We start from the raw sequence: 72,089 nt of genomic DNA, 5'->3' as shown, positions 1-72,089 counted from the left end.
ACTGGTACCCTGTGTATATAGCCTAGTTATCATTGACTCAGTACTGGTACCCTGTGTATATAGCCTAGTTATCATTAACTCAGTACTGCTACCCTGTGTATATAGTCTAGTTATCATTAACTCAGTACTGCTACCCTGTGTATATAGTCTAGTTATCATTAACTCAGTACTGCTACCCTGTGTATATAGTCTAGTTATCATTAACTCAGTACTGGTACCCTGTGTATATAGCCTAGTTATCATTAACTCAGTACTGGTACCCTGTGTATATAGTCTAGTTATCATTAACTCAGTACTGGTACCCTGTGTATATAGCCTAGTTATCATTAACTCAGTACTGGTACCCTGTGTATATAGCCTAGTTATCATTGACTCAGTACTGGTACCCTGTGTATATAGTCTAGTTATCATTGACTCAGTACTGGTACCCTGTGTATATAGCCTAGTTATCATTAACTCAGTACTGGTACCCTGTGTATATAGCCTAGTTATCATTAACTCAGTACTGGTACCCTGTGTATATAGCCTAGTTATCATTGACTCAGTACTGGTACCTGTGTATACAGCCTAGTTATCATTAACTCAGTACTGGTACCTGTGTATACAGCCTAGTTATCATTAACTCAGTACTGGTACCCTGTGTATATAGCCTAGTTATCATTGACTCAGTACTGGTACCCGTGTATATAGCCTAGTTATCATTGACTCAGTACTGGTACCCGTGTATATAGCCTAGTTATCATTGACTCAGTACTGGTACCCGTGTATATAGCCTAGTTATCATTAACTCAGTACTGGTACCCTGTGTATATAGCCTAGTTATCATTGACTCAGTACTGGTACCCTGTGTATATAGCCTAGTTATCATTAACTCAGTACTGCTACCCTGTGTATATAGTCTAGTTATCATTAACTCAGTACTGGTACCCTGTGTATATAGCCTAGTTATCATTGACTCAGTACTGGTACCCTGTGTATATAGCCTAGTTATCATTAACTCAGTACTGCTACCCTGTGTATATAGTCTAGTTATCATTAACTCAGTACTGCTACCCTGTGTATATAGTCTAGTTATCATTAACTCAGTACTGGTACCCTGTGTATATAGCCTAGTTATCATTAACTCAGTACTGGTACCCTGTGTATATAGCCTAGTTATCATTAACTCAGTACTGCTACCCTGTGTATATAGTCTAGTTATCATTAACTCAGTACTGGTACCCTGTGTATATAGCCTAGTTATCATTGACTCAGTATTGGTACCCTGTGTATATAGCCTAGTTATCATTAACTCAGTACTGCTACCCTGTGTATATAGTCTAGTTATCATTAACTCAGTACTGGTACCCTGTGTATATAGCCTAGTTATCATTACTCAGTACTGGTACCCTGTGTATACAGCCTAGTTATCATTACTCAGTACTGGTACCCTGTGTATACAGCCTAGTTGTCATTGACTCAGTACTGGTACCCTGTGTATACAGCCTAGTTATCATTACTCAGTACTGGTACCCTGTGTATATAGCCTAGTTATCATTACTCAGTACTGGTACCCTGTGTATACAGCCTAGTTATCATTACTCAGTACTGGTACCCTGTGTATACAGCCTAGTTGTCATTACTCAGTACTGGTACCCGTGTATATAGCCTAGTTATCATTACTCAGTACTGGTACCCTGTGTATATAGCCTAGTTATCATTACTCAGTACTGGTATCCGTGTATACAGCCTAGTTATCATTACTCAGTACTGGTACCCGTGTATATAGCCTAGTTATCATTACTCAGTACTGGTACCCGTGTATACAGCCTAGTTGTCATTACTCAGTACTGGTACCCGTGTATACAGCCTAGTTATCATTACTCAGTACTGGTACCCGTGTATACAGCCTAGTTGTCATTACTCAGTACTGGTACCCGTGTATATAGCCTAGTTATCATTGACTCAGTACTGGTACCCGTGTATACAGCCTAGTTATCATTGACTCAGTACTGGTACCCGTGTATACAGCCTAGTTATCATTGACTCAGTACTGGTACCCGTGTATACAGCCTAGTTGTCATTACTCAGCACTGGTACCCGTGTATACAGCCTAGTTATCATTGACTCAGTACTGGTACCCGTGTATATAGCCTAGTTATCATTAACTCAGTACTGGTACCCGTGTATACAGCCTAGTTATCATTACTCAGTACTGGTACCCGTGTATACAGCCTAGTTATCATTGACTCAGTACTGGTACCCGTGTATACAGCCTAGTTATCATTGACTCAGTACTGGTACCCGTGTATACAGCCTAGTTGTCATTACTCAGTACTGGTACCCGTGTATACAGCCTAGGCATTGTTACTCAGTACTGGTACCCGTGTATATAGTCTAGTTATCATTGACTCAGTACTGGTACCCGTGTATACAGCCTAGTTGTCATTACTCAGTACTGGTACCCGTGTATACAGCCTAGGCATTGTTACTCAGTACTGGTACCCGTGTATATAGCCTAGGCATTGTTACTCAGCACTGGTACCCGTGTATACAGCCTAGTTATCATTGACTCAGCACTGGTACCCGTGTATACAGCCTAGTTATCATTGACTCAGCACTGGTACCCGTGTATATAGCCTAGGCATTGTTACTCAGCACTGGTACCCGTGTATACAGCCTAGTTATCATTGACTCAGTACTGGTACCCGTGTATACAGCCTAGTTATCATTGACTCAGTACTGGTACCCGTGTATACAGCCAAGGCATTGTTACTCAGTACTGGTACCCGTGTATACAGCCTAGTTATCATTGACTCAGTACTGGTACCCGTGTATACAGCCTAGGCATTGTTACTCAGTACTGGTACCCGTGTATACAGCCTAGGCATTGTTACTCAGTACTGGTACCCGTGTATACAGCCTAGGCATTGTTACTCAGCACTGGTACCCGTGTATACAGCCTAGGCATTGTTACTCAGCACTGGTACCCGTGTATACAGCCTAGTTATCATTGACTCAGTACTGGTACCCTGTGTATACAGCCTAGGCATTGTTACTCAGTACTGGTACCCGTGTATACAGCCTAGGCATTGTTACTCAGCACTGGTACCCGTGTATACAGCCTAGTTATCATTACTCAGTACTGGTACCCGTGTATACAGCCTAGTTATCATTGACTCAGTACTGGTACCCGTGTATACAGCCTAGTTATCATTGACTCAGTACTGGTACCCGTGTATATAGCCTAGTTATCATTGACTCAGTACTGGTACCCGTGTATACAGCCTAGTTATCATTACTCAGTACTGGTACCCGTGTATACAGCCTAGGCATTGTTACTCAGCACTGGTACCCTGTGTATATAGCCTAGTTGTCATTACTCAGTACTGGTACCTGTGTATATAGCCTAGTTGTCATTACTCAGTACTGGTACCCGTGTATATAGCCTAGTTATCATTGACTCAGTACTGGTACCTGTGTATATAGCCTAGTTGTCATTGACTCAGTACTGGTACCTGTGTATATAGCCTAGTTATCATTACTCAGTACTGGTACCCGTGTATATAGCCTAGTTATCATTACTCAGTACTGGTACCCGTGTATATAGCCTAGTTGTCATTGACTCAGTACTGGTACCTGTGTATACAGCCTAGTTATCATTACTCAGTACTGGTACCCGTGTATACAGCCAAGGCATTGTTACTCAGTACTGGTACCCGTGTATACAGCCTAGTTATCATTACTCAGTACTGGTACCCGTGTATACAGCCAAGGCATTGTTACTCAGTACTGGTACCCCGTGTATACAGCCTAGGCATTGTTACTCAGTACTGGTACCCGTGTATACAGCCTAGGCATTGTTACTCAGTACTGGTACCCGTGTATACAGCCTAGTTATCATTACTCAGTACTGGTACCCGTGTATACAGCCTAGTTATCATTACTCAGTACTGGTACCCGTGTATACAGCCTAGGCATTGTTACTCAGTACTGGTACCCGTGTATACAGCCTAGTTATCATTACTCAGTACTGGTACCCGTGTATACAGCCTAGTTATCATTACTCAGTACTGGTACCCGTGTATACAGCCTAGTTATCATTACTCAGTACTGGTACCCGTGTATACAGCCTAGGCATTGTTACTCAGTACTGGTACCCGTGTATACAGCCTAGTTATCATTACTCAGTACTGGTACCCGTGTATACAGCCTAGTTATCATTACTCAGCACTGGTACCCGTGTATACAGCCTAGTTATCATCACTCAGTACTGGTACCCGTGTATACAGCCTAGTTATCATCACTCAGTACTGGTACCCGTGTATACAGCCAAGGCATTGTTACTCAGTACTGGTACCTGTGTATACAGCCTAGTTATCATTACTCAGCACTGGTACCCGTGTATACAGCCTAGTTATCATTACTCAGTACTGGTACCTGTGTATACAGCCTAGGCATTGTTACTCATTCTGTATTTATTGTTCCTTTTATTATTACAGGGTCACACTTTGTGACCAAAGACATTGGGTATGTGGGAAACTCTGATTTGTTTATACATTTATTTCTTCTGTGTTGGGGGATGGGTGGCATTACTCTGGTCATCATTAATGGCTTGTTTCCTGTTTAAAAATGATGCTGAATGTCCAGATTGGACTGATTGCGTAGTTTAAATTACCCACAAATCCTGTCCATGGAAAGAAGGGTCCAATTAACAGTCTGTCTGTTTGTCTCCTACTTCCTCTTCCACATCCACCCTCTTGAAAATAGCAGACACACACTTAAGATGCTGCTCTCCGTTCAGACCCCAGTCTTACCTAGCTACCTACTGGTATGGAGGGGGCATTATATTCTGGTATGGAGGGGGCATTATATTCTGGTATGGAGGGGGCATTATATTCTGGTATGGAGGGGGCATTATATTCTGGTAGGGAGGGGCATTATATTCTGGTAAGGAGGGGGCATTATATTCTGGTATGGAGGGGGCATTATATTCTGGTATGGAGGGGGCATTATATTCTGGTAGGGTGGGGGCATTATTTTCTGGTATGGAGGGGGCATTATATTCTGGTAGGGAGGGGGCATTATATTCTGGTAGGGAGGGGGCATTAATATTCTGGTATGGAGGGGGCATTATATTCTGGTAGGGAGGGGGCATTATATTCTGGTATGGAGGGGGCATTATATTCTGGTATGGAGGGGGCATTATATTCTGGTATGGAGGGGGCATTAATATTCTGGTATGGAGGGGGCATTATATTCTGGTAGGGTGGGGGCATTATTTTCTGGTATGGAGGGGGCCTTATTTAACACAGTTCTACTTGTTAATCCATAGTTTCTGCCAAATATCTGACAGCCAGCAGATTGTGTAACCACATCAGTTTCAGTTATCACACTAAGGATCACACTGATTTACTGTTTGATCTCTGACGACCGTGAGAAAAACAAAAAACTTCTGTGACAGAACTGACTCATCTCAAATGGATTCTTCATCATAGTGTCCCTCCCATTAATCAGACATGTTTGGACAGAGATGTGTTTAATAGGTGTTTATGTTATTGTGCTCTATTGCATCATGGGTTTTAGACTGGCTCTGTGGTTTATATCATGGGTTTTAGACTGGCTGTTTGTGGTTTATATCATGGGTTTTAGACTGGCTCTGTGGTTTATATCATGGGTTTTAGACTGGCTCTGTGGTTTATATCATGGGTTTTAGACTGACTGTGGTTTATATCATGGGTTTTAGATTGGCTCTGTGGTTTATATCATGGGTTTTAGACTGGCACTGTGGTGTATATCATGGGTTTTAGACTGACTCTGTGGTGTATATCATGGGTTTTAGACTGGCTCTGTGGTTTATATCATGGGTTTTAGACTGACTCTGTGGTTTATATCATGGGTTTTAGACTGGCTCTGTGGTTTATATCATGGCTTTTAGACTGGCTCTGTGGTTTATATCATGGGTTTTAGACTGGCTCTGTGGTGTATATCATGGGTTTTAGACTGGCTCTGTGGTGTATATCATGGGTAAAGACTCCAGTTAACTGGGTCCTCATCAAGTGGATATGTGAAGTTCTTGTCCTGGCAGTCCAGCAGCATTCATGGGACAAGAAGATCCAAGCTGTTCCCAAGCCGGCCACAAGGGGGCAGATGACTGGTGTTTCAATGTAGGAGACAACGGTGGAAATTGAGAAAGAAAACAATTGAATGTCCTCGGTTGACTTCAGTTTGTTATATCCTCTGATCTCATCATCGAAGTTTCACTTGTCAGCTTCGGGGATTATCTTATTCTGGCTGTCATTCCTTGGTGCTTTACCTTCAATTGAAATGTTTATTTTTTTAACCTTTATTTAACTAGGCAAGTCAGTTAAGAACAAATTCTTATTTTCAGTGACGGCCTATGAAGAGTGGGTTAACTGCCTTGTTCAGGGGGCAGAACAGATTTTTACCTTGTCAGCTCAGGGATTCGAGCTTGCAACCTCTCGGTTATTGGCCCAACGCTCTAACAACTAGGCTACCTGCCTCCCCAAAGCTATTGTCCAGTGTTTCCAGATTTCTATGAAATATTTCCTAGAATGATTTACTTAATAACCATTTCACTTTTATTGTATGTTAAAAAGCAGATTTAATGTGTTGGAATATTGTGGGCGTATACCAGTCATTAAAAATATTAATGAGAGTAGACAGCTGATTGGCCAGATCATCCTCCTCTAGACCCGGGTCTTCCAAGGTGTTTCTGGTCACCTGATCAACTGTTATTATCAGCGGTGTGACAACTGCTCATCAATATCTGCCCCTACATTCTTAATAACCCTTTCCTGGTCAACAAGCACATCTGCGTGCTCGTCCTCCTCACCAGGGTCTTGACCTGACTGCCGTTTGGCGTCGTAACCGACTCCAGTGGGAAAATGTTTACCTACGATGGCCACTGGCACGACGGAGAAGTGTGCTCTTCACGGATGAATCCCAGTTTCAACTGTACCGGGCGGATAGCAGACAGTGTGTGAATGAACTCAGTCCCTCTGCTTTCTCCAGTGTGTGAATGAACTCAGTCCCTCTGCTTTCTCCAGTGTGTTGTGAATGAACTCAGTCCCTCTCCTTTCTCCAGTGTCTGAATGAACTCAGTCCCTCTGCTTTCTCCAGTGTCTGAATGAACTCAGTCCCTCTCCTTTCTCCAGTGTCTGAAGGAACTCAGTCCCTCTGCTTTCTACAGTGTCTGAATGAACTCAGTCCCTCTCCTTTCTACAGTGTTTGAATGAACTCAGTCCCTCTCCTTTCTACAGTGTCTGAATGAACTCAGTCCCTCTCCTTTCTACAGTGTCTGAATGAACTCAGTCCCTCTCCTTTCTACAGTGTGTTGTGAATAAACTCAGTCCCTCTCCTTTCTACAGTGTGTTGTGAATGAACTCAGTCCCTCTGCTTTCTCCAGTGTGTGAATGAACTCAGTCCCTCTCCTTTCTACAGTGTGTTGTGAATGAACTCAGTCCCTCTGCTTTCTCCAGTGTGTGAATGAACTCAGTCCCTCTCCTTTCTACAGTGTCTGAATGAACTCAGTCCCTCTCCTTTCTCCAGTGTGTGAATGAACTCAGTCCCTCTCCTTTCTACAGTGTCTGAATGAACTCAGTCCCTCTGCTTTCTCCAGTGTGTGAATGAACTCAGTCCCTCTCCTTTCTCCAGTGTCTGAATGAACTCAGTCCCTCTCCTTTCTACAGTGTGTGAATGAACTCAGTCCCTCTCCTTTCTCCAGTGTGTGAATGAACTCAGTCCCTCTCCTTTCTACAGTGTGTGAATGAACTCAGTCCCTCTGCTTTCTACCGTGTCTGAATGAACTCAGTCCCTCTCCTTTCTCCAGTGTCTGAATGAACTCAGTCCCTCTCCTTTCTCCAGTGTGTGAATGAACTCAGTCCCTCTGCTTTCTACAGTGTCTGAATGAACTCAGTCCCTCTCCTTTCTCCAGTGTCTGAATGAACTCAGTCCCTCTCCTTTCTACAGTGTCTGAATGAACTCAGTCCCTCTCCTTTCTCCAGTGTCTGAATGAACTCAGTCCCTCTCCATTCTCCAGTGTGTTGTGAATGAACTCAGTCCCTCTCCTTTCTACAGTGTCTGAATGAACTCAGTCCCTCTCCTTTCTCCAGTGTCTGAATGAACTCAGTCCCTCTCCTTTCTCCAGTGTGTTGTGAATGAACTCAGTCCCTCTCCTTTCTACAGTGTCTGAATGAACTCAGTCCCTCTCCTTTCTCCAGTGTCTGAATTAACTCAGTCCCTCTCCTTTCTACAGTGTGTTGTGAATGAACTCAGTCCCTCTCCTTTCTCCAGTGTGTGAATGAACTCAGTCCCTCTGCTTTCTACAGTGTCTGAATGAACTCAGTCCCTCTCCTTTCTCCAGTGTGTGAATGAACTCAGTCCCTCTCCTTTCTACAGTGTCTGAATGAACTCAGTCCCTCTCCTTTCTACAGTGTCTGAATGAACTCATCCCTCTGCTTTCTCCAGTGTGTGAATGAACTCAGTCCCTCTACTTTCTACAGTGTCTGAATGAACTCAGTCCCTCTCCTTTCTCCAGTGTCTGAATGAACTCAGTCCCTCTCCTTTCTACAGTGTCTGAATGAACTCAGTCCCTCTCCTTTCTCCAGTGTGTGAATGAACTCAGTCCCTCTCCTTTCTCCAGTGTGTTGTGAATGAACTCAGTCCCTCTGCTTTCTCCAGTGTGTTGTGAATGAACTCAGTCCCTCTGCTTTCTCCAGTGTGTGAATGAACTCAGTCCCTCTCCTTTCTACAGTGTGTTGTGAATGAACTCAGTCCCTCTGCTTTCTCCAGTGTGTTGTGAATGAACTCAGTCCCTCTGCTTTCTCCAATGTGTTGTGAATGAACTCAGTCCCGCTCCTTTCTACAGTGTCTGAATGAACTCAGTCCCTCTGCTTTCTCCAGTGTGTTGTGAATGAACTCAGTTCCTCTCCTTTCTCCAGTGTCTGAATGAACTCAGTCCCTCTCCTTTCTACAGTGTCTGAATGAACTCAGTCCCTCTGCTTTCTCCAGTGTCTGAATGAACTCAGTCCCTCTTCTTTCTACAGTGTCTGAAGGAACTCAGTCCCTCTGCTTTCTACAGTTTTTCAAATGTGACTTTGTGACTGGTGATTGTTACCAAAACCAACTTTGAATTTTAAACAATAACCCTGTGTTCGGGGCAGTCGTATCAAGTTGCTTTAAACAGCATTGAACTGCATGTTAATGACAGGAACGTGTTCCTGTTGAGAGTGAACATTTACAATAGCCTGCTCCCCGATGTGTTTGGGCTGTTTTGTCAACTCCCGTGGTCGTTGTATAGGAGCTGGGCAAGACAACACAAACACATCTGAGACCAGGCTAGAAGCACCAGGTTGGCTACTTCCTGGGAAGGTGGTGACCACAGGAACAAAGCCCCGTATTGTTCTACAGTCTTGGCAAAGCAGACACAGCCGTGTGGCATGCCAGGTACCCAATCTCATTGGGACAAACTCAAACCTTGTCCCAGATCTGTTTGTGTTGTAAAGACAAATCCTATGACTACGACCGTAAGAACTTGCCTAACAGATCTGGGACAAGGTTTGAGTTTGTCCCAATGAGATTGGGTACCTGGCATGCCACACGGCTGTGTCTGCTTTGCCAAGACTGTAGAACAATACGGGGCTTTGTTCCTGTGGTCACCACCTTAACATTTAAAAAACAATTGGAATCATAAATGTGGTGAAATATTGGAATTTACGTACCAGGAGGTTAATCATCTGTTAGATTATTACATCTGTTACTGACTGAGTGACAGTATGAGTGATATTATAGGTTGGAGTATCTGTCATGACCTTACCTTTAAAATAAATGTCCCTGTCACAATGCAGGCAGACTTAACGCACTTAAACATTTACTAAATATTTAGAAATAAGAAAACCACCTGTCCCAACGGGAAAGAAGCCTGTCCGTCCTGCATTCAGTGACACCTGCCTGACACACCCAGGATGGGGCCCTGGTAGAATGGGGCCCTGGCAGCATGGGGCCCTGGCATGATGGGGCCCTGGCGGGATGGGGCCCTGGCAGAATGGGGCCCTGGCAGGATGGGGCCCTGGCAGAATGGGGCCCTGGCAGGATGGAGCCCTGGCAGGATGGGGCCCTGGCAGGATGGGGCCCTGGCAGCATGGAGCCCTGGCAGCATGGAGCCCTGGCAGCAAGGAGCCCTGGCAGGATGGAGCCCAGGCAGGATGGGGCCCTGGCAGGATGGGGCCCTGGCAGGATGGAGCCCTGGCAGGATGGGGCCCTGGCAGGATGGGGCCCTGGCAGGATGGGGCCCTGGCAGGATGGGGCCCTGGCAGGATGGAGCCCTGGCAGGATGGGGCCCTGACAGCATGGAGCCCTGGCAGGATGGGGCGCTGGCAGGATGGGGCGCTGGCAGGATGGGGCCCTGTCAGGATGGGGCCCTGGCAGGATGGGGCCCTGGCAGGGGGCATTGTTTCCTGGGTGTATCATCAAGGTAAGGAGGGGGCTCTCCTTCACCTCCCTCAGAGATTCACATATGCATAAAAGGAAGTCACACTGCAGTGACGATGAAAAGAAAAGGAGGGGTGTCCCCCCACGGCGTGTCCCACTCAGAAAATCAGAGAATCAATGTAGAGATAAGAAGGTTTAACTTACAGTTGAAGTCGGAAGTTTACATACACCTTAGCCAAATACATTTAAACTCAGTTTTTCACAATTCCTGACATTTAATCCTAGTAAAAAGTCCCTGTTTTATGTCAGTTAGAATCACCATTTTATTTTAAGAATCTGAAATGTCAGAATAATAGTAGAGAGAATTATTTCTTTCAGCTTTTATTTCTTTCATCACATTCCCAGTGGGTCAGAAGTTTACATACACTCAATTAGTATTTGGTAGCATTGCCTTTAAATTGTTTAACTTGAGTCAAACGTTTTGGGTAGCCTTCCACAAGCTTCCCACAATAAATTGGGTGAATGTTGGCCCATTCCTCCTGGCAGAGCTGGTGTAACTGAGTCAGGTTTATAGGCCTCCTTGCTCTCACACGCTTTTTCAGTTTCTGCCCACACATTTCCTATGGGATTGAGGTCAGGGCTTTGTGATGGCGACTCCAATACCTTGACTTTGTTGTCCTTAAGCCATTTTGCCACAATTTTGGAAGTATGCTTGGGGTCATTGTCCATTTGGAAGATCCATTTGCGACCAAGCTTTAACTTCCTGACTGAGATGTTGCTTCAAGATGTCCTAACCGACTTGGCAAAACTATAGTTTTTAACAAGACATTTGTGGAGTGGTTGAAAAACAAGTTTTAATGACTCCAATCTAAGTGTATGTAAACTTCCCACTTAAACTGTATATGGTTTTAGTCACAACACAGAGGGTACACAGCAGTCACAACAAAGAGGGTACAGAGCAGTCAACACAGAGGGTACACAGCAGTCACAACACAGAGGGTCTACAGCAGTCACAACACAGAGGGTACACAGCAGTCACAACACAGAGGGTCTACAGCAGTCAACACAGAGAATACACAGTAGTCACAACACAGAGGATACACAGCAGTCACAACACAGATGGTCTACAGCAGTCACAACACAGAGGATACACAGCAGTCACAACACAGAGGATACACAGTAGTCACAACACAGAGGATACACAGTAGTCACAACACAGAGGATACACAGCAGTCACAACACAGAGTGTCTTGACTGACCTATTTGAGCATAATGTGTGTGTACCAACAAAACCAATTGAGTAAATCCCATAACATTTTCACGTGGAAATAGCTTTTGGTTTCTACGATAGAGCCTACAGTAACCTATACAGTATGTGGTGTTGAAAACTTCTTAAGGCTAGGGGGCAGTATTCGGAAGGACGGATGACTGACGTGCCCAAAGTAAACTGCCTGCTACTCAGGCCCAGAAGCCAGGATATGCATATAATTGGTAGTATTGGATGGTAAACACAGTTCCTAGGGTTTCCACACGATGTCAACAGTCTTTAGAAAGGGTTTCAGGCTTGTTTTTTGAAAAATGAGCTGGAATTTGTAGTTTCTCAAAGTGGCTCTCATTTGGATTGTAGTCTTGTGGCGGGCGTGGATGAGGACGAACACTTCGTTATTTATCTCCGGTAATGAACATACTATTCTCCGTCTTAAATGTTATAGTTTATTTACATATTAGGGTATCTGAGGATTGATTAGAAACGTTGTTTGACTTGTTTGGACGAAGTTTACCAGTAACTTTTGGGATCCCATTGTCTACCTGTAGAACAAGTGGAACAGGTGGATTACTGAATCAAGTGTGCCAACTAAACTTAGTTTTTTGGGATATAAAGAAGGACTTTATCGAACAAAACTACCATTTGTTGTGTAGCTGGGACCCTTGGGATTGCAAACAGAGGAAGATCTTCAAAGGTAAGTGATTTATTTTATCGCTATTTCTGACTTTTGTGACGCCTCTGCTAGTTTGTAAAATGTTATTAATGCTTTTGTATGCGGGGTGCTGCCCTCAGATAATCGCATGGTATGATTTCGATGTAAAGCCTTTTCGAAATCTGACAAAGCAGCTGGATTAACAAATTAAGCTTGTGACTAGGGGGCAGTGTTTTCATTTTTGAAAAAATAACGTTCCCGTAGTAAACGGGTTATTTTGTCAGGACAAGATGCTAGAATATGCATATAATTGACAGCTTATGATAGAAAACACTCTAAAGTTTCCAAAACTGTAAAAATATTGTCTGTGAGTACAACAGAACTGATATTACAGGCGAAAGCCTGAGAAGAATCCAATCCGGAGGTGCCTCATGTTTTGAAAGCGTTGCGTTCCAATGAGTCCCTATTGAGCAGTGAATGGGCTATCAACCAGATTACTCTTTCTCCGTTTTCCCGAAGGTGTCTACAGCATTGTGACTTAGTTTTACGCATTTATGTTGAAGAATACCCGTACGCGGCTACATTGCGTAACTGGTCACCTGATGGTTCCCAGAGTGATTCTCGCATAAAATACAGAGGTAGCCATTATTCCAATCGGTCCTACGGAAAAACCAATTGTCCCGGTGGATATATTATTGAATAGATATTTGAAAAAAACCTTGAGGATTGATTATAAACAACGTTTGCCATGTTTCTGTCGATATTATGGAGCTAATTTGGAATATTTTTCGTCGTTTTCATGACTGCAATTTCCGGGCGATTTCTCAGCCAAACGTGAAGAACAGACGGAGCTATTTCGCCTACAAAAATAATATTTTGGGAAAAACAAAGGAACATTGGCTATCTAACTGGGAGTCTCGTGAGTGAAAACATTCCGTGACCAAGTTACCTGCTGCTAGCTGGACAAAATGCTATGCTAGGCTATCGATAAACTTACACAAATGCTTGTCTAGCTTTGGCTGTAAAGCATATTTTGAAAATCTGAGATGTAGGGTGAACAAAAGGCTAAGCTGTGTCTCAATACATTTCACTTATGATTTTCATGAATAGGAATATGTTCTAGGAATATTTATGTCCGTTGCGTTATGCTAATTAGTGTCAGTCGATGATTACGGGAGTCACTAGAGGTTAAATTATGTATTACATTTTTATTTTATTGTATTTTCATGAATGTTTTATATTACAATTTTTGTATTTTGAATTTCGCGCAATTTCACCGGATGTTGTCTAGGTGGGTCGCTAGCGGCACAACTAGCCCAAAGAGGTTTTAATGCAAGGCCTTAATGAAAGGCTTCACATTAATAGTTGTTTTACTTGGTCTGTAACACCATGGGCCAAACAGGTGACTGTAAATTGCATTGTATTGTGTTGTATGATGCCAGCAGTAGAGTTACCATAAGTCTTAAAGATAACAGGAGCTGCCTCCACTATTCCAGCACCATTTTAACTTCAACATTTCAACATCATCAAATCACCTCTGCTTAGTCTTATACAGTTACAACTAAAAGATACCAAAAACAATTTAGTCCAATCAGGGTGGCAGGGTTGCAGGGTAGCCTAGGGGTTGGAGCGTTGGATTAGTAACCGGAAGGTTGCAAGTTCAAATCCCAGAGCTGACAAGGTACAAATCTGCAGTTCTGCCCCTGAACAGGCAGTTAACCCACTGTTCCTAGGCTGTCATTGAAAATAAGAATTTGTTCTTAACTGACTTGCCTAGTTAAATAAAGGTTAAATAAACATAAGCTAAATATGATGTGTGTGTTTGTGCAAGTAGGAAACACATGTTGACTCAACCTACTTGTAGAGAAATGCCAAATCCTCCTCTCTTTCATGTTGAAGAAACGGTCTATGACTGTTAGTTTTTGTTGTCCTAGGCTACCTGGCTAAAATGATTTCTTGCTAACTTAACTTCCATTCATGGGCAACGTTAGCTGGTTAACATTAGCGTTCTACATCTAGCTACATATTGAACTTCCATCCTCTCAGGACAGCGGTAAAACAATCTATGAATTAATGGTTGAATCAGAGTCGCCATTTTAATCATTTGTATCAGAACTCAGGATAAGACACAGAAGCAGTTTGAATCACTGATGTTTATTAACAAAACAGGGGGCAGGCAGAGGTCAGTGATCCAGGGCAGAGTCAGTGATGGCAGGCAGGGGCAGGATCAGGGCAGGCAGAGGTCAGTGATCCAGGGCAGAGTCAGTCAGGTACAGAATGGCAGGCAGGGTCAGGATCAGGGCAGGCAGAGGTCAGTGATCCAGGGCAGAGTCAGTCAGGTACAGAATGGCAGGCAGGGGCAGGATCAGGGCAGGCAGGCTCAGGGTAAGGGCAGGCAGGCTTAGGGTCAGGGCAGGCAGAGGTCAGTGATCCAGGGCAGAGTCAGTCAGGTACAGAATGGCAGGCAGGCTCAGGGTCAGGGCAGGCAGAGGTCAGTGATCCAGGGCAGAGTCAGTCAGGTACAGAATGGCAGGCAGGGTCAGGATCAGGGCAGGCAGGCTCAGGGTAAGGGCAGGCAGGCTCAGGGTAAGGGCAGGCAGGCTTAGGGTCAGGGCAGGCAGAGGTCGGTAATCCAGGGCAGTGTCAGACAGGTACAGAACGGCAGGCAGGCTCAGGGTCAGGGCAGGCAGAGGTCAGTAATCCAGGGCAGTTTCAAACAGGTACAGAACGGCAGGCAGGCTCAGGGTCAGGGCAGGCAGAGGTCAGTAATCCAGGGCAGTGCCAAACAGGTACAGAACGGCAGGCAGGGTCAGGGTCAGGGCAGGCAGAATGGTCAAACCGGAAAAACTAGAAAACAGGGACTAGAGAGAAAAACAGGAGTATGGGGAAAACGCTGGTAGGCCTGACGAGACGAGAAGAACTGGCAACAGACAAACATAAAACACTGGTATAAATGCACAGGGCATAATGGGGAAAATGGGAGACACCTGGAGGGGGTGGAGTCAAGCACAAGACAGGTGAAACAGATCCGGGTGTGACACGTTTGCCAGTACGGAGAATTAAGTAAATCCACAAGTCCAAATCCCTATCTCCGTCCAGGGCTAATTTAGGCAAGAGTCTATTTTAGCTAGCTAGCTAGCCCCTTGAGGACAACACAACGAGATGCAACAATTCAAGTTTTTCTGTCAAAAGACATACTGTATGCTCTCAATGGGATTTGATAGGATTGATGCCAAATCCAAGCCTGCTCACTCAGTTTAGCTCAGCGTTGATAGGCTAATATTTTTTTTTGTAAAGGGATGCCAGACGCTCGCTGGCTTTCCTTGCCTTCAATGCTACGGGTGGCAACAATGTCATCCTCGTCTGGACCAGACAGCATCAGATAGATGTGCTACACATTGAGAGACAGATAGAGGGCGCTGTTTCTCTCACTCAGATGCTTTCTCCTGTGAGATACATTGCGAATTGAACGAGAATCATGAAACACAGAAATATGAAAGATGAATTATGTTTAATATATTTATTTTCTCTGTACATTTTTTTTGGTAAGCCTGACTTCCCTTGGCATTCGCCACTGGATACAAGAAACCACTTTCCAAAATAAAAGTCATTATTATTACCATACAGTGAATTAGCCAATGTAGACGACCCCTCTGCCTATTGGCTTATTTGCATATTCAACCCTGTCTCATGGGCTACCCCCTCCAATAGAATTCACCCTGGCTCTACCTACAACAAAAAATAGATTCAATCTTGCCAAATTTTGATTTGTTGCATTGGAAAGGGGCTGATATAATGTTTATTCGATCACAGAGAAAACATTGATCTATATAGTGCAAACTGTTGGTTCAATCTCTTGCATGGCAGTCCTGGTGGTGTGGCCACATAATTTTTTTTATATTTAAACTAGGCAAGTCAGTTAAGAACAAATTCTTATTTTCAGTGAGAGCATAGAATAGTGGGTTAAGTGCTTTGTTCATACTACATATTTTTACCTTGACTGCTTGGGGATTTGATCTTGCAACCTTTCGGTTACTAGTCCAACGCTCTAACCACTAGTCTACCTGCCACCCTATGCTCCATGCTCTCAGCTTAGAGGGAACACTGGTAGAGAGGCCAAGTATCATATGCATATGTATATTTACAGTGTACAATCCCGGTAGTCAAGGTTGGAGACGTATCTGTTTTGGGGAATTGCTTTATACTCTAACTAACTGCCTTACATTGGTTTATGTGCCGTGTCTTTAAAACCAAGCACAAAGTACAGCCATTCAGTATTTTGTATTTTTTTAATTTGACCTTTTGACCTTTATTTATACAGGTTTTTCTCATTGAGATAACATCTCTTTTCCAAGAGAGACCTGGTCCAATAGCAGCAGAGGGAACAACGTTCCAGACAAAACAACTTACGTACACTAACACAACATTAAACAAAATTATAAACACACATACAGGCCAACAAAAACATTTCACGAACGTCTTGACTAAAAACAGCTGTCCCAAAGACAATTACACTCTTCTATGATAAACATTGATCAAGTGTTTAAACTCCACCAACGAAACTAGATCATCACATTTTAAAATGTTCAGGAGAGAATTCCAGGGCCAGGGCCATGGAGCTAAGTAACTAAAACTATTTCTACCATGACCTGTTCTAATTTTTGGTACTGTTAGAAGCAAATCAGAATGGGACCGTAATTGATATTTATTTACTGACCTGACTAAAAAAGAATGGCCTTATAAATCAGTGTATACCCGTGTTTCAGCCTACGCAAGGTCAATGACGACCAGCCAACAGCGCTGTAGAGATCACAATGATGTGTTAGACGTTTCTGATTTGTAATGAACCTGAGGGCTGCATGATACACTGAATCAAGTGCTCTCAGGGTAGTGTCTGAGGCCTGCATATATATAACATCACTAAAATCTAAAACCGACAGTAATGTACACCAGTAATGTACCAGCTCCTTCCTGGCCTCCAGAGAAAAACAAGCATGCCTTTAATAAAAACGTATTCTCAGCTTGAGCTTCCTTATCAAGTTCTCTACATGCACAGTGAAGCTCAGCTTATCATCAACCCACACACCCAAATATTTGTACAATTTAACTTGCTCTATAGTATGTCCAGCCAATGTAGCAATGACATGATTAGTAACATGCCTGACATTTGAAAATACCATTCATACCATTCATTCAAATACCATAAATACCATTCATTTAGTTTAACCTGAATTTAGAACCAGCTTTAAATCATACAGATTCTGTTGTATGATGTTAAATGCTCTTTGGGCATTTTCAAAAGCTAAAGATAAACTACTACCACTTGAATAAAGAACAGTATCATCTGCATAAAAATGAACATCCACTGTTTCAATAAGATCCCCAGTGTTGTTGATATGCAAAATGAACAACAGTGGGCCCAAAATAGAACCTTGCGGAACACCTGAGCACAACTCTTTGTACTCAGATTTACAACCATCCGCCATTACACATTGTGTACGATTTGATAGGTAATTTATAAACCAATCTAGAGCATGACCAGTAATTCCACAACATTTTAACCTTTGCACTAACACAGCATGGTCAAAATACTTTGATAAATCAATAAAAACAGACACACAATGTAACTTCTTATCAAGAGCACAGTGGATGTCAATTAAAACCTTCAATGTTGCTGAAACAGTGCTGTGGCCAGACCTAAAACCTGACTGCATTCCATTTAAGATGTTGTTTTCGTGGAAGTAGGTCTTTAGCTGCCTACTAACTAAGGACTCCAGTACCTTTGACAGTACAGACAATTTTGAAATGGGTCGATAGTTGTCAAGTAGCGAGGGATCTCCACCTTTCAGGAGAGTTAGTACAAAAGCTGATTTCCATAATTTGGGGATTTCCTTAACATCAAGCATGAGGTTAAAAATACATGTTAAGGGGGGAGCAATGATGTCTGCAGCTAGGTGTAGGAGGCGGGGTCTAGTTCATCAGGGCCAGGGGATTTTTCTGCATCAATTTCTTTCAGGGCTTTGCACACTTCTGAAACAGAGAAGGGTGCAAATGAGAACCTGGTGAACCTGCACTATCACAACAGCCACCTAACTAAAACAGCTTTCAGAGTTCCCAGAATGCTTGTGTAAAAGCCCAGTTGAAGATCCTTGTTTTAATTTAAGCCAATCTCCCTAAACTCTTTTGGCCAGAGTGGCTGTGGAATGCAGAGCAGAGCAGGGCTAAAGCCAAGTAACACTACAGCCCGATCCATCTTCATCACCCTCCAGACCAGACCCTTTCTCAGCTGGTGAAGTCAGCGTGTGCATCCCACATGGTACACTACTCCCTACTCACTGCACTATATCACATCAGACCATAGGGATCTGGTCAATAGTAGTGCACTACATAGGGAATAGTGTGACATTTGGGACAGGAAAGGGAACCACAAGGGTTCTACCAGGAACCAAAAAGGGTTCTTCAAATGGTCCTCCTATGGCGACAGCCGAATAACCATTTTAGGTTCTAGATAGAACCTTTTTTTCGAACAGTGTATAATCTATGTGTCTGGAGAAGGTTTCCTCTTCAGGTTTTCTTTCAAACCTCCAAAGGAGCTTTAGAATGAAATCTCTCAGAGGCAGATCCCAGTGTACTGTTGTCTTGTGGTAGAAGAACAAGTGGTCGATGAGTCCATGAGATATAAAACATTCTATGAGCCACAGACACGTTCAGAATGATTTACAGCAGGATTAGTATGTGTCTGTTGTCTTGTTGTCACAACACAAAGGGCTATATAAATACATTTGATTTGATTTGAGACATCCCTCAAGGAGTGTGTTTCTTTCACACAACATCGTTGTTCACAAACACACCAACAGTCTAACCTTGTGGGGACACACAATTCAGTCCCATTCAAAATCCTATTTTCCCTAACCCTAACCCTAACCCTTAACGTAAGTCTAACCTAAACCCCCTAGAAATAGCATTTGACCTCTTGGGGACTAACAAAATGTCCCCAGTTAGTCAAACTTTCGTTCATTTACGATTCTTTTGGGGACTTCTGGTCCCCACAAGAATAGTTAAACACGTCCACACACACACACACACACACACACACGCACACACACACAGACGCAGTGGTTTGGGAAACTCCTGGTCCCGATCAGACTGGATAGTGTGTCAGATTTCAGACGAGCAGTCAGCATAAGCTGGGGTGTGGATGTCTGTGTGAATTCCCAATTGGTGAACATGATAGTTGCGACAATAGTGTGTATGTTTTACCACACCCAGTTTACTCTTGTGACATTATTCATCCGTCATGCTTTTTAATCATAACATGAATTTGGCTCTGGAACAATGTTATCAAAGTTGAGATCGGTATTTGCTTGATTTGGCAGGATGTACAGTTACCATGTGTCTTGTTGCTGTAACAGCATAGTGTGTACATGTCAGTCAAGACCTGTAACTTTAGATATTAGTCATTAGGCCATTTAAACTATGTTCCAGGAGTCTAGTGGGCTACAATCGAGATATCCGAAATCATCTTCTAGACACGTTGTACAGCCACAGGATTGTGGGGGGGGGGGGGGAAGAACTATGTCTGTATATAAACACAATTATAAACTGGGTGGTTAGAGCCCTGAATGTTGATTGGCTGAAAGCCGTGTTATATCAGACCTTATAAAACGGGTATGACAAAACATTTATTTTTACTGCTCTAATTATCTTGGTAACCAGTATCTAATAGCAATAAGGCACCTCAAGGGTTTGTGATATATGGCCAATATACCATGGCTAAGGGCTGTGTCCAGGCACTCAGCGTTACGTCGTGCATAACAACAGCCCTTAGCCGGGATATATTGGCCATACAGTGCATTCGGAAAGTATTCAGATCCCTTGACTTTTTCCACATTTTGTTACGTTACAGCCTAATTCTAAAATGGATGAATTATTTGTTGTTTTTTTCTCATTAGTCTACACACAATACCCCATAAGGAAGAACGGCGCTGAAGGAGAAGGCTGCCGTTTAACAGGCTCCTAACCAATTGTGCTATTGTGTGTGTGTGTTTTTTGTTTGCGTTATTTGTAACTTATTTCGTACATAATGTTGCTGCCACCGTCTCTTATGACCGAAAAGAGCTTCTGGACATCAGAACAGAGATTACTCACCTCGAACTGGATGAAGGTTTTTAATTTAATGAGTCGGAAGCAATGGATTTACTTCAGACATCGGACAAGGCCCAATGTGAGAATGCTGTTCATCGACTACAGCTCGGCATTCAGCTCGGCATTCAACACCATAGTACCCTCCAAGCTCGTCATCAAGCTCGAGACCCTGGGTCTCGACCCCGCCCTGTGCAACTGGGTACTGGACTTCCTGACGGGCCGCCCCCAGGTGGTGAGGGTAGGCAACAACATCTCCACCCCTCTGATCCTCAACACTGGGGCCCCACAAGGGTGCGTTCTGAGCCCTCTCCTGTACTCCCTGTTTACCCACGACTGCGTGGCCACGCACGCCTCCAACTCAATCATCAAGTTTGCGGGCGACACAACAGTGGTAGGCTTGATTACCAACAACGACGAGACGGCCTACAGGGAGGAGGTGAGGGCCCTCGGAGTGTGGTGTCAGGAAAATAACCTCACACTCAACGTCAACAAAACTAAGGAGATGATTGTGGACTTCAGGAAACAGCAGAGGGAACACCCCCCTATCCACATCGATGGAACAGTAGTGGAGAGGGTAGCAAGTTTTAAGTTCCTTGGCATACACATCACAGACAAACTGAATTGGTCCACTCACACAGACAGCATCGTGAAGAAGGCGCAGCAGCGCCTCTTCAACCTCAGGAGGCTGAAGAAATTCGGCTTGTCACCAAAAGCACTCACAAACTTCTACAGATGCACAATCGAGAGCATCCTGGCGGGGTGTATCACCGCCTGGTATGGCAACTGCACCGCCCTCAACCGTAAGGCTATCCAGAGGGTAGTGAGGTCTGCACAACGCATCACCGGGGGCAAACTACCTGCCCTCCAGGACACCTACACCACCCGATGCTACAGGAAGGCCATAAAGATCATCAAGGACATCAACCACCCGAGCCACTGCCTGTTCACCCCGCTGTCATCCAGAAGGCGAGGTCAGTACAGGTGCATCAAAGCTGGGACCGAGAGACTGAAAAACAGCTTCTATCTCAAGGCCATCAGACTGTTAAACAGCCACCACTAACATTGAGTGGCTGCTGCCAACACACTGTCAATGACACTGACTCAACTCTAGCCACTTTAATAATGGGAATTGATGGGAAATTATGTAAATATATCACTAGCCACTTTAAACAATGCTACCTTATATAATGTTACTTACCCTACATTATTCATCTCATATGCATATGTATATACTGTACTCTATATCATCGACTGCATCCTTATGTAATACATGTATCACTAGCCACTTTAACTATGCCACTTTGTTTACATACTCATCTCATATGTTATACTGTACTCGATATCATCTACTGTATCTTGCCTATGCTGCTTTGTACCATAACTCATTCATATATCCTTATGTACATATTCCTTATCCCCTTACACTGTGTATAAGGCAGTAGTTTTTTGGGAATTGTTAGTTAGATTACTTGTTCGTTATTACTGCATTGTCGGAACTAGAAGCACAAGCATTTCGCTACACTCGCATTAACATCTGCTAACCATGTGTATGTGACAAATAAAATTTGATTTGATTTGATTTGATTTGAAATCCCTGTCATTCACACGAAGAAGAGACACGAAGAAGAGACATGAAGAAGAGACACGAAGAAGAGACATGAAGAAGAGACATGAAGAAGAGACACGAAGAAGAGACACGAAGAAGAGACACGAAGAAGAGACACGAAGAAGAGACACGAAGAAGAGACACGAAGAAGAGACACGAAGAAGAGACATGAAGAAGAGACACGAAGAAGAGACACGAAGAAGAGACATGAAGAACACTGAACACATGAAGAAGAGACATAAAGAAGAGACACGAAGAAGAGACATGAAGAAGAGACACGAAGAAGAGACACGAAGAAGAGACACAAAGAAGAGACACGAAGAAGAGACACGAAGAAGAGACACGAAAAAGAGACACGAAGAAGAGACACGAAGAAGAGACATGAAGAAGAGACATGAAGAAGAGACATGAAGAAGAGACACGAAGAAGAGACACGAAGAAGAGACATGAAGAAGAGACATGAAGAAGAGACATGAAGAAGAGACACGAAGAAGAGACACGAAGAAGAGACATGAAGAAGAGACATGAAGAAGAGACATGAAGAAGAGACACGAAGAACACTGAACACATGAAGAAGAGACATGAAGAAGAGACATGAAGAAGAGACACGAAGAACACTGAACACATGAAGAAGAGACATAGGGGACGTACACTACCAGTCAACAGTTTGGACACACCTAATCATTCAAGGGTTTTTCTTTATTTTTTTTACTATTTTCTTCATTGTAGAATAATAGTGAAGAAATTAAAACGATGAAATAACACATATGGAATCATGTACTAACCAAAACAAAAGGGTTAAACAAATCAAAATATATTTTAGATTTGAGATTCTTCAAAGTAGTAGGGTGCCTTATAAGGATCCGATGGTGAGTGGGTAATCTGCCGCTACCATCCGTCCTATTAGCCAACGTGGATCCGACGGGGAGTGGGTAATCTGCCTCTACCATCCGTCCTATTAGCCAACGTGGATCCGACGGGGAGTGGGTAACCTGCCGCTACCATCCGTCCTATTAGCCAACGTGGATCCCACGGGGAGTGGGTAACCTGCCGCTACCATCCGTCCTATTAGCCAACGTGGATCCCACGGAGAGTGGGTAACCTGCCGCTACCATCCGTCCTATTAACCAACGTGCAATCATTGGATAACAAAATGGATGATCTCTGATCAAGACTATCCTACCAACGGGGCATTAAACACTGTAATATCTTATGTTTCACCGAGCCGTGGCTGAACGACGACATGGATAACATACAGATGGTGGGTTTTTAGTCCATCGGGAAGATAGAACAGCTGTCTCCGGCAAAACAAGTGGTGGGGGTCTGTGTCTATTTGTAAATAACAGCTGGTACACAAAATCTAATATTAAGGAAGTCCCGAGTTTAGGACTCTGGGTCTGAACACTTCGCTCTGCATCTGGATCCTGGACTTCCTGGAGTGCCGACCACAGGTGGTGAGGGTAGGCAACATCACCTCCTCTGAACTGACCCTGTATATAGTATGGTATTAACTGACCCTGTATATAGTATGGTATTAACTGACCCTGTATATAGTATGGTATTAACTGACCCTGTATATAGTATGGTATTAACTGACCCTGTATATAGTATGGTATTAACTGACCCTGTATAAAGTATGGTATTAACTGACCCTGTATATAGTATGGTATTAACTGACCCTGTATATAGTATGGTATTAACTGACCCTGTATATAGTATGGTATTAACTGACCCTGTATATAGTATGGTATTAACTGACCCTGTATATAGTATGGTATTAACTGACCCTGTATATAGTATGGTATTAACTGACCCTGTATATAGTATGGTATTAACTGACCCTGTATATAGTATGGTATTAACTGACCCTGTATATAGTATGGTATTAACTGACCCTGTATAAAGTATGGTATTAACTGACCCTGTATATAGTATGGTATTAACTGACCCTGTATATAGTATGGTATTAATTGACCCTGTATATAGTATGGTATTAACTGACCCTGTATATAGTATGGTATTAACTGACCCTGTATATAGTATGTTATTAACTGACCCTGTATAAAGTATGGTATTAACTGACCCTGTATATAGTATGGTATTAACTGACCCTGTATATAGTATGGTATTAATTGACCCTGTATATAGTATGGTATTAACTGACCCTGTATATAGTATGGTATTAACTGACCCTGTATAAAGTATGGTATTAACTGACCCTGTATATAGTATGGTATTAACTGACCCTGTATATAGTATGTTATTAACTGACCCTGTATATAGTATGGTATTAACTGACCCTGTATATAGTATGGTATTAACTGACCCTGTATATAGTATGGTATTAACTGACCCTGTATATAGTATGGTATTAACTGACCCTGTATATAGTATGGTATTAACTGACCCTGTATATAGTATGGTATTAACTGACCCTGTATATAGTATGGTATTAACTGACCCTGTATATAGTATGGTATTAACTGACCCTGCATGTAGTATGGTATTAACTGACCCTGTATATAGTATGGTATTAACTGACCCTGTATATAGTATGGTATTAACTGACCCTGTATATAGTATGGTATTAACTGACCCTGTATCTGTGACCAACAGATGCATATCTGTATTCCCAGTCATGTGAAATCCATTGATTAGGCCTTAAATCATGTATTTAAATTGACTGATTTCATTATATGAACTATAACTCTGTAATATCTTTGAAATTGTTGCATTGTTGCATTTATATTTTTGTTCAGTGGAACTAGAAACGATCAATACAGTAGCATAGCCGGCCCTGTTCTTCATTCACAATGATTACATAATTATGCATCCTTCGCTTCCCCTCACTCATCAACTCACCCATTCACCTCCTTTCTCCCCATGACACGTTACCTAATTTATCTCATCTGTTGTTATATGTGTGAAATTAGTTTCGGTATGAGCCAATTATCTGGGTGATTATCCGCTAGGGTCACTGCACTTTCAACAGTCAGGAGAAGAAGAGGCGACGGGGGAAACCATTCAAAAAATGGTTATAAAATCCAGTTCTGTGTGTGATATTAAGATTCTAACACTGACAGTGTGTTGTATAGACTTATTTAAGAATAGGCAAGGATGGAAGTCGGGGAGGGCATGATAAAACAAATGGCAGATTAATTCATTCATGAGCAGCCGAAATGTCTTATTTCGCGGTTCTAGTGTTAAAACTACATTTTCTCTACACCCCATGGGGATTTTTTTTCTTCTAGAATTGCAGGAAACTAACTTTAAACATAACATGTACTCGCCGCAGTCAACAGGGGGGCCACTAAAAATGTTGTTTTTTCTCGCATGAGAATGTGCTAATGTAATGAATGACACGTTTTACGAGGCTACTTACAGGAAGCTATACACCAGCTGTTCGTTGTACAGTAGGCTACGATGCTTTTGTCATCACAAAACAAGTTAAGCAAGTTGCATACACTAGTATCAGAAGCCCATCCCACCCGGCAATAAACCACAACGCGTCTTTTTCGTGTTTTAGACAGCGCGTTTAAACACTGACTAACCGTAGCTGGCCAAGACAAGGGAGCGGATTTCAATCAGAGGTGCATCGCTGCCGACTCGTTTCAGTGGCGCCCAGAGACCTGAGTCACTTTTCACTTCTACCTCCACTGGATTGCGGTTTTCACACGGACCTGTTGGAATATAACATGTTGAACATGGAAAGGAAAACGTTTTGTATGACATTGTGTATTGTACTATTTTTTACAAACTGTGTTTCAGGTGAGTCAAAAACTCCACGTGCAATTAAAATATAAAACTAGCCTCTACAATCCTAAAAGCTGTACACTAGACAAATAGTCCAGACGGGTTTAGCTGACAACATCACGAAAACGATGCACACGCTTCAATGGGGCAGAAGTCCACGTGTCGTTGTGATTCTGGATGTTCAGATAGTTAGGAACAATGAGCATGTTTACATGCGCACAGTATCCGGAATAGTAGCTCATAACCCGCTTAATAGCTAATATCCCGTTTAAGATTTTATTCGGGGTAAACTGTTTACATTCACTTTTAATATCCCGCTCACGAGTATCCCTGTACCATAAATAAAGACAATTCCTAATTTAAATTCATATAGGTTACATGGAATAGTAACTGAAATCTGGACAATGACTGTAGGCCTATAATATAATATTAACTCCTAGTAAAATGGTACAATAAAGTTTAATTTTGTCTCGGGAACAGCAACGGATAAATATTTTTTGTTTGTTTACATTTGAGTCATTTAGCAAACGCTATTTTCCAGAGCTACTTATGATTTCTTTCTTTCAGCATCTCTTGAGGAAATACGAATGTGAGTGTAACGTGTTATCTTTAACACTGTTATGCAAGAAGACAGTATTTCGACCACATCAAATATGCAACTCAAGATGAACTGAAGTCTAATCAGAAACGTGTTTAATCGTTTTCTCAGCTTTTAAATGTCCTTAAAACCGGTCAAACCGATGACATTTTGGACCATGTTGCACAGAACACATTTTTACACTGTTTTGGAGTTCTTGCATATTTTTCTCCCCGATCCCTAAATGAAACAGACAACTTTAGCAGTGTTAAATAGATTACTAATGCATTCATTCTATCAATGTAATACATTATTCTGGTGAGAACTACCTTATTTAGTCTTCTGGGGGCAACAAGTTATGACAGAAGAGAAGCTGCATGTATCAAACTATAGTTGACACACAGTGGCCTGACAAATGTCAGAAATTATAATAGGGCCTAACAAATGTCGGAAATTCTAATAGGGACTAACAAATGTCGGAAATTATAATAGGGCCTAACAAATGTCGGAAATTATAAGTAGAAACGTGTCTAAATTATGGTCAAGTAACATTAGGCTACAATGTCCAGTACAGAGTTATCAGCAAAAAAAGAAAGATTATTATGGAATTATTACGGAGGATTGAAATGCTCAGGTAGCCTAGTTTTTGAAGTAATTTGTTTGACAATCGGACAGAGTCATCACACAACACACATGACATGCGAAACTGAATACATACGTATCCTGAATAATAACGGGATATTGGTGTGCATGTAAACGGGTCAATGACAAGACGCTGTCTTGTGGAGAATCAGGTGTCTCAATTCAGATCGTTTAATCTTGTTGTTGTTCTTGATACCATGTCTTGTTTTGAGGCGTATCGACTGATGTCTATGCTAATATGTCAAAAAAAAATCGCTCGCTGGCTAACCAACAACTGTAACAAGGTATTTGAGAGACAACAAGTGCTCATTGTGAAAATGTATTTATGTTTTCAATAAACATAGGAGACTAAATATGGTTTACACGTTGTCAACAACCTAAACCAATCCCGTCTGTTTTGAACACCTGTTGGTTTTGTTGCTAAACAACACACAAGTCTATATGGATAAATCACATACTGCATTTAAAAGCCACAGTGTCCTAACTTTTTGTTGGCAACTTCTTGGATCAGGCTTAGTACAGGGAATGTCCCATGTGATGCTCTTATGCAAAGGCACACTGTCCTAATTATTTCACTCATTGTCATTGTCTAACATTACATGTAGGTAACTGATCTTGTTCTTCATGTAGGTAACTGATCTTGTTCTTCATGTAGGTAACTGATCTTGTTAATCATGTAGGTAACTGATCTTGTTCTTCATGTAGGTAACTGATCTTGTCCTTCATGTAGGTAACTGATCTTATCCTTCATGTAGGTAACTGATCTTGTTAATCATGTAGGTAACTGATCTTGTCCTTCATGTAGGTAACTGATCTTGTTCTTCATGTAGGTAACTGATCTTGTTCTTCATGTAGGTAACTGATCTTATCCTTCATGTAGGTAACTGATCTTGTTCTTCGTGTGGGTAACTGATCTTGTTAATCATGTAGGTAACTGATCTTGTTCTTCATGTAGGTAACTGATCTTGTTCTTCATGTAGGTAACTGATCTTGTTAATCATGTAGGTAACTGATCTTGTTATTCATGTAGGTAACTGATCTTGTCCTTCATGTAGGTAACTGATCTTGTCCTTCATGTAGGTAACTGATCTTGTTCTTCATGTAGGTAAATGATCTTGTTAATCATGTAGGTAACTGATCTTGTTCTTCATGTAGGTAACTGATCTTGTCCTTCATGTAGGTAACTGATCATGTTCTTCATGTAGGTAACTGATCTTGTTAATCATGTAGGTAACTGATCTTGTTCTTCATGTAGGTAACTGATCTTGTTCTTCATATAGGTAACTGATCATGTTCTTCATGTAGGTAACTGATCTTGTTAATCATGTAGGTAACTGATCTTGTTCTTCATGTAGGTAACTGATCTTGTTCTTCATGTAGGTAACTGATCTTGTTCTTCATGTGGGTAACTGATCTTGTTCTTCATATAGGTAACTGATCTTGTCATTCATGTAGGTAACTGATCTTGTCCTTCATGTAGGTAACTGATCTTGTTCTTCATGTAGGTAACTGATCTTGTCCTTCATGTAGGTAACTGATCTTGTTCTTCATGTAGGTAACTGATCTTGTTAATCATGTAGGTAACTGATCTTGTTATTCATGTAGGTAACTGATCTTGTTAATCATGTAGGTAACTGATCTTGTTATTCATGTAGGTAACTGATCTTGTCCTTCATGTAGGTAGCTGATCTTGTTCTTCATGTAGGTAACTGATCTTGTTAATCATGTAGGTAACTGATCTTGTTCTTCATGTAGGTAACTGATCTTGTTCTTCATGTAGGTAACTGATCTTGTCCTTCATGTAGGTAACTGATCTTGTTCTTCATGTAGGTAACTGATCTTGTTAATCATGTAGGTAACTGATCTTGTTATTCATGTAGGTAACTGATCTTGTTAATCATGTAGGTAACTGATCTTGTTATTCATGTAGGTAACTGATCTTGTCCTTCATGTAGGTAACTGATCTTGTTAATCATGTAGGTAACTGATCTTGTCCTTCATGTAGGTAACTGATCTTGTTCTTCATGTAGGTAACTGATCTTGTCCTTCATGTAGGTAACTGATCTTGTTCTTCATGTAGGTAACTGATCTTGTTAATCATGTAGGTAACTGATCTTGTTATTCATGTAGGTAACTGATCTTGTTAATCATGTAGGTAACTGATCTTGTTATTCATGTAGGTAACTGATCTTGTCCTTCATGTAGGTAGCTGATCTTGTTCTTCATGTAGGTAACTGATCTTGTTAATCATGTAGGTAACTGATCTTGTTCTTCATGTAGGTAACTGATCTTGTTCTTCATGTAGGTAACTGATCTTGTTCTTCATGTAGGTAACTATCCCAAGGCACAGAACGTTTCCTGGTTGTCTATCAACTTCAAAACACTGCTTATGTGGGATCCTAAACCTTTCAACTATTCATACACTGTTGAATATTCTGTGTAAGTAAATCATTCACATGCTGATATTACAGTGCTGTGAACTTATATGAAGACCGAACAATTCCAAAAAACAGTGTATTTAACTGCCACTTCAATTATTATTAACTAAACATTGAAAAAGCTCCAGTTTCCTACATATCAGGAGCCAAATGCTTTTATTACTTCCTACTACTATTCAAGAAATGTCTTCATGAAACATAAAAAAGATGGTGCCTATAATCCCATGACCATGGGAGGTCTGCACGAATCTATTCTTCCCAGACTCAGTCTCTGACCATGGGAGGTCTGCACTAATCTATTCTTCCCAGACTCAGTCTCTGAAGGGTCAGGTCGATGTGTTGGAGACTCAGTCTCTGACCTTGAAGAGTCAGGTCGATGTGTTGGAGACTCAGTCTCTGACCTTGAAGAGTCAGGTCGATGTGTTGGAGACTCAGTATCTGATCTTGAAGAGTCAGGTCGATGTATTGGAGACTCAGTCTCTGATCTTGAAGAGTCAGGTCGATGTGTTGGAGACTCAGTCTCTGACCTTGAAGAGTCAGGTCGATGTGTTGAAGACTCAGTCTCTGACCTTGAAGAGTCAGGTCGATGTGTTGGAGACTCAGTCTCTGACCTTGAAGAGTCAGGTCGATGTGTTGGAGACTCAGTCTCTGACCTTGAAGAGTCAGGTCGATGTGTTGGAGACTCAGTCTCTGACCTTGAAGAGTCAGGTCGATGTGTTGGAGACTCAGTCTCTGACCTTGAAGAGTCAGGTCGATGTGTTGGAGACTCAGTCTCTGACCTTGAAGAGTCAGGTCGATGTGTTGGAAACTCAGTCTCTGACCTTGAAGAGTCAGGTCGATGTGTTGGAGGGCAGTATAGGAAGGAGAGGGAATACTAGTCTCTGTTTAATTGAAGTACAATGTGTGTGACATGGTGCAATGAGTTCAAGATTATAACTCAAGTTCAAAGATTGCAATTTTGTACTTTTCTTAGTGTTCAACCAAGCATTTAACTGTTAGTTTACACCTGTTGTCTACGAAGCATGTGACAAATACAACCTGATTTGAGATGTTAATTCAGACCCAATGAATGACCTAATGCAACAAAACAAACGTGTTTGAAGATAACGATAACCCTACCATTCCATCTATTTAAGTGTTGGTCAGATAAGAGAGTGGAACCAACAATGTATTCGGACCATGGAGACTGAGTGTGACCTGTCCAACGTTCTGACCGACCTGAAGGCCACATACTCAGCTGACGTCTTCTCAGAACCCCTACACAGAGTGAACTCTGACCTCACAGAGTTCCCCCACACCAGTTCGGAAGGGTTCACCCCTTACCAAGACAGTAGGTACTCCAGCTGTAACAACCACCTGACTCCTGTCATACGGTGACATCCACATGCCAGTGTCAAAATGTTGATTATTCTTTAAAATCACTGGGAAAAGAGGGTTCTTCTATAAATCACTGGGATAGTTCAACAGCATGCCAGTGTCACCAAGTGGGCGCCAGGTGTGACAAGGAAGCATGTCAACGTCTCGTGGTATTTCCCTTCCAGCTCTTATAGGCAGACCTGAGTTCAAGATTGAGGTGAGCAAAGATAAGAGGAAGATCACCCTGTATGTGGAAGACCCTCCCATAGCCCTGTTCAACGAGCAGAACAAACTAAAGACCATGCGGGATGTCTTCGCTGATGAGCTGCAGTACAAAGTCACCTTTGGGAAAGCAACGAGCACGGGTAAGGTAAGTTTAAAAGGGAGGACAGACCTACACTAGAGTAATATTTACAGTTCCTCAGAGTACTCTAGGGCCTACACTAGAGTAATATTTACAGTTCCTCAGAGTACTTTAGGGCCTACACTAGAGTAATATTTACAGTTCCTCAGAGTACTCTAGGGCCTACACTAGAGTAATATTTACAGTTCCTCAGAGTACTCTAGGGCCTACACTAGAGTAATATTTACAGTTCCTCAGAGTACTCTAGGACCTACACTAGAGTAATATTTACAGTTCCTCAGAGTACTCTAAGGCCTACACTAGAGTAATATTTACAGTTCCTCAGAGTACTCTAGGGCCTACACTAGAGTAATATTTACAGTTCCTCAGAGTACTCTAGGGCCTACACTAGAGTAATATTTACAGTTCCTCAGAGTACTCTAGGGCCTGGGACTAGAGTACTCTAGGGCCTACACTAGAGTAATATTTACAGTTCCTCAGAGTACTCTAGGGCCTGGGACTAGAGTACTCTAGGGCCTACACTAGAGTAATATTTACAGTTCCCCAGAGTACTCTAGGGCCTGGGACTAGAGTACTCTAGGGTCTACACTAGAGTAATATTTACAGTTCCTCAGAGTACTCTAGGGCCTACACTAGAGTAATATTTACAGTTCCCCAGAGTACTCTAGGGCCTGGGACTAGAGTACTCTAGGGCCTACACTAGAGTAATATTTACAGTTCCTCAGAGTACTCTAGGGCCTGGGGCTAGAGTACTCTAGGGCCTACACTAGAGTAATATTTACAGTTCCCCAGAGTACTCTAGGGCCTGGGACTAGAGTACTCTAGGGCCTACACTAGAGTAATATTTACAGTTCCTCAGAGTACTCTAGGGCCTGGGGCTAGAGTACTCTAGGGCCTACACTAGAGTAATATTTACAGTTCCTCAGAGTACTCTAGGGCCTGGGGCTAGAGTACTCTAGGGCCTACACTAGAGTAATATTTACAGTTCCTCAGAGTACTCTAGGGCCTGGGGCTAGAGTACTCTAGGGCCTGGGACTAGAGTACTCTAGTGCCTGGGGCTAGAGTACTCTAGGGCCTACACTAGAGTAATATTTACAGTTCCTCAGAGTACTCTAGGGCATGGGGCTAGAGTACTCTAGGGCCTGGGGCTAGAGTACTCTAGGGCCTGGGGCTAGAGTACTCTAGGGCCTGGGGCTAGAGTACTCTAGGGCATGGGGCTAGAGTACTCTAGGGCCTACACTAGAGTAATATTTTTCAGTTCCTCAGAGTACTCTAGGGCCTGGGGCTGAACCCAGTGAGATAGAGGACATTTCTCAATGGTGTAGGAGGAGCAAGTCAAGGAATATAATTAAATAAACTGCAGTGGATGATATGAGTTTGGCCAACATGTAACTTCTGATTATATTGCATGGGAAATCTCTCCCATGCGTGTCATTAATATATACCATTTTAATGACGTTACAACAGTATTGAACAAGTAATAGAAATTGAACTACAGAAGAAGACATAATTACAAGCCCTTCTTTTTGTAATCGTCCCTCTAGAAAACCAAGATGTCTGCCAGCAGTGAGATAGAGCTAGACAGGAGGGATATAGATCCTGGGGTGAGCTACTGCTTCAACGTCCAGGCCTACATCCCCTCCCGCAGCACAGACAAACAGCTGGGAGAGCTCAGTCAAACACAGTGTTCACCGGGTGCCAATAAGTCCTTCTTTGAAGGTAAGGATACTAGCAATGCCAAGGTTATCGGTTCAAGTCCCACAGGGATCACATGCTAATAATATAACGGATGCTGTCACTCACAGGTGGCTGGCGAGGGGAGGACGGCTCCTAATAATGTCTGGAACGGAGCAAATGGAATGATACCATTCCACTTAAACCGCTCCTGTCATTGGACGAGCCCGTCCTCCCCAATTAAGGTTCCACCAACCTCCTGTGCTGTCACTGTACCGTGGGCGGCTGTGCATCTGTTATGTGTCATGTTACTGCATTCATTAAGGAAATCTGTCCCTGTTTTAATATAGAACTCCATAATGTTGGCCATTATAATGAAGGGAGTTGATATTCATATGTTCTACTGAGAATATTGAACACTTAGCTAATGCCAAGACCTGGTATTACAAATATAGAATTACTCACTGTGAGTGATGAGGAGAAGAGGGTTTTCGGTGCTTATCATTTACTCACTGTGAGTGATGAGGAGAAGAGGGTTTTCGGTGCTTATCATTTACTCACTGTGAGTGATGAGGAGAAGAGGGTTTTAGGTGCTTATCATTTACTCACTGTGAGTGATGAGGAGAAGAGGGTTTTCGGTGCTTATCATTTACTCACTGTGAGTGATGAGGAGAAGAGGGTTTTAGGTGCTTATCATTTACTCACTGTGAGTGATGAGGAGAAGAGGGTTTTCGGTGCTTATCATTTACTCACTGTGAGTGATGAGGAGAAGAGGGTTTTAGGTGCTTATCATTTACTCACTGTGAGTGATGAGGAGAAGAGGGTTTTCGGTGCTTATCATTTACTCACTGTGAGTGATGAGGAGAAGAGGGTTTTAGGTGCTTATCATTTACTCGCTGTGAGTGATGAGGAGAAGAGGGTTTTCGGTGCTTATCATTTACTCGCTGTGAGTGATGAGGAGAAGAGGGTTTTAGGTGCTTATCATTTACTCACTGTGAGTGATGAGGAGAAGAGGGTTTTCGGTGCTTATCATTTACTCGCTGTGAGTGATGAGGAGAAGAGGGTTTTAGGTGCTTATCATTTACTCGCTGTGAGTGATGAGGAGAAGATGGTTTTAGGTGCTTATCATTACTCACTGTGAGTGATGAGGAGAAGAGGGTTTTAGGTGCTTATCATTACTCCCTGTGAGTGATGAGGAGAAGAGGGTTTTAGGTGCTTATCATTTGTCATACTGGGTCGATGTGTATGGGATGCAAAAGGGTGAAATAAATATTATTGACTCATGTTTTGACTCATGTGAAGTGCAACACTGCAAAAATTCCTGTGTGTGTGTGTTTGCGTGTGCTCGTGTGTGTGTGTGTGTGTGTCTGTGCACTCGTGTGTGTTTGTGTGCGTGCGCTCGTGTGTGTTTGTGTGCGTGCACTCGTGTGTGTTTGTGTGTGTGCGCTCGTGTGTGTGTGTGTGTATGTGCGCTCGTGTGTGTGTGTGTGCGTGCGCTCGTGTGTGTGCGTGCGCTCGTGTGTGTGTGTGTGTGTGCGCTCGTGTGTGTGTGTGCGTGCGCTCGTTTGTGTGTGTGTGTGCGTGCGCTCGTGTGTGTTTGTGTGCGTGCGCTCGTGTGTGTGTGTGTATATGTGAATCATCATGCAGCCCAATAACAGTCCACCATCCCATTTCCTCTCCAGAGTTTGGAATCGGTGTGATCGCTGGGTTCCTCCTCCTCGTCATTACGATCATAGTAGTGGCTATCGTAGTCACAGTGGTGTGCTGCCAACGCACAAGGAAAGCCAACACAAGTGGGAAAGAAGGAGTGCCACTAAGAAGTGTGTAAAAAAAAATGTATCATCGACACACAATTGGGAACACAATGTACAGCTAAACTGGACTTTGAAATGGAGGCTGCAGGTCAACATTCTTCTGTGAAGTCGCACAGTGAATATGTTACACATAACTGTCGTGTAGATTTTGTTTCCTTTTTATTTGTTGAAGTGACACTTCTACTGCTGTGAATATTAGCTTTCAGAAACACTACCACTACCACTACCACTACCAATACTACTACCACTACCACTACCACTACCACTACCACTACCACTACCAATACCACTACCAATACCACTACCACTACCACTACCAATACTACTACCACTACCACTACCACTACCACTACCACTACCACTACCACTACCAATACCACTACCAATACCACTACCACTACCACTACCACTACCACTACCAATACCACTACCACTACCACTACCAATACCACTACCAATACCACTACCAATACCACTACCACTACCACTACCAATACCACTACCACTACCACTACCACTACCAATACCACTACCACTACCACTACCAATACCACTACCACTACCACTACCAATACCACTACCACTACCACTACCACTACCACTACCAATACCACTACCACTACCAATACCACTACCACTACCACCACCACTACCACTACCACCACCACTACCACTACCACTACCAATACCACTACCACTACCACTACCACTACCAATACCACTACCACTACCAATACCACTACCACTACCACTACCAATACCACTACCACTACCACTACCAATACTACTACCACTACCAATACCACTACCACTACCAATACTACTACCACTACCACTACCACTACCAAAACCACTACCACTACCAATACCACTACCACTACCAATACCACTACCACTACCACTACCACTACCAATACCACTACCACTACCACTACCACTACCACTACCAATACCTCTACCAATACCACTACCACTACCACTACCAATACCTCTACCACTACCACTACCACTACCAATACCACTACCACTACCAATACCACTACCACTACCAATACCACTACCACTACCACTACCAATACCACTACCACTACCACTACCACCACCACCACCACTACCACTACCACTACCACTACCAATACCACTACCACTACCACTACCACCACCACTACCACTACCACTACCACCACCACTACCACTTCCAATACCACTACCACCACCACTACCACTACCACCACCAATACCACTACCACTACCACTACCAATACCACTACCACTAGGATATATCATTTTTTTAATGAAGATCCCTAATGTATTATGTGTAGTCATTCTGGAAGTACTATTTGTTCATTTGGCTATTTGAAGATATATTTATGTTGTAAAGCAGGGATCAACAACTACAGCCGCAGGGCTGATTTTCTTCTTGAGTGGATGGTCGGGGGGCCGGAACATCTTTACAAATCATTTGTAGACTGTAAATTGACCACAAGAAGCCCCAACAGATAGTCATTTCAAATCTTCACTACATTTGTATAAGATCACGTTTGTCTCCATTATGCGTGGGAATACTTAGGAACAGACTTCTTCAAATTAAAATCATTAGGATCTGATTTCCTGGTGTTTTAACAGTCTATTGTGTCCACAAAATAAAAATATTCTTTATTTGTTATTTTGCTCAGAAAACACCTGCTGGCGTGCCGCCAGTTGAGGACCCCTGGTTCAGAGGTTTGAGTGATCAGTAAATAGTATTGTCTTGAGATTTAATATATATTTATACCAAACAGTTAGGCAAATACGTAAGAGTAAAAGCCATAAATAATACACTATGGTCAAATTCATAGAGTATGCAATGTAGGTCAAGTCTCCAAAATTGCAAACAGGTAGTATGCTTGGAAAAAGGGTACATCCCGATGGTCATTGTAAAACAATGCATTTTACTTCCAAATGACCTTGAATGCTCCATTTAGATAGCTCACTCGTTTACATTTGAAGTTTCCTCATCTGTCTGTGTTTTACTTCAATAAATAAACTATATAGCGTGAAAGGACTGATTGCTACGTTCATTTTAAGATGTCAGGCTTAAAAATACGTTCAACCATTTTGGTACCCAAACCAGACGCAACTGGTTTCCATGTGGCCAAGAGACGTCATGTGATCTCTTACTGCCATCTAGGGGACAAACTGGGTATCAGACAGGGGAATATATACATTTAAATCAATGGATAGATAGAGACTTCAGCTTGGCAAGTTGCAAAAACAGCTGCGCTTTTAAAATGGCTGTGATCCAATGGGTATTCGCAAATGTGTAGAGGGCCACCATTAGGTCAAATATCTAATAATACAATAAACGTGTTATCCTTTTAGAACAGTAATTGGTGATGTATTTTATTTGAAACTTTAAAATCTCTTATGCACCAACATGGGGACAATTGGGGGACAATTGGGAGACAATTGGGGGACCCCCCCTCCCACCCCCCTCACACACTCCCTGAAAAAAATGAATTAATACAAATATGAATTTCAGTTGTTTTGGCTGTACCTCAGGCTCTGTTGGTGTCACAGTTTCTGACACCTTTATCAGTTCCTACCTTTCTAACAGTACTACGCATGTGTTTATTGGACTTACAGTTCAGTAACTGCAATGTACTTCATGAACGTAGTATACAATATTATGCCTTGTTTGGTCAACAATGTCAGGGTTGAAGAGGTTAAAAACAGACAGCATATTAGACCTGTAGCAGCTCATTGTTGACTTTCTGATGATGCCTCTGTGTGTGTGTGTGTGTGGGGTGTGTGTGTGTGTGTGTGTGTGTGTCTGTGTGTGTGGGGGGGGGGGGGGGGGGTGTATGTGTGTGTGTGTGTGGGGGGGGTGTCTGTGTGTGTGTGGGGGGGGGTGTATGTGTGTGTGTGTCTGTGTGTGTGTGTGTGGGGGGGGTGTGTGTGTGTGTGTGTGTGTGTGTGTGTGTGTGTGTGTGTGTGTGTGTGTGTGTGTGTGTGTGTGTGTGTGTGTGTGTGCGTGTGTGTGTGTGTGTCAGACCTTGCGTTTTGCCACTGCTGTTTGGTAAACACATTTCCCATCAGTCTGAATGTAGCTGATGGTCATACTGTTCTCTGTGACTACAAAGTAAGTGAATCCTCCGGACGTAAGGTTGACAGCGTTGGAGAACCGTTGCCATGGCGACGGGAAGGTCTTGACGTGTTTGGTGGATAGGTCTACAAAGTTCCCGCTCCCGCTGACCACGTAGGAACTCCCATCATCCTCTCTGATAAACTGGTGAGAGTACAGAGAGTCAGGTCAACGTCAGTTGTTCAAATAAGTGACTGTAAAAACGGGAACATTTGTCTTTCAAAACTCTTATCACTTTTCAAACTGTCAGTTTGTTATTGTATGTATATGTATGGTCATAATATGTATGATAACCACCTGTATGCTGTGGTCATGGCCACTCAGGTAGACTGTGACATTATACTTCTTCAGCAGAGGCCGTAGTCTACGCACAAGACACTTTGTAGGGCCGTGATGACCAATGGACCACACAGGATAGTGACCAGCCACCACAAGGAACTCTGACCTGGGAGAGAATGACAGATAAAAGACTGTGTTAGCCCCCTGAGCTAAAACAGAGGTATTATCTTCTGGAAGCTAGCACAAGTCTTCATGTGTCAGGAAAGGTTACTCATCATGCGCGTGTGGTTCAACAAACCAACTCTTGTTACAGGAGTTTTCTATTCCACATTCAGTAACAGTTGAGGAATGTGTATGTAGCAGTGTGAAGGTATTTCTTGATTCAAATAGTGATGAGAGTGGAGGAGTCTAAAAGAGGGGTGTGGTCAGTCAGGGATCTCAAAAAGAGGGGTGTGGTCAGTCAGGGATCTCTAAAAGAGGGGTGTGGCCAGTCAGGGATCTCTTCATGGTTCGAAATCTTCACATTATTTTCTCAAGGCTCAAACGACAACTTATTAAATCAAATACTTTTATTTTCCTCCACCTTGAAAAACATTTAATCCATCCAAGCCATTATTTACTCACAGAACAAGTTGTCTGCTGTTTCACCAATGTGCTTGAACAGTGTATACTTAATGAGAGGCTGTGTTTGACCTGTTGCCTTTCAGGGCCAGTTTCTCAAACCTAGATTAAGCATAGTCCTAGACTATCTATGCTTAATCTGGTTCCAGGAAACTGGACCATATGGACCTTACTTGCTGTTTGCCAGTCTGGAGTTGATCCAGTCCAACTGCTTGGCAGAAGCCCCCAGGTCTTCCTTTCCTTTGGGCTGGGTCCCCTCGTAGTTTTTCCCACATAGCACCACTGTGTCAATCATCAGGATGGTCACTGACACGTTACTCTGGGGAACCTTGAACTGGAGCTCATAGTACAACTCCGGGAACCTCCTGAGGCAACAAGAGGAGAGAACAACACAGAATGTCCTGTTTTGTGTGGCTCAGTTGGTAAGAGAGTGTCGCTAGCAAAGAACAAGAAGGGTGTGGGTTGAATTCCCAAACAGGGATCACATACTCTAAATGTATACACTATTTGAATGAAAGCATCTGCTAATTGACATGTGAATGTTGTTTTCAGGATGTGTGGCGTTTTACGGTTTTAAAACACAGTTTTTAAAGATCTTTACTAATGCTGCTCACCATCTCTTCGATCTGCTCGAGTAAGCGATCTGAGCGGAGACGTTGTTAATGTGGTCATGGTTCCCTGCCACCAAGTACCAAGGGATGTCAACCAGCGAGGAATGGGAGAAGACATCCTCAAAGGTACACTGCAGGAGAAATAAAAAAGACCAAAAAAATGGATAATTACCAACCCAGGAAAATGACTGAAGGATGAAAAACTAGAGTGATATGATATATAACGGATATATATATATAGCATATCAATAGTCATGTTATAATGAATAACATTTCTGTGTGCTGCAACACTAATACAATCTGAATGCTCTGAAGAAATAGTTGATGTACAATATTTTACCACAAGAGGGCATGACGCTTCACTTAATTTCAGGGAGAAAAAAAAGGAGAATCAAGTGCTCTAGGAGTGAGAAAAGAAAGTGTCCTCTTCGCTATACAAGAACACGGTGATCTGAACACGGCTCCGTCTTGTCAGTTTGTGTTACGTCACTGTGTTCTTCAACTAACAAGAGGATTCACTACAGACCCTGGTTTCGATTCCGGGCTGTATCACAACCGGCCGTGATTGGGAGTCCCATAGGGCGGCATACAATTGGCCCAGAGTCTTCTGGGTTAGGGTTTGGCCGGGGTAGGCCATCATTGTAAATAAGAATTTGTTCTTAACTGACTTGCCTAGTTAATAAAAGGTCACATTTTTAAAAATTGTTTTTAAAACACATTCTCTCTCTCACAAAGTTGGCTAGCTGCTTAGAAACATGGAACAACTGTGACGCAACACTTCTTATCGCAATGCATATTTCACAATCTGTTACACAGAATGGAGCATTAGATATTTAGTTTGCTCTCTTGCCATTTTCAAAGTCCTTCCGTATGTCTGTTGTATGTGTGTTCCGTGTTCACATTCTTCACAATGCCACACACGACAGATAGGTTAGATATGTTGAGATGTTAAGTTACAATCTAACTGCCTATGGTAAGATATGTTTATTAGGAGTTGTCACAACAGTTGATGAGTTTTTCATCACAATAATGTTTGCTGTCGTGTGGCGTTTCAACCCAAGCCTATGGCTGCGTTTACACAGGTCGAACATTTCAGATTTATTTTTTGCCAATAATTGGTATTTTGAACAAACAGATCAGATCTGGGCTGGCTATGTAAACGCAGCCTATGTGTTGCAGTGTGAACAGTGCTGCAGAGCGACTGTATTGCGAACTGTAGTGTGAAGTGACCTTGAAGCGGTGATCATTCACGTCCTCCACTCCTTTGTAGTAGAAATGATCTCCCAGACTGAGGACAAAGTCCAATCCCAGAGTCTGTGCCGTCCGGGCGAGCTCTGCAGCGATGGCCTGCTCGTGAGGGGTGTAGTAGGGAAATAACGGGATGCCTCCCCAGTCTCCCAGCCCAACAAACCGCAGCGATGCTAAAGGACAGGTGACACAAATAGTGGGGAGAACAAGTATTTGATACACTGCCGATTTTGCAGGTTTTCCTACTTACAAAGCATGTAGTGGTCTGTAATTTTTTTTAGGTACACTTCAACTGTGAGAGACGGAATCTAAAACAAAAATCCAGAAAATCACATTGAATGATTTTTAAGTAATTCATTTGCATTTTATTGCATGACATAAGTATATGATCACCTACCAACCAGTAAGAATTCCGTCTCTCACAGACCTGTTAGTTTTTCTTTAAGAAGCCCTCCTGTATACACAGCAGACCAAAATCTCATTCTTATTTTATTTCCTATTTCATACCATCTCATGTGCTCGAACCAAAGACACTCTTTGGTATAATTACATTACAGTCTGAATATAAATGGATATTAGGAAACAACCACGCAGTAATTTAAGTAATGAAGTTGATTTCGAGATCTGGTAGATAGAAAAGTGTACCTTGTTCCAGTGGCCGGCAGCATGGCCAGAATGCCAAGCACATCATTAGCAGCAGATGAAGATGATACATTCCACCAGTATGGAGAGGTGCAGACCTACCAAACAAAGCCAATGACCCGATTTAGCAGTCCATCAAAGTATCACACACTGAAACAGAAAAACAAAATGCATATGGTTCTCTTTAGAACTGTTTATAAGAGGAAGCAGTATTGTGGTTTCAGAATAACTTCCTGCATTGAGCCATCTGAGAAGAAAAGACTCTGATTGGCTAAGCAATGTCTATCTACTCTGCAAACAGGAACTTTGAGTTACCCTTAAAAATAGATGCGATCACACTAGAAACCAATGCCGATCAGTCTAGACAATCAATTTAATTGACCAAACTAGCATACAATGGCCGTGTATAAGATTGCAATAGTATATTTGGAATGTAAATAAATGAGCTACATACAAGATATCAGCATAGGTTGGAAAAGCATTCCAGGTATAGCTGGTTGAGAGAATGCCAAGAGTGTGCAAAGCTGTCATCAAGGCAAAGGGTGGCTACTTTCACGAATAAAAAATAGAACATATATTTCAATTTATTTAACACTATTTTGGTTACTATATGATTCCATATGCATTATTTCATAGTTTTGATGTCTTCACTATTATTCTACAATGTAGAAAATAGTAAAAATAAAGAAAAACCCTGGAATGAGTAGGTGTGTCCAAACTTTCGACAGGTACTGTACGGTATATGAATACAATTACATAAAAACAAGACATTTAGCACATAAATAAATAAAAACAGAACTTTAACACCTGACTTAATCTATAGCCTGGCTATAAAGGTTCACTCAGTATGTCTCTTGATCTAATGATTTTGATGGGAAAGAATGGTCAGGCCACATCATGTGTGTACTTTAGTTCTACGCCCCAAAAGCCTGTAGTTGGCTATCAATGACCTTTCACCCAGTAAGACCGAGAAAGGGCGTGTTCAAGGCAACAACAAAAAAACGTTTTAAAAATTACGACTCAGGTTACTTTTTTTTTATGACTCTGAGCCAAGGTTCAAATTTGGAATTGGAAAAGTCCTTAGCTACATTACATTATGCCTCTGTATGAAACATATCTATGAGCTACTCAAGTGTCCTCATGAAGCAAATACATACTGTGAGGTCACAGCTCTCATCAAGATAAATCTATGAAGGATAACAGACAAAGTCTATGGAGTTCATTCAGAACGATGACATGTCACAGAGAACAGAACACAGGTATTGTTTGAAGAGGTGCATTTTTAACCTTTACCCTTCAGGGATGAGTCATCCTCAATACCCAATCATTATTCAGGGAGGAGTCATCCTCAAGATCTAATCATTATTCAGGGAGGAGTCATCCTCAAGATCTAATCATTATTCAGGGAGGAGTCATCCTCAAGATCTAATCATTATTCAGGGTGGAGTAATCCTCAATACCTAATCATTATTCAGGGAGGAGTCATCCTCAAGATCTAATCATTATTCAGGGAGGAGTCATCCTCAAGATCTAATCATTATTCAGGGAGGAGTCATCCTCAATATCTAATCATTATTCAGGGAGGAGTCATCCTCAAGATCTAATCATTATTCAGGGAGGAGTCATCCTCAAGATCTAATCATTATTCAGGGAGGAGTCATCCTCAATACCCAATCATTATTCAGGGAGGAGTCATCCTCAAGATCTAATCATTATTCAGGGAGGAGTCATGCTCAGTATCCAATTATTATTCAGGGAGCGTCATGCTCAATATCCAATCATTCTTCAGGGAGGTGTGTTTCTGTCCTCCCATCATGTGTCCCAAGCTCAGGGTTAAATTACAACTACCTATACTTACCACAGTGTTACCTACCTACGGTTGAAGTCAGAAGTTTACATACAGCTTAGCCAAATACATTTAAACTCAGTTTTTCACAATTCCTGACATTTAATCCTAGTAAAAAGTCCCTGTCTTAGATCAGTTAGGATCACCAATTTATTTTAACAATGTGAAATGTCAGAATAATAGTAGAGAGAATGATTTATTTCAACTTTTATTTCTTTCATCACATTCCCAGTGGGTCAGAAGTTTACATACCCTCAATTAGTATTTGGTAGCATTGCCTTTAAATTGGGTCAAACGTGGGTCAAACGTGTCGGGGAGCCTTCCACAATAAGTTGGGTGACTTTGTCCCATTCCTCCTGACAGAGCTGGTGTAACTGAGTCAGGTTTGTAGGCCTCCTTGCTCACACACCCTTTTTCAGTTCTGCCCACACATTTTCCTACCTCATGATGCCATCTATTTTGTGAAGTGTACCAGTACCTCATGCAGCAAAGCACCCCCACAACATGATGCTGCCACCCCCGTGCTTCACTGTTGGGATGGTGTTCTTCGGCTTGCAAGCCTCCCCCTTTTTCCTCCAAACATAACAATGGTCATTATGGCCAAACAGTTCTATTTTTGTTTCATCAGACCAGAGGACATTTCTCCTAAATGTATGATCTTTTTCCCCATGTGCAGTTGCAAACTGTAGTCTGGCTTTTTTATTGCAGTTTTAGAGCAGTGGCTTCCTGCTTGCTGAGCGGCCTTTCAGGTTATGTCGATATAGGACTCGTTTTACTGTGGATATAGATACTTTTGTACCCGTTTCCTCCAGCATCTTCACAAAGTCCTTTGCTGTTGTTCTGGGATTGATTTGCACTTTTCGCACCAAAGTACGTTCATCTCTAGGAGACAGAACCTTCCTGAGCAGTATGACAGCTGCGTGGTCCCATGGTGTTCATACGTGCGTACTATTGTTTATACAGATGAACGTGGTACCTTCAGGCGTTTGGAAATTCCTCCCAAGGATGAACCAGACTTGTGTTCTACAATTTCTTTCTGAGGTCCTGGCTGATTTCTTTTGATTTTCCCATGATGTCAAGCAAAGAGGCACTGAGTTTGATGGTAGGCCTTGAAATACATGCACAGGTACACCTCCAATTGACGCAAATGATGTCAATTATCAGAAGCTTCTAAAGCCATGACAATGTTCTGGAATTTTCCAAGCCGTTTAATAAAGGCACAGTCAACTTAGTGTATGTAAACTTCTGGCCCTCTGAAATTGTAATAGTGAAATAATTTGTCTGTAAACAATTGTTGGAAAAATGACTTGTGTCATGCACAAAGTAGATGTCCTAACAGACTTGCCAAAACTATAATGAGTTAAAAAGACATCTGTGGAGTGGTTGAAAAACAAGTTAATGACTACAACCTAAGTGTATGTAAACTTCTGACTTCAACTGTACCCACCACATAGTGTTACATATCCACCTACCTCATGTTACCTACTTACCTACCTCCCGCCCTCATGTTACCTACTTACCTACCTCCCGCCCTCATGTTACCTACCTCCCGCCCTCATGTTACCTACTTACCTACCTCCTGCCCTCATGTTGCCCTCATGTTCTACTCCTGCCCTCATGTTACCTACTTACCTACCTGCTGCCCTCATGTTACCTACCTCCTGCCCTCATGTTACCTACTTACCTACCTCCTGCCCTCATGTTACCTACTTACCTACCTCCTGCCCACATGTTACCTACTTATCTACCTCCTGCCCTCATGTGACCTACTTACCTACCTCCTGCCCTCATGTTGCCTACCTCCTGCCCTCATGTTACCTACCTCCTGCCCTCATGTTACCTACTTACCTACCTCCTGCCCTCATGTTACCTACTTACCTACCTGCTGCCCTCATGTTACCTACCTCCTGCCCTCATGTTACCTACTTACCTACCTCCTGCCCTCATGTTACCTACTTACCTACCTCCTGCCCTCATGTTACCTACTTACCTACCTCCTGCCCTCATGTTGCCTACCTCCCGCCCTCATGTTACCTACCTCCTGCCCTCATGTTACCTACTTACCTACCTCCTGCCCTCATGTAACCTACTTACCTACCTCCTGCCCTCATGTAACCTACTTACCTACCTCCTGCCCTCATGTTGCCTACCTCCCGCCCTCATGTTACCTACCTCCTGCCCTCATGTTACCTACCTCCTGCCCTCATGTTACCTACTTACCTACCTCCTGCCCTCATGTTACCTACTTACCTACCTGCTGCCCTCATGTTACCTACCTCCTGCCCTCATGTTGCCTACTTACCTACCTGCTGCCCTCATGTTACCTACCTCCTGCCCTCATGTTACCTACTTACCTACCTCCTGCCCTCATGTTACCTACTTACCTACCTCCTGCCCTCATGTTACCTACTTACCTACCTCCTGCCCTCATGTTACCTACTTACCTACCTCCTGCCCTCATGTTACCTACTTACCTACCTCCTGCCCTCATGTTACCTACTTACCTACCTCCTGCCCTCATGTTGCCTACCTCCCGCCCTCATGTTACCTACCTCCTGCCCTCATGTTACCTACCTCCTGCCCTCATGTTACCTACTTACCTACCTCCTGCCCTCATGTTACCTACTTACCTACCTCCTGCCCTCATGTTACCTACTTACCTACCTCCTGCCCTCATGTTACCTACTTACCTACCTCCTGCCCTCATGTTATCTACTTACCTACCTCCTGCCCTCATGTTGCCTACTTACCTACCTCCTGCCCTCATGTTACCTACTTACCTACCTCCTGCCCTCATGTTACCTACCACAGTGTAACCTACTTAACTACCTCCTGCCCTCATGTTGCCTACTTACCTACCTCCTGCCCTCATGTTGCCTACCTCCCGCCCTCATGTTGCCTACTTACCTACCTCCTGCCCTCATGTTACCTACTTACCTACCTCCTGCCCTCATGTTACCTACCAGTGTTACCTCCCTACCAGTGTTACCTCCCTACCACAGTGTTACCTACCAGTGTTACCTCCCTACCAGTGTTACCTCCCTACCAGTGTTACCTCCCTACCACAATGTTACCTCCCTCCCACAGTGTTACCTACCTCCCACAGTGTTACCTACCTCCCACAGTGTTACCTACCTCCCACAGTGTTACCTACCTCCCACAGTGTTACCTCCCACAGTGTTACCTCCCACAGTGTTACCTCCCACAGTGTTACCTCCCACAGTGTTACAGTGTGTTACTTTCTATTTAATACTGAATCCTTTAGAGATTTTAAAAAGGACATAAAACAGAAGCCCACTAAACACTGTCAGCAGGATATAACATTTTGGAACTTTCCAGATAGAAATATGTCATGTAGAACAAACATGCCTATCTGACAACTAGAACAAGGAATTATGTTGGCTCAATTTAAAGCTGTTCCATCTGCAACGTTCAACAACATTTGGCAACTGAAAGAGTCCCTGTTCCTGTGATAACACACTCCAGTCCAGTCTCTTTGTTTTAATGAAAATGCATTGTTGATACAGTTTATTGCAGGTGCATGCACTTTTTATTTTATAAGAGTCAAATCACTATATTACAGTCTCTCTCCCATATAATCATGAGTTCTACAGAGCCGGTTTCTTTACAGTTCACAAAAAAAAAACAATAACAGACTAACACCATTGCTACAGTCAGTATATTATAGTAGTAGTTACTGTTGTGGTCGGGGAGGAAGCCTTCTGGGGTTCTGCAGAGCAACTGCACCACTCTGATCCAAGGAAGAACAACAAGTCACAATTCTCATAGATCAGTCGATTTGTCATCTAGTGCCAAGTCCACATACTGCTAGAAGCAGCTGGAGAGAATGACTGATTATGTATGTAAATGCTTAAGACAGGAGACAGAAAACCTGGTCCAGGGGATTCAACCGAGCGCTGTGCAGAAACGTATTTGTGATAGATGATTTGTAAATGTGAGTGATTCAGAGCCTTCCTCGAACACACACCGGGCCCTTTCCTCATCTCTTTCTCAAACTACATTGGAGAAAACCCAAGGCTCCTCTCCTCAGACCTTCTCTTTCAATGCGTTTTCAGAGGGAGGTGAGAACACGCTGAAAGACAAATCTGAGAAAAAGCCACAGAGGAAGCACCTGGGGACAGGGATTCTCCAGCTTCAGGCAATACTTCCTCTTTACTCTACAGTAGGTCAGGCTTCATAACCCAAGGCCTAGGAGGACTAGCCTGGTCCTAGACAGTACAAACATATCATGGGACCAGGCTACGAAAGGCATAGTACTAGCCTGGTCCTAGACAGTACCAACATATCAGGGACCAGAATACAAAAGGCCTAGATGGACTAGCCAGGTCCCAGACAGTACAAACATCAGGGACCACTATACGAAAAGGCATAGGACGAGCCTGGTCCCAGACAGTACAAACATCTGGGACCACTATACGAACAGGCATAGGACGAGCCTGGTCCCACAGTACAAACATCAGGGACCAGGCTAGGAAAGGCCTAGATGGACTAGCCTGGTCCCAGACAGTACAAACATCAGGGACCACTATACGAACAGGCATAGAACGAGCCTGGTCCCACAGTACAAACATCAGGGACCAGGCTAGGAAAGGCCTAGATGGACTAGCCTGGTCCCAGACAGTACAAACATCAGGGACCACTATACGAACAGGCATAGGACGAGCCTGGTCCCACAGTACAAACATCAGGGACCAGGCTAGGAAAGGCCTAGATGGACTAGCCTGGTCCCAGACAGTACAAACATCAGGGACCAGGCTAGGAAAGGCCTAGATGGACTAGCCTGGTCCCAGACAGTACAAACATCAGGGACCACTATACGAACAGGCATAGGACGAGCCTGGTCCCACAGTACAAACATCAGGGACCAGGCTAGGAAAGGCCTAGATGGACTAGCCTGGTCCCAGACAGTACAAACATCAGGGACCACTATACGAACAGGCATAGAACGAGCCTGGTCCCACAGTACAAACATCAGGGACCAGGCTAGGAAAGGCCTAGATGGACTAGCCTGGTCCCAGACAGTACAAACATCAGGGACCAGGCTAGGAAAGGCCTAGATGGACTAGCCTGGTCCCAGACAGTACAAACATCAGGGACCACTATACGAACAGGCATAGAACGAGCCTGGTCCCACAGTACAAACATCAGGGACCAGGCTAGGAAAGGCCTAGATGGACTAGCCTGGTCCCAGACAGTACAAACATCAGGGACCACTATACGAACAGGCATAGGACGAGCCTGGTCCCACAGTACAAACATCAGGGACCAGGCTAGGAAAGGCCTAGATGGACTAGCCTGGTCCCAGACAGTACAAACATCAGGGACCACTATACGAACAGGCATAGAACGAGCCTGGTCCCACAGTACAAACATCAGGGACCAGGCTAGGAAAGGCCTAGATGGACTAGCCTGGTCCCAGACAGTACAAACATCAGGGACCAGGCTAGGAAAGGCCTAGATGGACTAGCCTGGTCCCAGACAGTACAAACATCAGGGACCAGGCTAGGAAAGGCCTAGATGGACTAGCCTGGTCCCAGACAGTACAAACATCAGGGACCAGGCTAGGAAAGGCCTAGATGGACTAGCCTGGTCCCAGACAGTACAAACATCAGGGACCAGGCTAGGAAAGGCCTAGATGGACTAGCCTGGTCCCAGACAGTACAAACATCAGGGACCAGGCTAGGAAAGCACATGGAAGGATTTCACCCCAGCAGAGGAAACAAGCAGCTTCATTTGCATATTATACATATACCTTATAAAAAGACAAGATAGCAGTTTATACTGTTACCTGCCCTCAGTGACTTGTCTAAAAGACCACTAAACAATCACCTGGGTCTCCACCTCCCTGTGTTAATTCATCAGATTAGAGTCCTCTGTAGGGGCTAACTCATCTTAATCATTATGAAGCATGATTCAGTTCACAGTTGTATAACACAAACATAATTCATCTGGATTGGGATTAGCCCATTCTGTAATCTGCATGAGTTTGGACCAATTTGGACCATAAATTACAAGTTATATACAATCGCGTGACTAACAAGATGCTTTTAAATACAGATTTGTCAAAAAGAAAACAAAAAAAAAACAGGGTTACTTCAAAAACTTGGTTTTAAGTGCAGAATTAGTGAGCAACTTTTTCTAAGCCAAATGATGGTGTGTGGTTGTGTTGTTTGTCTAGGAGCCAAACTCAATGGTCTCGTCAGTGATGGGTTTGAAGTCGTAGTTCCCTCTCCCGTCCATGTGAAGGTAGTACTGGAAAAAAACAAAGCTCAGTCTCAGTTCACCCAAACAGGATGTGGGTTTGGGGTTACACCAGAGCAACTTAAATAAACCCTTTGCTTACATTACACAAATTCAACAAAATATACATATTTAAAAAATCCTACCAGAAGTAGTCCCCCACAGTATTGTCCCAGAGCATTCCCAACAGTATATGGACACATCAGTAGCCCACAAACTCCCCCCAGTGTTTCCAGAAAAGGTTGCGATCTTACCTCGTGATGTTTCCACAAAGACTTCCTGTGAGAGACGGTGAACAGACTGATGCCAACCTATTGAAAACAGACCAGTCATAAGCAGCTAGACAACAACACCAAACCACTAGATGAACCATGCTGCAGACCACTTGTATGTAACGTATATTATTATTTATTAAAAAACTGGAGAATTATAAAAAGACAGATTTAGAAGTAAAACACTCAAGACATATAGCAGTACATGCTACGAGTCCAGGCTAAAAGGCTGGAGTGGTGTCCGTACCGTTCTGCAGTGGCTGTAGATGAAGTCCTCCACATCAACGCTCACAGCACTGGTGCACTCATCCAGGATTGCAAACTGGGGCTTGTGGTAGAACAACCGAGCCATCTAGACACACGTGAAACAGACCAAACCAAGTCAAAAATGGCCATCTACAGACACACGTGAAGCAGACCAAACCAAGTCAAAAATGGCCATCTACAGACACACGTGAAACAGACCAAACCAAGTCAAAAATGGCCATCTACAGACACACGTGAAACAGACCAAACCAAGTCAAAAATGGCCATCTACAGACACACGTGAAACAGACCAAACCAAGTCAAAAATGGCTGTGTCCGAAATCTGTCTTGCATACTACATTACTAAAACTACACTGAACAAAAATAACAAGCAACAACTTCAAAGATTTTACTGAGTTACAGTTCATATGAGGAAATCGTTCAATTGAAATAAACAAATAAGGCCCTAATCTATGGATTTCACATGACTGGGAATACAGATATGCATCTGTCTGTCACAGATACATAAATAATAATAATGGGCCTCAGGATCTCATCACGGTACATGTGCATTCAAATTGCTATCGATAAAAATGCAATTGTGTTCGTTGTCCATAGCTTATGCCTGCCCATTCCATAACCCCGCCATGGGGCTCTCTGTTCACAACAATGACATCAGCAAACCGTTCGCCCACACAATGCCATACATGTGTTCTGTGGTTGTGAGGCCGGTTGGATGTACTGCCAAATTCTCAAATGCCGTTGGAGGCGGCATATGGTTTGATATATATAAAAATTTACCCCCCTCTTCTCCCCAATTTCGTGGTATCCAATTGTTAGTAATTACTATCTTGTGTCATCGCTACAACTCCCGTACGGGCTCGGGAGAGACGAAGGTTGAAAGCCATGCGTCCTCCGAAACACAATCCAACCAAGCCGCACTGCTTCTTAACACAGCGCGTCTCCAACCCGGAAGCCAGCCGCACCAATGTGTCGGAGGAAACACCGTGCACCTGGCTACCTTGGTTAGCGTGCACTGCGCCCGGCCCGCCACAGGAGTCGCTGGTGCGCGATGAGACAAGGATATCCCTACCGGCCAAACCCTCCCTAACCCGGGCGACGCTAGGCTAATTGTGCGTCGCCCCACAGACCTCCCGGTCGCGGCAGAGCCTGGGCCAAAACTGCACATTTTAAAGTGACCTTTTATTGTCCCCCCAGCACAAGGTGCACCTGTGTAATGATCATGCTGTTTAATCAGCTTCTTGATATACCACACCTGTCAGGTGGATGGATTATCTTGGCAAAGGAGAAATGCTCACTAACAGGGATGTAAACAAATTTGTGCCCACATTTTTTGTGCGCATGGAAAATGGGATATTTTATGTCAGGTCATGAGTTTATATTTTTGTTCAGTGTACATACCGAGTACTAAATGGTAGTATTTAGTTTAATCTAATGCAATAAGCAACACGTTAGGCTCCTCCTACATTTTCAGTAGGTCACATCCTATAAAACATTGTTCATATACCCTAAATACCTAGTTTTTAGAAGGCCAGTATGATGTCACTCGGTGATAACCTGACGATAGGAGTGTGTGAACTAATAGATGGTGAAGTATCTCCAATGAGGTATGAGAAACCATTTTGATTGTATTTTTTTAAATTTCGAATAAAAACTATTCCATTCAGGAAGTATTCCTCTCATCAGTCTTACCGCCATCCTTTGCTTCTCTCCTCCACTGAGGACATCCATCCAGTCCTGTACGGTGTCCCAGGTCCCCTCCCTGTCCAGGATGTGACCCAGCTGGACATTGTCCAGGTACTCCTTCAACACCTGGTCAGAGATTCCTTTTCTCTTCTGTTCCTCATAGGTGTCAGGGTAAATCACCTGATCCCTCAGGGTACCAAGGGTCATATAGGGTCTCTATAATAGGATTCAATAAGTCAAAGGTCATGTTGGGTCTGGACAATAAGATGGAAGAGGTCAGTGGTCATGGAGGATCTCTACAATGAGATGTAAACAGACAGACTAGAATTGGCTGTCAATTTACAATTTGCCAAAACATGGGATAGAATACGGTAATAGGGGTGTAATGGTTAACCAATTTACAATTTGCCAAAACATGGGATAGAATACGGTAATAGGGGTGTAATGGTTCACCAATTTACAATTTGCCAAAACATGGGATAGAATACGGTAATAGGGGTGTAATGGTTCACCAATTTACAATTTGCCAAAACATGGGATAGAATACGGGTGTAACGGTTCACCAATTTACAATTTGCCAAAACATGGGATAGAATACGGGTGTAACGGTTCACCAAACCCACGGTTCGGCATGCATTAAGTTTTTGGGGCGACAGTTCGGTTTCAGTGCAGCGTGAAATGCCAGCGTTCCTTCCATTGTCTGTTGTGACAGGATTGTTAATTTGGGCTTCTCAAGTTTTCACTCTGATGCCGCGTTCGTAACTATGTGGGAGGTGGGAATTTACCAGTTGTGAAGTCGTAAATACTAGTTGGATGCATTCATGCGATTGAAGTAGTTGAGGAACGGCGATTGGCTAAGGGCCAACAAGTTGTGTGAACCATAAACTAAAAGTACAGTTGTCAGGCTCGAAAAAAACAAACGATAAAGTTCAAAATTGTATTTAATAGATTACTTTTTTTAAATAAATAATGTGTTGTTGCATTTAACTGCCCCGAAAATGCTGTTATTATAGGGACCATTTCCTTAGTAGGTGATGTCAGAGGTCACCATGTGTGGAGAAGTGAGTGCTCAGGATGACTGACGAGTTTCCCCACTAGTAGGAGGGCCATTCAAGTGGATTTTTCCCAGTAGCATGTGGTAAACTCCCACTTCCCACTTGGTTTACGAATGCACCATGACACCGCCTTCTTCCGTGCCAGATTCACACTTGTGACTCTCATAAACGGGGGGGCCGTGTCTGTAGCACGGTACATCTCCGACTCCGGGATCATGTGACGGGCTGTCACTGGTTAAGTAAGAGTAACACAAGGTGCATTAGCCAATTCATTGAAAACTTTGGCTCGCTTCATATAGAGTGGGTACTACCCGTTTACTGAAATGAGTGAGTGTCTGTCACGAGGTGCTGAACAATCCCGTATTCTCAACCACCGGGAATGGCCGCAAATCCGCGGCTATAAACCCAAAGGCCGTAAAAAATATAAAACATAGATGAGCTATCATTCTTGTCATTTCTTTGGCCAGGTTAGAAAGGGCTGCTTGAACGCAGAGGGAGACGATGTTGTTGTTTATTTGTGTTTACGTCTTGCTCTGGTATACTGGGCTGATGTCGGTGTAAAATGTGTTGGCAGCTGCATTGGCTTTCCTTTTAGAGGGGTTGAGACGTACTGTTAACGTTTAACCCACAACTCTCTTTCCCATCGCGGTTGTAACCTACTGGGAAGACATAATGTTCCTAAAAAAAATGTCCCACCACTCACCATAGTACAGAGGTACTTCCCTGCTGCTCCTCACAAAAAGGACAGTTTGAACTGTGCCAGTTAATATTTTAATTTTGATCATGTGTGCGCATAGGCTCTACTTGTTTTAACGGTAAAGCTTGAAAATGTTTCTCCCGGCTCGGTTTTACTCAACAGGCACAGGCCTACAACGCAGTTGTGTTTACAGTGCGGACCAAACCCGAGGTTCCATACCAAATGGTTTGGTACGAATACGTTTATTGATTAATTAATTAATTAATACCCTAATTGGTCATCTAAAATACTCAAGGTGTCCATTTAGTTACCTGAGGAACATAGAAGAGCTTCCCTCTCTCAGGCTTGGTCAGCTGTCCTCCAAACAGAGGCCAGAGCTATGGAGAAACACACCGAATGTTATCTCCAGGGCTTATCACTCTTAAGTTACGTCAACACAAATAATTGATTTTGTTGCGGTACTTCCATCCCCCACAGGCATATCAATAGAACATAAAACGGAACATTCATCACCTCTCCCAGGACTCTGAAGAGTGAACTCTTGCCACAGCCATTGGGCCCACACACTAACACGTTGGTACCAGACCTCACCTGGGGGGGGGGGGGGGGGGGGGGGAAGAGAAAGAATAACCTCACTGTAACATTCAGCGTGACCCTTCAAACGTTGAACGTCAACAATACTTCAACATCACTCATTAAAATCAGTGGTTTGAACATTCCCCACTTTAAAATACTAAAAAAAAGTTTATGTCAAACTGACTGAATGACTAAACGAGTGACACACATTCACTAGAGAGGCACTCCACTGTCCTGTTAGTTTTAACTTGATAACACACAGGTCTTATTGTCCTAATCAGATGTTCTCAGTGAGACTTATCCAGCATAGAGAAAAGAAAGACATGCCTACTTCAAAGGTCAGGTCCTTGATCAGGATATCTCCATTGGGTGTTGCCAGTGGTGTGTGTTCAAACCTGCAGCAACCAAAACAGTCAAAGACACTGCTCTTACTGTCCACTCCTCCTCAGAAAACCCCTTGGCTGTGGACAACTTCAGTGAGGGTAACATATTAAAAAGAGATTTTATGCAGGCAATATCATGTACAGAAATACAGAGAGGCTTGTCACACATACTTGATGATGTGGTCAACGTTGATGATCTGTCCGCTGCCTGGGACAAGAGGGACTCTTTCTACAGCTTCTGATTCCTTGTCCTGATGAGAGACCATGGTGCGTTCGTATTTCCCAGAGTTCAGTTCCTTCAGGACCTTCATGAGCTCAGTGATACGCATGGTGAACCTGGGAGAAGGAGGGAGACCAGCCTAGCTCAGAACACCTCCTACCCAAGTACTACGAAGGGAAAGCATGGAAAGCACCGACAGAAGAATGAAGTGGTCATTGAAAGATAAGGCAGTTTAGTGGTCTATGTCTAGAACAGGCTACTACTTTGAATTAGAAATGGAATTGAATCAAATTCAATCCAATATGTGATTGGATCATAGTGTATTGGGAAGAGAAAAGTCTCACCCAGAGAGCCTGGTCATCTCTCTACCAGCCAGTACGATCCTTCCCAGAGCCTGGGACATCCTCAGTAGCATCCTGCCACTCTGGTAATAGTCCTCCAGCAACTCAGGTTGGCTGCTGTTCATGTGGCGGGGGTCGGCGAGGTTGAGGAAGGGCCGACTCACCACCAGGTAGCCTACCACAGTGGCTATATCTGAGGGAAGGAAGAGACCCAAGCACTGGTTTAGTATAAGAGGTGATGCAATGAACAATGTTATTTTATGTTTGCCTGGTCAAGCAACGATAACATGTGGCGGCTGGACAGTGGCAAGTCGGAGAAGTGCAGAAATCATCTGGCCGCCATTTACAGATCTCTCTCTGGCTATGTATCTGTAGGTTTAAAACATCAGATCTTACACTTTGCGATCAGGCTGTCCACGAAGCCCATTGAGAAGTGCAGAAATCAACTGGCCGCCATTTACAGATCTCTCTCTGGCTATGTAACTGACGATATCACCATATTAGGGGGAGACACCCTGGACCCAAACTGTTACAGACCTATATCCATCCTGCCCTGCCTATCTAAGGTCTTCGAAAGCCAAGTCAACAAACAGGTCACTGACCATCTCGAATCCCACCGTACCTTCTCCGCTGTGCAATCTGGTTTCCGAGCCGGTCACGGGTGCACCTCAGCCACACTCAAGGTACTAAACGATATTATAACCACCATCGATAAAAGACAGTACTGTGCAGCCGTCTTCATCGACCTTGCCAAGGCTTTCGACTGTGTCAATCACCATATTCTTATCGGCAGACTCAGTAGCCTCGGTTTTTCGGATGACTGCCTTGCCTGGTTCACCAATTACTTTGCAGACAGAATTCAGTGTGTCAAATCGGAGGGCATGCTGTCCGGTCCTCTGGCAGTCTCTATGGGGGTGCCACAGGGTTCAATTCTCGGGCCGACTCTTTTCTCTGTATATATCAATGATGTTGCTCTTGCTGCGGGCGATCCCCTGATCCACCTCTACGCAGACGACACCATTCTATATACTTTCGGCCCGTCATTGGACACTGTGCTATCTAACCTCCAAACAAGCTTCAATGCCATACAACACTCCTTCCGTGGCCTCCTACTGCTCTTAAACGCTAGTAAAACCAAATGCATGCTTTTCAACCGATCGCTGCCTGCACCCGCATGCCCGACTAGCATCACCACCCTGGATGGTTCCGACCTTGAATATGTGGACATCTATAAGTACCTAGGTGTCTGGCTAGACTGCAAACTCTCCTTCCAGACTCATATCAAACATCTCCAATCGAAAATCAAATCAAGAGTCGGCTTTCTATTCCGCAACAAAGCCTCCTTCACTCACGCCGCCAAGCTTACCCTAGTAAAACTGACTATCCTACCGATCCTCGACTTCGGCGATGTCATGGATGTCATACAAAATGGCTTCCAACACTCTACTCAGCAAACTGGATGCAGTCTATCACAGTGCCATCCGTTTTGTCACTAAAGCACCTTATACCACCCACCACTGCGACTTGTATGCTCTAGTCGGCTGGCCCTCGCTACATATTCGTCGCCAGACCCACTGGCTCCAGGTCATCTACAAGTCCATGCTAGGTAAAGCTCCGCCTTATCTCAGTTCACTGGTCACGATGGCAACACCCATCCGTAGCACGCACTCCAGCAGGTGTATCTCACTGATCATCCCTAAAGCCAACACCTCATTTGGCCGTCTTTCGTTCCAGTACTCTGCTGCCTGTGACTGGAACGAATTGCAAAAATCGCTGAAGTTGGAGACTTTTATCTCCCTCACCAACTTCAAACATCACCTATCTGAGCGGCTAACCGATCGCTGCAGCTGTACATAGTCTATTGGTAAATAGCCCACCCATTTTCACCTACCTCATCCCCATACTGTTTTTATTTATTTACTTTTCTGCTCTTTTGCACACCAGTATCTCTACCTGTACATGACCATCTGATCATTTATCACTCCAGTGTTATCTGCAAAATTGTAATTATTTGCCTACCTCCTCATGCCTTTTGCATACATTGTATATAGACTCCCTTTTTTCTACTGTGTTATTGACCTGTTAATTGTTTACTCCATGTGTAACTCTGTGTTGTCTGTTCACACTGCTATGCTTTATCTTGGCCAGGTCGCAGTTGCAAATGAGAACTTGTTCTCAACTAGCCTACCTGTTTAAATAAAGGTGAAATAAATAAAATAAAAAAATAAAAATTAATCTGTAGGTTTAAAACATCTGCTCTTACACTTTGCGATCAGGCTGTCCACGAAGCCCATGGAGAAACGGAAGAAGATAAACTTGTGCAAATGGTCGACCTGAGAAGACAGAAGGCATCACAGCCTTATCAAAACACTTTTAAACTCACAAATCAGCAGTTTGTCCGTTTAGACAGAAGTGATGACAGATCTTTAATGTACCTTGGACTGACACACAGGACTAAGGGTAACTCACCAGTTTCTTAAATGTTGAGTGAATCGTCTGTTTCTCTCTCATGTTCCCGTTGTAGAAGGCAATCTCCTCACTAAGACAAAACACGTTAAACATCATTTAGTTCTCTTTTTTTTAAACACCACGACAGGGGTGATTTAACAAGTTAAAAAAATACATAAAATAAGCACTCTATAGCCAACCCATAATGTACTCAGATCCAGGCCTTCACACCTGTTGGTGATGAGTCGCGAGTTGACATATCGGTACTCTCCCTCGTAGCGCTGCTCTGTCACCGTCATCTTACCGATGGGCCGTCGTAGTCTGGTCAGGAACAGGCCTGAGACCAGCAGGTAGGTCATCATACTCGCTGGGCCCTGACGGTGACATCACATACAGAATATATTTCAGTACATTCTAAAAAAACGGAATGGAATCTATTGGTTGCTTCTGGAATCTGAATTCGTATTCACCTGGGCACCGATGGCAGACGTCAGCTTGAAGATGTACAGTCCAATGTCCAAGAGAGGCTAAAGGGGATATGCAGTAGTGTTAACATGTAGACCTCCCTGGTGGAGTAGGGGGCCCGAGGGCACACAGTGTGTTGCGAAATCTGTCAATGTATTGTCAAATTGTATAAACTGCCTTCATTTTTGCTGGACCCCAGGAAGAGTAGCTGCTTCTGTGGCAGGAACCAATGGGGATCAATAATAAATACAATTAACAGCTTTCAGCAATATCATGATTTACACAACAAGTTAATGATAAACTAAGGTGTACTACATCAACCATACAAATTGGAACCACACACGAGAAGATAGACAAGAATGTATACTTCGATCATAAACAAACAGTAGTCAGCATGATAGTTTAGGTGTAGACTACAGTACCTTGCTGAGGTTAGAGTAGAGGTCCACCACGCTGTTACAGAACCTCTCTACGTCCTGAGTCAGCAGCTGGTCAGCGTTAGCGATACGGTTATCCAGGTTGCCCATTTTGTAGTACGTGTATCCTCTGGGAATGACACATTTTGAGTGAGTTCAATTACAGACAGACTGACTATGGGAATGCACAGTAGACTGACTATTGGAATGTAAGGTTATGAGAAGAGGCAGTAGACAGCCCGGTAGACAGTAGGGTATACAGACAGTAGACAGCGCGGTACACAGTGGGTATATAGACAGTAGACAGCACGGTAGACAGTAAGGTATACAGACACAGCGCGGTAGACAGTAGACTTGTATACAGCAGACTTGTACACAGCAGGGTAGACAGTAGACAGCGCGGTAGACAGTAGGGTATTCAGACAGTAGGCAGCGCGGTAGACAGTAGGGTATACAGACAGTAGACAGTGGGGTATACAGACAGTAGGCAGCGCGGTAGACAGTAGGGTATACAGACAGTAGGCAGCGCGGTAGACAGTAGGGTATACAGACAGTAGGCAGCGTGGTAGACAGTAGGGTATACAGACAGTAGGCAGCGCGGTAGACAGTAGGGTATACAGACAGTAGACAGCGCAGCGCGGAAGACAGTAGCCTTGTACACAGTAGGGTAGACAGTAGTCAGTGCGGTAGACAGTAGACTTGTACACAGCAGGGTAGACAGTAGACTATACAGACAGTAGGGTATATAGACAGTAGACAGTAGGGTATATAGACAGTGCGGTAGACAGTAGGGTATACAGACAGCAGACAGCGCGGTAGACAGTAGGGTATACAGACAGCAGACAGCGCGGTAGACAGTAGGGTATACAGACAGTAGACAGCGCGATAGACGGTAGACAGCGCGGTAGGCGGTGGGTATACAGCCAGTAGACAGCGCGGTAGACAGTAGACAGCGCGGTAGACAGTAGGGTATACAGACAGTAGACAGCGCGGTAGATGGTATACAGACAGCACAGTAGGGTATACAGACAGCGCAGCGCGGCAGTCAGAGCGGCGCGGCAGGCAGCGCGGCAGACAGACAGCGCAGCGCGGCAGACAGACAGCGCAGCGCGGCAGACAGACAGACAGCGCAGCGAGGCAGACAGACAGCGCAGCGAGGCAGACAGACAGCGCAGCGAGGCAGACAGCCAGCGCAGCGAGGCAGACAGCCAGACAGCGCGGCAGACAGTGCTTACTTGAGGTACTCGTCGTAGAGGTGTTTGGTTAGCCTCACTCTGAACCTCAGCTTCAGCTCATTCAGACCCAGCTTCAAGAAGTTATTCACCAATGCAATCTGTCAGTCAACAAAACATACACTTTAACATCAGCTCTTCATCAAAACACAACCTTAGTATACTGTCCAAACACTGATGAAATCAGGATTTGTTCAATCCACAGGCAAAGAGACAGTTGAATACAAAGGCATGCAGAGAAAATTAAACAACCATTGTCTAGAGGATAAGATACAGAATGTAAAAACGTAGGCAATGTATGATCGATGCTATTATCTGGTTATGGCTAAATGATATTAGGAAGTGATGAGTTACAGTATTAAGGGAGGATACGAATAATATGAGACCTCTGAGAATTTACAACAAAATAAGAAAGTCGACTGGAGTCTTCGCTGTACAACTAACCAACTACTGTAATATGACATTTATATATCAGAGGCAAATCAAATCCACAGACATCTAGAAAAATAGAGTCAATTGTTGGATGCAATGAAATACCTAAAAAAAAAACACACTTACAAGTGGCATGACTTTGCAAAAGTTGAACAAGTAGTTCTTGAAATCGGTGTTGGAACGACCGATAATTGCGCTGCAGACCCAAAACATGCACAAGAACGAACCAACTGGGTCAGTGACATGGGACACACAGCTAGGCAAGACATTGGCAGATGAATGAATTTCACCTGTAACGGTAGTGCCTAGGTTCTAGCCTCAGTAAGATCTGTTTATGCTTCAGCCAACTCCTCTGCCATGATGGTCATGGGAATTTTTTTGTTTGTTAAACTCAAGCACATACAGTACCAGTCAGAAGTTTAGACAAACCTACTCATTCCAGGGTTTCTCTTTATTTTTACTGTTTTCTACATTGTAAAATAATAGTGAAGACATCAACTATGAAATAACACATATAGAATCATGTAGTACATTGATATCTCTGCTAATGATACCACTGTGGGAGATTGAAAGGCATGTATTTTCCTGCTCAGGAATTCATTGATATGATCTGGGGCTGGTTTCCCAGACCTGGAATAAAGCCTCATCCTGGACTAAAAGGCACACTTTAAAATGATTATTTCCATTGAACATGCGTCTTAGTCCAGTATCAGGTTGAATCTGTGTATGGGGAACCAGACCATCATATTTTAACCTCCTTCAACACAATCACATCCACCAAACTCATTGGTCATCTAGCTATAGTGAAGAATCACAGGTCACATGGCAAGTCAGTGTTCTAACCATAGAATGAAAGTGTTCTAATTATACCTCAGTGATTCTCACCTTTCAATCATGGTTCCATTCTGGATCATCCAGACATCACAATATGTCCTGGCCACCAACATGGCAGCTATGAGGACAAGGTATCCTGTCTGTGATGACAACGGAGGGAACAGAGAAGTGGAAGGGAACAGACCAGATGAGCAAACTCATCAGATGATTAAATACACAGATTAAACAATGCAATGGACAGTTCTTTAAGCAAATCAATGTCATGTTTGTATTGTAAATAATATGAGCAAACTAGATGACTAATACACGGCAGTTCAAATGTAGAATAGACCTGTCCTTATCTAACTGACTGGAAGAATAGACCTGTCCTCCTCTCACAACATGACCGGTAGAATAGACCTGTCCTCCTCTCACAACATGACCGGTAGAATAGACCTGTCCTCCTCTCACAACATGACCGGTAGAATAGACCTGTCCTCCTCTCACAACATGACCGGTAGAATAGACCCGTCCTCCTCTCACAACATGACCGGTAGAATAGACCCGTCCTCATCTCACAACATGACCGGTAGAATAGACCCGTCCTCCTCTCACAACATGACCGGTAGAATAGACCCGTCCTCCTCTCGCAACATGACCGGTAGAATAGACCCGTCCTCCTCTCGCAACATGACCGGTAGAATAGACCCGTCCTCCTCTCGCAACATGACCGGTAGAATAGACCCGTCCTCCTCTCGCAACATGACCGGTAGAATAGACCCGTCCTCCTCTCGCAACATGACCGGTAGAATAGACCCGTCCTCCTCTCGCAACATGACCGGTAGAATAGACCCGTCCTCATCTCGCAACATGACCGGTAGAATAGACCCGTCCTCATCTCACAACATGACCGGTAGAATAGACCTGTCCTCATCTCACAACATGACCGGTAGAATAGACCTGTCCTCATCTCACAACATGACCGGTAGAATAGACCTGTCCTCATCTCACAACATGACCGGTAGAATAGACCTGTCCTCATCTCACAACATGACCGGTAGAATAGACCTGTCCTCATCTCACAACATGACCGGTAGAATAGACCTGTCCTCATCTCACAACATGACCGGTAGAATAGACCTGTCCTCATCTCACAACATGACCGGTAGAATAGACCTGTCCTCATCTCACAACATGACCGGTAGAATAGACCTGTCCTCATCTCACAACATGACCGGTAGAATAGACCTGTCCTCATCTCACAACATGACCGGTAGAATAGACCTGTCCTCATCTCACAACATGACCGGTAGAATAGACCTGTCCTCATCTCACAACATGACCGGTAGAATAGACCTGTCCTCATCTCACAACATGACCGGTAGAATAGACCTGTCCTCATCTCACAACATGACCGGTAGAATAGACCTGTCCTCATCTCACAACATGACCGGTAGAATAGACCTGTCCTCATCTCACAACATGACCGGTAGAATAGACCTGTCCTCATCTCACAACATGACCGGTAGAATAGACCTGTCCTCATCTCACAACATGACCGGTAGAATAGACCTGTCCTCATCTCACAACATGACCGGTAGAATAGACCTGTCCTCATCTCACAACATGACCGGTAGAATAGACCTGTCCTCATCTCACAACATGACCGGTAGAATAGACCTGTCCTCATCTCACAACATGACCGGTAGAATAGACCTGTCCTCATCTCACAACATGACCGGTAGAATAGACCTGTCCTCATCTCACAACATGACCGGTAGAATAGACCTGTCCTCATCTCACAACATGACCGGTAGAATAGACCTGTCCTCATCTCACAACATGACCGGTAGAATAGACCTGTCCTCATCTCACAACATGACCGGTAGAATAGACCTGTCCTCATCTCACAACATGACCGGTAGAATAGACCTGTCCTCATCTCACAACATGACCGGTAGAATAGACCTGTCCTCATCTCACAACATGACCGGTAGAATAGACCTGTCCTCATCTCACAACATGACCGGTAGAATAGACCTGTCCTCATCTCACAACATGACCGGTAGAATAGACCTGTCCTCATCTCACAACATGACCGGTAGAATAGACCTGTCCTCATCTCACAACATGACCGGTAGAATAGACCTGTCCTCATCTCACAACATGACCGGTAGAATAGACCTGTCCTCATCTCACAACATGACCGGTAGAATAGACCTGTCCTCATCTCACAACATGACCGGTAGAATAGACCTGTCCTCATCTCACAACATGACCGGTAGAATAGACCTGTCCTCATCTCACAACATGACCGGTAGAATAGACCTGTCCTCATCTCACAACATGACCGGTAGAATAGACATGTCCTCATCTCACAACATGACCGGTAGAATAGACCTGTCCTTATCTCACAACATGACCGGTAGAATAGACCTGTCCTCATCTCACAACATGACCGGTAGAATAGACCTGTCCTTATCTCACAACATGACCGGTAGAATAGACCTGTCCTCATCTCACATGACCGGTAGAATAGACATGTCCTCATCTCACAACATGACCGGTAGAATAGACCTGTCCTTATCTCACAACATGACCGGTAGAATAGACCTGTCCTCATCTCACAACATGACCGGTAGAATAGACCTGTCCTTATCTCACAACATGACCGGTAGAATAGACCTGTCCTCATCTCACAACATGACCGGTAGAATAGACCTGTCCTTATCTCACAACATGACCGGTAGAATAGACCTGTCCTCATCTCACAACATGACCGGTAGAATAGACCTGTCCTTATCTCACAACATGACCGGTAGAATAGACCTGTCCTTATCTAACAACTAGTCATTTTAGAGTTCATTCAGTAGAGGATGAACTCTGATACACCAACAGACTTCATATCATTGTGACCTTGGCTTATCAAACAAACTGATCAGTATGACAGGTCTGTTTGGGCTCTGTGGGTGTTTTTTTTATTTATTTTATACAACGCACAAGATTACAAACGTTTGCAAATTGTCAATGATCACACTTAATGAACTAAAATGTCTGTTGAGACAAACGTGCACAGAGGAAGAGATAAGTTGTGGCCGTAAAAGTGACGCAATGAAGGAGCACAGATCTATTTGTACAAGACAAGGCCGATTACCACAGAGACAAATTACTTCAAGGTTTAATGCTTATCATGTGGTGCTACAGAACACAACTTATCGGCCTAGACATCTACTTACCGTGGAAGTTCATCCATTTTTACAAGTGGCCTTATTTTCACTCTTTCTGTGCATGTAGTTGATCTCCAAACCATTATATATATATATATATATATATAATAATTATATTTTTTTTCGTTACAGAGTCCTCACTTGCCATTGACTACAATGCATTATGAAAATGTGTCTAAGCAGGTTGTAAAGTTCTCCAAAAACACCCCAAACCAACTCAAATTACATCAGAATCTCATTCTGTATAATGTCTCTGCACTCAATTCTTGATTTTTTTTTAAAAAAAATCCTGTCTCGTTAAATCCATATTTTTTGTTGTTTTTGTTGTAAACCGCATCATTCAAACATGAATTTATGGCACAGTGAAGAAGAAAAATAAAAGTCTAACATTTTGTGCAGAGACATCCAGAATGAGATTCTGATGTAATAGGAGTGTCGTGGAGAACTTGTCATAATGCATTGTAGCCAATCGCAAGTGATGACTCGGCAAAACGTGACAACCAATTTTCTGCTACAACCACATAAATGAAAATAAGGCCACATGTAAAAAATATATATATATATATATTTTTTAAAAGAGTGGAACTTCCCCTTTAATAATATTATACACGACATAATAACTGACTTATAAAATGCCACTGGGAACTCCTCTGAGCTTGTTTTTTTTGCTCAATATGTGACCATATTGGTCTGTAACAACAACAACCACAAGGCCCACCTCTTTGCAGAACCATCGAGGCACCATGATCCGGATGATCTTACTGATTCTGAGGAAGAAGACGTAGTCCACCGCAGCACGGTCTTTCTTGGCTGCTTTGTCCTTCACAAATCACAGAGCCCAAATGCAGGTGACTTAGGGGACAAATGTGGCATGTAGTTGAGCGTTTTATACATTTGTTGGATGCATGTGTACTTACGTCATTGCTCAACACCAGTTCTGAGCGTCCTTTTTTGCTGTAAACGATATAAAACGGCACATAGTCAGATAGAAATGTTCCAACATGCAATGAACACAATACCAAGGGTAAAATTGGTTTAGTTTCATCATCATCATCATCATAAATTGAGTGTAATGGTGTGAAGGTTGAATGTAAAAAAAAAAGTCTTGACACAGCATTTAACTTCTAATGAATGTGCTATTTTTAACTGTCTAAGAACATTTTAAGAAATTACATCGAAGGGCAGCAAGCTGCTAATAAGCAACAGTGACTTCTGTTACATTGTTGAAATATTAGCCGTGATTAGCCAATGATATATCGAGATTTTAACCCTAGATGACAGACTGGGGGGGGTATTGAAACCACCGCACAGCCATTTTGGTACTCCTCCCGCCATTTAAAGATGCTGAAAGTTATAGAAATGCATTCATCAACATCTATATTCGTTTTTGAAAAGTATATTCTATTACAGACATCTTATAACATACTTAAGTTATATTATGTGAACTGAACATTAAAAATAGAAAGATAAACATTTGTTAAAGTACTATGTTACCATCCCCACGACAACAAAGGCATACTTCAAAGCACATCATTTTGTCCTTAAATCATTTTATTGAAATACTGTATAAGTCCATTTTTTTCTCCAATGGAGGACCAGCCAGGTCACCTGTCATACAAGACAGTATTCGATATGGGGATGGGAGTAAGAATCAGCCTCTGACTCCAAAGATTGCAAGTTCGAATCCAGTGACAGGATTAAAACAAAAATCTCAAAAACCACTTTCTATCCCAAACCTTAACCAGTCAGAGTTAATGACTAACCTTAACCAGTCAGAGTTAATGACTAACCTTAACCAGTCAGAGTTAATGACTAACCTTAACCAGTCAGAGTTAATGACTAACCTTAACCAGTCAGAGTTAATGACTAACCTTAACCAGTCAGAGTTAATGACTAACCTTAACCAGTCAGAGTTAATGACTAACCTTAACCAGTCAGAGTTAATGACTAACTGTAAGATTTCAGAGTTAAATGTCTAAACTTACCCTTAAACACTTTGACATTTGAGAAAGATGGATGAACATCTAATTCGGATGTAAGACAGAGCTAAGTTTCTTTCTAGGGAGTTTTTCCTAGCCACCGTGCTTCTACACCTGCATTGTTTGCTGTTTGGGGTTTTAGGCTGGGTTTCTGTACTGCACTTTGAGATATCAGCTGATGAAAGAAGGGCTTTATAGATAGATTTGATTGGAAGGACCACTCCTTCTGAGGAGTACCAATATGGCTGCCGGTGGCGTCAATGCCTCATTAAAATGAAAAAAAAAGAAGATTTATACACATCATTGCGACTATTCCAGCTGCACCGGGGTATAAAGACCTCTATTGTTTGCTAATGAGAATGGAGATTTACATTGACAGAGATATAATAATACAAATGTAATGTTACAACATGCGATATGCACAGCCATCAACTCCTGTTTGTTATAGATACCTGCGATATTATACAACTACAACATCTCACTGACTTTCAGACTTTACACCCGTCAAATGGGACAACGTTTCTTGGCTTGCTGGCCACAAGTTCTGTGACACAATAACCCCTTGCATGGGCAGTCTAGCTACGCACAATTAAAGTACAACAGAGATTCGATTATACTTTTTTTTCCAGCAACATACCCGCTTGACTTGCCTCCTCTTCTTCTTCTTTGCTTCAGGATGTATAAAACGAGTAGGACTCCGCCAGCTATCGAAGAGTTTTTAGCTGTCAGGTACTTACTGACGGCCGCCATATTACCGACAGTATCAGTGGATCAGTGCGCACCGACTGGCATGCTGGGTAGTGGGCAGGGAACAAATGAGAGTAGTCCGTCACCGCGGACGAGTGAGAGCATAGGTCAGTAGGGTCGAGGGAATGGTTCAAATAACTGACCATGCTATGGTTTAGAAAAAGCAGATTGCACCTCAGAATAATCCGTTTATCCCGGCTATGTAGCTTATTCTAAAGCCCATGGATAATTTTATGACATGAGGATATTAAAATGAACAAGCTGTGTATTGCAAGTGTGAGTGCAGCTTTTATATAGGCTCGGTTATAGCAAGGACATGGAAATAAACAGTGGCATGATATATCATCGAATATCATCTACAGAAAACACTTTTTTTCTGAATAGGTTGGGGTATTGGTCTCTCCAGCCTACCCGTTGGAGAATGAAAGAGTCCATTTCATGGAGAAACATTTTTTTTAAAATCGTAAACCATACATTTTACGCGTAGTTATAGTGAAACCCGTCAAGTCTCGTCTTCATTTTGACAGCTCGTTGCAATAGTGATTTTGGTCTTTCAGTAGTAAATCTAGCTATTTTGCCCCAAGTGGTTCAACTCTACCATTGAAATCGTGATGCCGCTACGTCATCTCAAGGGCGGGGTTCGGTATGCAATACACTCACTTGTCGATGTGCTGGTGTGTGGTCCCACCTCAATGATGACTGTAAAAGCAGGTGACGGTTTGTTTGACAATGGTTTTGGTTAGTGGGAATGTGCCTATATAAACTGAGTGTACAAAACATTAGGAACACATGCTCTTTCCATGACAGACTGACCAGGTGAAAACTATTATCCCTTATTGATGTCACTTGTTAATAAATCCACTTTATTCCGTGTAGATGAAAGGGTTAAATAAGGATTTTTTTTAAAGCCTCCTTAGTGACCCTGACATTCAGTAGGCTACCCAATACCAATCTGTGAGTTCATTTGATCATTGGAAGAAAAAAAATACCCAAACACTGCAAATGAGGGTTGGATGGATTTGAGCCCCTAATCTTAATTTAAGGTGATGATTGCATTTTTCTTCACAACCAGAATACCGCAATAAATGTGAGTCCACATTTCAAAGATTTGGTTTGCGCTCCATCGGCGACTCGAACTGATACCGCAAGTGGCAATAGAAGTAAGTACGCTTTAGTGAGTACATTTACATGAACACAAATAATTAAAATATGATAAATATAATAAGTCAAAAATCGAAGTAAGCATATGCTGATTAAAACACCTGGTTTTCTGAGCAATTTGTCTAATTATTAGGATATGTAAACCAACTCGGTCCTGGAGCCCCGCACGTTTTGCCCTAGAACTACACAGCTGCATCAAATCATCCAAGCTTGATAATGAGTTGGTTATTTGAATCCGCTGTGTAATATTGCACGTTTTGATTTTTGCCCTAACAATAATACACAGCTGATTTAGACTTTAAAAACAATCTAAATAGCCAATAACTGACAGTACAATGGGCTCCTAACTTTGAACAATTCACACAGCTTACTTCATTATAGAGAGCTCTGGGAGCACATGTAATGCTACGTTCGTAACCAAGTGGGAATTTAACACATATGACTGGGAAAAACTTGAACGTCCTTCCGACTGATAATTACTAGTGGGTAAACCCGTTACATTGCCCTAAAAAAGGAAATTGGACCGCGGAATTCAAGCAAAACGAACTCAGACCACCTCTGGAGACGGTCTCAGTTCTGTTCGCTTCGGGGCTCCTTTGAGGGGTCTGAGCTTGGAGTTCACGAACAACATGAACAGTTCAAAATGAACATACATGGGTATTTTAATATTTCTAAATAGGTATATTACTGGCCAGAACTGTACATACAGTAATAGGCCTACCCTTCAACATAACAAATAGACATTAGGAAAATATCCTTAACCATAACCCTTTAACCTAACCCCTAGCCTAGCTAATGTTAGCGAGCTAGCTAGAATTCGTAACATATATACGTTTTGCAAATTCATAACATTTTGGAAAATCCTAACATATAATACACGTGACAAATGAATACAAGCCATCCGACTACAGGCAAAACCTCATGACCTTTAATCACACGGTTGTTGCAAAGTTCATGCAATCGATATGTGGGACAATTTTTTTTCTCCCAAATATAAATCCCCATAATGCAACACACTAACAAGCAGTGATCTATGATGGTCACCGACTTGACAAAAGTGATCCGCTCCAACGCGCCCTCATGCTTTTGTTGTTCCGTTTTTAAAAAAAAGGAGTGAACTGTCTGAGGTGATGGGCGCTCTTCAACACACATGTCACATAGGCCTACAGCCGACTGACAGATCTACAAAGAACCTTGCATCATAAATAACTGCTCATTCTTATTTGTAGATCAGTCAGTCACAATTTACCCATGATACATTACAGTGTTGATCCTCTCTACACAGGCTATCATTGTAAATACGAATTTGTTCTTAACTGACTTGCCTAGTTAAATAAATAAACAAAAACATTTTTTTTTAAACAGTCATTTTTATGAGTGCAGTGTTGTCAGCACACGTCTGCCACCTGGTGGATTAAAAGGCTACTATGGACCAGGAAAAACTCAACCAATATTTCAACCGTTTTATTCTGCTCACTAGGTGTCATTCTCAGCCAATGCTGGCTAGACCAAGACCACGCTGTTATACAGTACATACTGTGGGTTCTTCTCCAATTCTTCTTCTTTTAGCTGAATGAAATGGGCATTAGACCTAAAGCATTGAGATCAGATCTACCACACCAATAAAAGTTAATTTTTCTTTTAATGTAGCCAATTTATTGTAGCCCTGCACAATGTAACTAATAATAATGTAATAATTTTGCATAATACATTTGAAATATATAGTTACATACTAGATAACAATGTTTTCTGATTTCTGAATCATTCACCATATAGGTCTGTATCGGGGTCTCCCATACTCGGTCCAGACCCCCCTCAAATAAGCGAAGCTTGATGATGAGTTGGATATATGAATGAGCTGTGTAGTGCTAGGGCAAAAACCAAAATGTACACCCAGGGGTTGCCCCAGGATCGTGTGTGGGAAATCCTGGGCTATTCGAGTGTAGGTTATATAGGCTACAATAATGTTTTTTGTGGTCGGGGAAATTCAACTATGACCCTTTCACCCTCCATCCATATTGTTCAGTTTAATTAGACACTTAATGATACACCAGTTAGACGAGACCAATTGAGTCACGACACACCAAAACATGAGACACCTGATGTTAGGGGAGTGGATGGGACCCAAACCTCTTCTTCACAAGTCGCCTAGACCAACCAATCACAAGTTGCCCACTGAGTCACGTGAGAAGAGGAGGAGGATATTCGTGCCGGGAGAGTGAGCCGAGAGGCGGACGTCCGACAAAAATCACAATTTTGGGGAAGTTTTAGTAGCGGCTCAGACAGAGGCTTTAGGAAAGACTCATTGATTCTGTGCATTTCAAGAGTAATCTACGATAGCGGGGATTTCACGAGGTGTAACGTTTCAGGAGCGCACAGCAGGTGAGTGGGCTAGGCTCCTCTAGCCTATTTGATGAAATGGTAACTGGCGGCGACTCTTAGATTGATTGAACCATCGCTCGCATATAGGCACCTAGAGAGGTGAAGAAGTGGATATTTCTATATAAAACGATGTGATTTTTGGTTAAATATTGGGGGGGGGGGGAAATACAAAGGAAATGCATTTTATCTCCGCAATGGAATTACTTTTTGGCTGCGTGATTCAGACATTTCTGTACAGTTAGGTCAGATCTTTTGGATGAGGAGATCCCAGGAGAATTGGAGTAAAATGTTGTCCGCATATAACCACAAAAGTGTTTAATACATTGACGTGTTCATATTACCGTAATAGCTCATACAAATAGATATAATGTTCCCTTTAACTACTGTAGCCTATCAACACATTGTAATCCTCCTACTGTTGTCATTTGTAAGGTGCTAGCTACAGCGTTAGAGTAATGTCAACAAAAATACGTTTAAAAAAAAACGTTTAACATGCGTATTGAATAATAATAATTATAACTTTATTTGATTGTCAAAGATAATGTGGCTCCCGAGAGGCACAGCGTTCTAAGGCTGTGCTAGAGGCGTCACTACAGCCCCTGGTTCGATTCCAGGCTGTATCACAACCGGCCGTGATTGGCCCAGCGTCGTCCGGGTTAGGGTTTTGCCGGGGTAGGCCGTCATTGTAAATAATAATTTGTTCTTAACTGACTTTCCTAGTTAAATAAAGGTTGAATAAATACATTAATTGTGTTATGAACAAAACACTTTCCTTAGTTATATGATCATCTTTATGCGTTTTTTAAAATTTATTTTTATCTCAATACTGGACAGCTCGAAAATTACTTGGAGGGGCTAGTCCAATTTACTGGGGGGGCTGGTCCAATTTACTGGGGGGGGCTGGTCCAATTTACTGGGGGGGGGGCTGGTCCAATTTACTGGGGGGGAGATGGCTCCATCTCTAGACATCTCCATTGTTAGGCAGAGAGGAGAGAGACCTGGTCTCTAGACATCTCCATTGTTAGGCAGAGAGGAGAGAGACCTCCTGGTCTCTAGACATCTCCATTGTTAGGCAGAGAGGAGAGAGACCTCCTGGTCTCTAGACATCTCCATTGTTAGGCAGAGAGGAGAGAGACCTCCTGGTCTCTAGACATCTCCATTGTTAGGCAGAGAGGAGAGAGACCTCCTGGTCTCTAGACATCTCCATTGTTAGGCAGAGAGGAGAGAGGACATCGACAGCCTGGGGGAATGGCGTCACTGGGATCACATACCAAGGGCCCTTAGGGAGCTCCAATAGAACTTTGTTCAAAAGTAGTCTAATATATAGGGTGCCGTTTCAGACACGGCCCGTTTAGCTGGACAGCGCTGCCTGAATGATCCTGGTTTATTTTCTCTCCTCCCCAGTGGGACTGGGACTGGGACAGGAAGTTTATTGTGGAGATTAATTATAGACCTATTTACATTGGACTTTTTCCCCTTCTCTTTTTCTGTCATCACAAAGCAGGAAACTATGTGCCTTTCCAGATTACACTTCAGTCAAATCTCTACTCTTTTGATGAAACCTCAGCAGTTTCAGACAAATATATACTGATTTAGTAAAATCTCTGCTTTTTCAGTCATTTCAGGCCTAACTACTCTGATTAAGTGTTTTAGGGATAAATGACCGTTGGTTTCTCCTGACTCATGTTATGTAGACTCTCAATTTGTATTGCAACATATTTGGGTAATGATGACTTTCATGTTCATGTTTGATATATACTGAACAAAAATATAAATGCAACTAAATGTAAAATCTTGGTCCCATGTTTCATGAGCTGAAATAAAATATATTTTTTGTAAATAATTAGAAAAACCTTATTTCTCTCAAATTTTGTGAACGAATGTCTTTACTTCCCTGTTAGAGAGCATTTCTCATTTGCCAAGATAATCCATCCACCTG

At 43.0% G+C, this 72,089-nt stretch overlaps 3 protein-coding genes and 1 pseudogene across 3 annotated transcripts; 2 read left to right on the top strand and 2 right to left on the bottom strand.

The window, feature by feature from the left end:
* Window positions 1-25,585: 25,585 nt before the first annotated feature.
* Window positions 25,586-35,027, top strand: LOC109875793 (tissue factor-like). The gene is made up of 6 exons (XM_031836414.1): window positions 25,586-25,869; window positions 29,404-29,512; window positions 30,648-30,841; window positions 31,053-31,237; window positions 32,776-32,950; window positions 34,588-35,027. Exons 1-6 carry the CDS (start codon window positions 25,797-25,799, stop codon window positions 34,731-34,733), a joined length of 882 nt encoding a protein of 293 aa, XP_031692274.1. The 5' UTR covers window positions 25,586-25,796; the 3' UTR covers window positions 34,734-35,027.
* A 2,041-nt stretch (window positions 35,028-37,068) lies between these two features.
* LOC109875787 (tartrate-resistant acid phosphatase type 5-like) lies at window positions 37,069-41,450 on the bottom strand. Its single transcript, XM_020468194.2, has 6 exons — window positions 41,248-41,450; window positions 40,585-40,775; window positions 39,358-39,485; window positions 38,917-39,108; window positions 38,141-38,288; window positions 37,069-37,987 (listed from the first exon to the last, which is right to left on the bottom strand). The coding sequence occupies exons 1-6, from the start codon at window positions 41,315-41,317 to the stop codon at window positions 37,748-37,750; spliced, it is 969 nt and encodes a 322-aa protein (XP_020323783.1). The 5' UTR covers window positions 41,318-41,450; the 3' UTR covers window positions 37,069-37,747.
* A 5,126-nt stretch (window positions 41,451-46,576) lies between these two features.
* abcd3a (ATP-binding cassette, sub-family D (ALD), member 3a) lies at window positions 46,577-66,690 on the bottom strand. The gene is made up of 20 exons (XM_031836413.1): window positions 66,498-66,690; window positions 64,799-64,835; window positions 64,600-64,701; window positions 60,727-60,815; window positions 59,968-60,037; window positions 59,413-59,510; window positions 58,184-58,307; window positions 57,767-57,823; window positions 57,528-57,670; window positions 57,318-57,387; window positions 57,112-57,181; window positions 54,852-55,041; window positions 54,459-54,623; window positions 54,236-54,299; window positions 53,842-53,919; window positions 53,640-53,705; window positions 51,583-51,792; window positions 49,871-49,975; window positions 49,606-49,662; window positions 46,577-49,363 (listed from the first exon to the last, which is right to left on the bottom strand). Exons 1-20 carry the CDS (start codon window positions 66,608-66,610, stop codon window positions 49,286-49,288), a joined length of 1,986 nt encoding a protein of 661 aa, XP_031692273.1. The 5' UTR covers window positions 66,611-66,690; the 3' UTR covers window positions 46,577-49,285.
* A 3,136-nt stretch (window positions 66,691-69,826) lies between these two features.
* LOC109875792 (rho GTPase-activating protein 29-like) overlaps window positions 69,827-72,089 on the top strand; it is a 21,463-nt pseudogene continuing 19,200 nt past the window's right edge.

The sequence above is a fragment of the Oncorhynchus kisutch genome, linkage group LG11 (genome assembly GCF_002021735.2).
Source record: "Oncorhynchus kisutch isolate 150728-3 linkage group LG11, Okis_V2, whole genome shotgun sequence".
NCBI classification, from domain to species: domain Eukaryota; kingdom Metazoa; phylum Chordata; class Actinopteri; order Salmoniformes; family Salmonidae; genus Oncorhynchus; species Oncorhynchus kisutch.
This window is presented reverse-complemented; position numbering and strand designations above follow the sequence as displayed.

Excerpts from the sequence above, each read along its gene's own strand:
- LOC109875793 (XM_031836414.1), top strand. The coding sequence starts at position 25,797 with ATGTTGAACATGGAAAGGAAAACGTTTTGTATGACATTGTGTATTGTA. Across the intron at positions 29,513-30,647 it reads TACACTGTTGAATATTCTGT|TGTTGGTCAGATAAGAGAGT; the intron begins GTAAGTAAATCA and ends CATCTATTTAAG. Across the intron at positions 30,842-31,052 it reads GTTCACCCCTTACCAAGACA|CTCTTATAGGCAGACCTGAG; the intron begins GTAGGTACTCCA and ends TTTCCCTTCCAG.
- LOC109875787 (XM_020468194.2), bottom strand. The coding sequence starts at position 41,317 with ATGTATCATCTTCATCTGCTGCTAATGATGTGCTTGGCATTCTGGCCA. Across the intron at positions 39,486-40,584 it reads TGAATGATCACCGCTTCAAG|TGTACCTTTGAGGATGTCTT; the intron begins GTCACTTCACAC and ends TTTCTCCTGCAG. Across the intron at positions 38,289-38,916 it reads TCCAGACTGGCAAACAGCAA|GTCAGAGTTCCTTGTGGTGG; the intron begins GTAAGGTCCATA and ends ATTCTCTCCCAG.
- abcd3a (XM_031836413.1), bottom strand. The coding sequence starts at position 66,610 with ATGGCGGCCGTCAGTAAGTACCTGACAGCTAAAAACTCTTCGATAGCT. Across the intron at positions 58,308-59,412 it reads CTCTACGACGAGTACCTCAA|AGGATACACGTACTACAAAA; the intron begins GTAAGCACTGTC and ends TGTCATTCCCAG. Across the intron at positions 53,920-54,235 it reads TCAAGGACCTGACCTTTGAA|GTGAGGTCTGGTACCAACGT; the intron begins GTAGGCATGTCT and ends CCCCCCCCCCAG.